The sequence below is a fragment of the Schistocerca gregaria genome, chromosome 5 (genome assembly GCF_023897955.1).
Source record: "Schistocerca gregaria isolate iqSchGreg1 chromosome 5, iqSchGreg1.2, whole genome shotgun sequence".
Lineage (NCBI taxonomy): Eukaryota > Metazoa > Arthropoda > Insecta > Orthoptera > Acrididae > Schistocerca > Schistocerca gregaria.
In genome coordinates, this window is record NC_064924.1 from 59,276,282 (window position 1) to 59,337,229 (window position 60,948).

At 42.0% G+C, this 60,948-nt stretch overlaps 2 long non-coding RNA genes across 2 annotated transcripts in view; both read left to right on the plus strand.

Annotated features, from left to right (window-relative positions):
- Positions 1 to 6,619, plus strand: part of LOC126272149 (uncharacterized) — a 25,942-nt gene extending 19,323 nt beyond the window's left edge. Inside the window, exon 3 of the long non-coding RNA XR_007549183.1 lies at positions 6,429 to 6,619. This is a non-coding gene — a long non-coding RNA (uncharacterized LOC126272149). The remainder of the gene's footprint in view (positions 1 to 6,428) is intronic.
- Positions 6,620 to 25,785: 19,166 nt separating this feature from the next.
- LOC126273060 (uncharacterized) lies at positions 25,786 to 48,652 on the plus strand. Its single transcript, XR_007549300.1, has 3 exons — positions 25,786 to 25,862; positions 34,328 to 34,418; positions 48,466 to 48,652. It is a non-coding gene; the product is annotated as an uncharacterized LOC126273060 (long non-coding RNA).
- The last annotated feature ends 12,296 nt before the right edge of the window (positions 48,653 to 60,948 follow it).

The following is a 60,948-nucleotide window of genomic DNA, read 5'->3' on the forward strand; positions in this document are numbered from 1 at the left end:
TCGTGCTTCGGTAGCTCAGTTGGTAGAGCACTTGCCCGCGAAAGGAAAAGGTCCCGAGTTCGAGTCTCGGTCGGGCACACAGTTTTAATCTGCCAGGAAGTTTCAACTCTTCTCTTGTCGCCTCAGAGTGCGGCCGCAATGTCCGCTATCCCTTGCTGTCCGCCCAGACTTCCGTACTCGCACTCACTCCCTCGTTAGGACCCGCTCCGACAGGAGGCGCTCGCGATCGCACATAGGGCCAATCTGAACCAGAGGAGTGAGTAATCGATAGCGTCTTGCGCCCGAGAGCCGCGCCGCGGCGCAGGTCACGACAGTGGTATGTGAGCGAGCGTTATCGCGCGGGAACAAACCCCGAGGAATGCTGTTATGAATGGCAGCACAACAGGTCGAATTGCCTGTGTGACGAACACTTCTGCAGTCAAGGTACGTGTGATAACCACGAGGGCACTCCTGCAGTAATTCGAAATCACAATCCAGAGCGTAACTCCAGTTGTAGATCCACTGTGTCTAGCATGCAGACTGGTAGGTTGCAGGCCCTCAACTGGTCTCCTTCTAATCAACACAGGGCTATCGCTGACACCGAGGCAGAAGCAGCTTTCATCAGGAAACACAACAGACCCCCACACTGCCCTCCAATGACCTCTCGCTTGACACCAGATGGCGGTGGTTTGGGGTCAGTGAAGTGCACGCTACAGAGGCGCCTGGCTCGGAGCTGTCCTTAACGTGATTTGTAACAGTTTGTTGTGTCACTGTGGTGCCCACTACTGCTCGGTAGCTGCTGAAGATGCAGCACAGTGCTCCGAACGCGATAGTCTTCCTTTTCGGTATTGCCATGTGGCTGTCCAGAGCCCGGTCTTCTTATGAACTTACATTCCCGTGACCACTGCTGCCAACAAACATGTCCAGTGGGTACATTAATGCCAAGTTTTTCTCGACTGTCGCAGGAGGAATATTCAGCTTCTCGTTGCCCTATTAAAGTATCCAGTTAGTGAAGTCTTGATAATGGCGTCCTTGTCGTCTTACAGGCGTGCTTGACTAACATCAACTCAGCACGTCCAGTTTCAAAGGCAACTAACGCTTGCGACCGTCACAGCGTGTATATAAAACAAAACTGATTTGCCACCTCATAGTGGCGCGACTACCACCTCTCTCATGCGCTTTATGCGAAGTCTGAATAGACATCATCTTTCAGACATGGCTACCAACTTTCGTTATGTCGTACAACTTCTTGATGCTGTGATTTTTTTTTCTGTCAGTGTATTACAATATATTGGCACCTAAAGCGCTTGGGAACGGCCGGTAAGGCCAACATGTACTGTGGTGTGCGTACTGTAAGACCTTCAGTACACACACCATCAGATTATTTTACTTGTCGCTCTAACGAAGTAGGCGAGTGTCAGCAATAACTCTCGAGGTCTTATCGTGGCGTGTTTATCTTCTGCCGTTAGGTCAGACAACAGAAATGCCACTTGCACGCTTAGCGTAGCAGATTGACGGTGACCAACTTTAAACAGAACTTGATTAATTTTCACACATATTCATTAAAAAATAATAACAAGCATAAAAATTACTTAACTTGGTTCTGGATGCTATTTACTATTGACAATCTGAAGTTTCTTTGGTATTGGTATGTTCATCTTATTCTCACATATATCTCTGATACTTGCCAAAAGTGTCTATACCTTTATCTTCATGGCTATCTACAGGAATATGATAATCTTATTAGGCGCAGACTGAAACTGGACTATAGACTGGTGCAGACAAACGTAGAACTCGTACAGACAGGAACAGACTAATGTAGACTAGTACACACTGTTGCAGACAAATGGAGACCGACTAATCGGAGGTCTGTACACTCGTTATAATACCTCGCGCATTCATGTATCACTGCGCGAATGTTATCCGCGAGGAGAAAAGGTTCTACGTTAGCAGCAATCTCATTGGCTGCGTTACATATTAATACGCGGATCGGCGGAAGTAGAATTTGGTCCGTCTCTAAGACAGCGCCATCTTGTAGTGCGGAGACAGACGAGCGCTGCGCCTGCACTGTTGTGCTTAGCGGGGCGCGCTCTAGTGCGAAAGTTGTGTACGCGCTGACTACGTGGAACTATGTACACAACATGTACCAACCGTGCAAAACTAAACAAAGTAAAGAGGTATGGAAAACAACTCATGTGGAAACATATTAGTGTCGTTCAAGAAATATACGGCTGTGAAAACCCAAGATCAAAAGCTTTCAGTTTTTGTTACATGGTGCGCTCATTTATTGAATATTAAATCCCAAGAGGATATAGGTTAATCGCTAAATTTCTACTTGGTGCAGATCTCGCTTTTGCAAATGAGTGTGGAGTTGTTGGTAATGGCAAACTTTGGGAAGGTTGCCACCTCGACGCAGTGGCTGCAGACTGGCTGTCGTCAGACGAGTCCAACAGAGCAGCACTCTGCATACCAGGTGTTCCTTCCAAGGGCCCAGGTCTCAACGGCACAGAAGTATCCACCAAAGTCTTTCCCTATCCTTGCTCCTCTTTACCATTTCTTGTCAGTGGCTCATCTATTGTACGTTCTACAACCTGCGGACTGTAGCGTTAGAAACTCGTGGCTTCCACCAAATATACTTGGTGCCACTTTTGTGAGACCCTGCCCACTCGTCTAATATAGGGTGCCTAGGACGCTGTTTACTCCCATAGCTAGACAAAATTCAAGCAAATCTTATTAATGATGTTTATTACAGTAAATTAAAATGAAAACTTGCGTTTCTACAAAGACGGGTCGCATGCAAATGGCGACACGCAAGTAATCAATGTCCTTCGATATATACAATTTCCGTGCAGGAAAATCACACAAATTCATAAGTCGCTGCTGTGGAGTGTGTATCTCTGCGCGTCTTCTAGTGCTGCTCTTCTAGAGCGGCCGAGACTGGCTGGAGCAGCGCTTACATTCTCCTCGTATAGGTGCCGCTCCTGTCGTGGTGTCGACCTAGTCACAATTCTGTTGGCTGACGTCGTCTCACAGCCTTGTCTGCTGTTTCGTTCCAGGCCGACGTGACGGCGCTTGATGTTACGCATGAACAATTTTTTCCCCGAGAAACACATTGCGATCGGAATTTCGATGTTTGCCTCCCGATGGTTTCTGGTCTTGTGAGAGTCCCTTCTATAACTGGCAGTTTTCCATCGACTCACAATATCGGAACAGCCTCTTTAATTGCTTCTGCCTGCCACACACACTTGCCCAAGACGTAAACTACAGGACACAGTAGAGATGGGAAAAACCCACCGGTTAAAACGGATATCGGTATTTTAGTTCTGAATAACCGGTATGTTTCGATATTTATTTGGGCTTGGCAGTAACAGTCTTTTTTTATATTTTAGTATTAACAGAGCTGAGTACCGAAATACGAATGAGCCATAGCAGCAGTGCTAAAATTTTTCATCTTTAAATAAAACATTTTAAAAAAAGGAGTAACTTCTTTTGCAAAATTAGCAATGATTTGCAGTATTGCGTTATTATAGGAAATGGGATAAGCGATCCGTACTATTTTAATAAGAATGCCAACACAATCGTGCAACAAACCCATAGCATAAAACTGATGAGACAATAATGACCATGTTGCCTTGTGTCTTTGCTTAAGATACTCGTCTGCTTGCCCCCACCTAATCTATACCTAGTCCTGAAATATTTTTACAGAGTGACATACCAATGAAGTGCAATGTTTCATTTGCCTTAAGGACACTATGTAATTGTCTGTCATTTCTGTAAAATAAAAATGAGGAAGGTAATTTCGCTAACAAAAAGAAATTAAAGAATTAACAATTCATACATGGTATACAATAATATAGAATGTAGCTGATCTTCTACCTCTGTCTACATAAATGACCCTACCTGCTTGCCGCTCTTCAAAACCGATAAAAAATGGCTCTGAGCACTATGGGACTTAACTTCTGAGGTCATCAATCCCCTAGAACTTAGAACTGTTTAAACCTAACTAACCTAAGGACATCACACACATCCATGCCCGAGGCAGGATTCGAACCTGCGACCGTAGCGGTCCCGCGGTTCCAGACTGTAGTGCCTAGAACCGCTCGGCCATCGCGGCCGGCAATGGTTTTTAAACATCTAGTAACCCGAATAGTGGTTTGGAGAACTCAGGGCCCTAGAGGCTTTGTCCTATTACAAATACTGTGGCTTCTCATTCCTCCACATGTTAGGTCAGCTCGCCCGTGTTATCATTGATAAGGGACTTTCTGAGCCAAAGGCCCACTCGTGCAACCTTGATGACTGCACGACATAAAGCTTTACGCGTAGCCTGGGTCCTTCAACACCGACATTGGCTGTTGATGGCTGGAAACTTGTTGCCTAGTCGGACGAGTCTCGTTTCAAATTGTATCGAGTGGATGGACGGGTACGGGTATAGAGACAATCTCATGAATCCATGGAGCATGCATGTCAGCAGCGGGCTATTAAAGCTGGTGGAGGCTTTGTAATGGTGTGGGGTTTGTGCAGTTGAAGTGACATGGGACTCCTGATACATCTAGATACGACTCTGGTGACAAGTACATAAGCATCCTGTGTAATCACCCACGTCCATTCATGTCTATTGCGCATTCCGATAGACCTGGGCAATTGAGCAGGACAATGCGACACCCCACACGTCCAGAATTGCTGCGAAGTGGCTCCAGGACAAGTACATAAGCATCCTGTGTAATCACCCACGTCCATTCATGTCTATTGTGCATTCCGATAGACCTGGGCAATTGAGCAGGACAATGGGACACCCCACACGTCCAGAATTGCTGCGAAGTGGCTCCAGGAACACTGTTCTGAGTTTAAACACTTCCGCTGGCTACCAAAGTCCCCATACATCAACGTTACTGATGATATCTGGGATGCTTTGCAACGTGCTGTTCAGAAGAGATCTCCACCTCCCCGTACTCTTACGGGTTTATGGACAGCCCTGCAGGATTCATGGTATCAGTTCCAACCAGCACTACTTCAGACATTAATCGACTCCATGCCACATCGTGTTGCGCCACTTCAGCGTGCTCGTGGGGGCCCAACACAATGTTAAACAGATGTACCATTTTCTTTGGCTCTTCAGTGCATATATAATTGACTGTTGTGAATATGATCTATGGAAAATTTCATTAACTACTCTCAGGTTCTTGCTGTTATATGCTGATGACACATTCTGCGCACATAAAGTGTTGATCACACTTTCCGTACTTGTACTTCACTTATACCGAAGTAACTGTCTTTGTTTGTAGGAAACTCTATGAAAATATTACGTGCAGTTAGCGTGAGAGTATTTTTTTGTCTCTTTTAGCTGAAATTAACAGTATTTGTTTCGTTTGTGTTTAGTGTTAGGTCATTACGTATTGAGAAATACAAAAGGCCAAACATTCTCAAGAGTCCCATTTGCATTATGTGTCAGGAGGTTTGAAGTTTTATCTATGATTACAATGTTACTGCCGGCACCAAAGAGTAGTTATCCTCTTAGTCTAACCCTAAATGCAGAGTTATTGATGAATTATTTTTTCATAAGATGCTGCCGGAAGGAAAAACTGTATTAATGTATTTTCATTCATGTATGTTCTACAAAAACTTTTATTTACCTTTGATTGCTGCTTTCTGTACTCCGTGCAGTCTATTTAACATATAGGAACAGAACTTGTCAGTTATTATTCATCCTATTCCTAATGATTCCAGCTTATTTAGTATAATTTTAAGGGAAACAGTGTCTAGTGCTTTGAACAGACGTACAAAATTACTTGGTAATGAAGTCATGATTGTCCAGAACACGAACTACTACTTCAGTAATCTCTGCTATCGCTTTTTTTTGTAGTTTGACCACTCTGAAAACCAAACTGTGCTTCGCTAGACAGTTTAGTTCAGAAACTTAATTAGTCTTCAATAAATGCTTTTATTATTTTTGCCAGTAGAGAAGAGATGAAGGGCTATAATCTGCTACAGATATTGCATTAAATTCCTTTTGCAGAGGTAAGACTATTGTTTGCTTTATTGGTGCAGAGAGATGGTGAAAACAAAGTGAAATGAAATGGTATAAAATGGAAAAATAGTAGTTAAAATAGTGGAGGATGGATTGTTACGAAAATTTCCAACCTCGAGAAGAAGGAACACGTTCGTAGATCTACTATGGCACCCATGACTGATTACCATGGTGCTTAAAAGGGCAGTATAGAAGAGACAGTGGAAGGAAAGGCGTAGTCTAAAAAATTAAAAACACGTTATGTATATCACATGTAGAGTTGAATATGTTGGCACAGAATATGATGAAATTGATGGCAACATCAAAAATCAGATTACTTGATATGTGTTAATAGTCATGTAAGTGAATGGTATTCATAGAATAAAGTAATGTGTTGACGTAGTGGTATCAATAAACTTCTATATACGCTGTCTATCTGTTTCAGTGCGAAGACCCATGCGCGAATAATCCATGCAAGCTCGGAGAGAGGTGCACCTCAGTACAGGTGCAGTGTTACGTGCCCCCATGTTGCCCCATATCTGAATGCAAGGCAGCTTCTTATGGTTAGGTATAACTGATAGCTTATATTTGTTTACTGAATGTATTGCTAAATACTCATTAAAGAGATACAGTTTACATGTCCCTTATTTTTTCTACCCTTTCACCACTACCGTCAACAGAAGTTCGTCATCAGCACAAGAACACTATATATATACCTACGTTATTGCCACGTATCGGAAGAGTGTACAAGGCAGTGTGATCACTAAATTAAATGAAATATCCTAAGTATACTTAGATACGTCTTTTGGCTTCCAGGTAGCAACAATCTGGTCTGGCTGAGCAGTAATAACTCGTTAATGCTAATGCTCTACTACGCTGTTATAATATGTATGCAGAGTTAATCATTCTTGATCTGATATACCAGCCAAACCAAGAGTGGTTTAGGAAGACTTCCCACACCTACCTAAGCAAATGTAGTGTTGACTTCTCATTTAGTCTGAAACTAAACACACGACATATTAAACCACAAAGAACGACATTTATTCCATTTATGGCTTTCCCGACACTATAAATATTTCTGCAGACATTGAATGATAAATCGGACGGTGTCGCGATAGCTTCACAAAATATTTCAACAGATCACACGTTCTCCATTTTCTGGTAGTGACGCTAACTCAAAGTTGTAAAGTATGGAGGATAGCTCCAACGAAGTTCGGAAAATAGGAAAGAAACCAATCTGTTCTCATAAGGAATTTCCTGAACAGTATAAGAATCATAATTTTGTTTTCTCCGAAATGATTTTGAAACTGAACTACAGTAATTTCTGTTCTAAAAGAGGAAAATACAACGGCTTTTCACTCTTTCAGATCCGATTAGTAGTTTTGGAGAAATAAACAACATTTAGAAACGATCGCTGTGTCATGCGAAACTGGTGCATCATGCTAATGTGCGTTCCAGTTTTACACAGATAAGAGAATCTGTTCACAAAAACAGAATAACGAAGAAGAAATTTGTTTTGAAACTGATACTAATCACACCTGGCTACGTGTAACTGGATCTACTGCAAAAAAGGAATGTGGCATCTAAGGTTTAGTCACCACAATTATACAGACTGTCCCTACCTACACCTTTTATGCAACTAACAATGCCTTCAAATACCATGCACAAGATTTTCATATTCTCTCCCTCGCCATGCGCATCTGTTAGAACTACAGAAAAAAATTAACAGTACCTTTTTGCAGTATATTTAATGTAGTTAAGTTTTTACTCGGGTACATTTCGCTAGAGGCCGTAGTTTTCAAATTATTCAACAAAAATATACCTTCAAACGCATTTCACTTCAGTAACACGAAAAACGTTGCCTCGGACGAAAACATATCCCAGTACAAAATTTCATTAAGTATGTTAAATTTCCTACAAAAAGATCCTGTTCATTTTTTCTGTAGCACTAATAGTGTGTAGTGTGCAAGAGAATATGAAAATCTAGCACTCGGTTTCTGAAGGCGTTGTGTGTTGCCACAAAGCTGTAGGTAGGGGCAGCTGAATCATTCTGTGTAGTAAGAAGCATACACAAAGGTACACTGAGCTTCAGTCACAAGATGATGATTCACCAGTTAAATAACATGAAAATTATGGTCTTCTTTCTGTGAGTGGCTTGAAAGAAAGATAAATGTCAAAAACTGATGTTATTTCTAACACAGGGAATTGATACATAAAGTTTGTTTGATTATAAGTTCGTAAACGACACCACAAAAATGTGGCCATAACTACTTAATTAAGATTAAACTTATAGCATCAAATGTTGGAAATGGCCACCGTCTGGTATAATATACGTTTGCAGCCGCTGGTGCAACGGCTACTGGATAGACCGAAGTCGTCTTTTCGACGGAAACAATGCATGTACGGAAACAATGAAATGTTTTAAATCCTCTTGGGTCGACGCTTGTTCAAGGACTTCATATCTGGGTTTATCTTTGTAAGAGAAAAAGGTCCAGGAGAGCGCCCAGGCAATTTGATGACGCCTTCACATCATATCCAGCGACCAGGAAAAGAGCATGCTGAGCGCTTTCCTAGTCCCAAGTTGGTACTGAGTCGGGCATGCATCATGCTGGTACGAGACACATACACGTGGGACGCTTTCATTAGGAGAGTTGTTAGCACTTCCGCAAGAAATTGTGTGTATCTTTATGTAATAAGGACTATTCATTGAAGTAACGACAGATCAGGTAGTCACCAATAGTCCAGCACCAAACGTTCTATCTTCACAGCCCCCGGTGTTCAGTCTGCCAGTGGATATTCTCGGCGGCCCACCAATACCGGCTGGTTATAATTAAAGTGTAGCTACTCGCGGAGGTCCAGTGTGGGCTGCATTTATACGGCAACTGAACTTGGTGGATATGGTAATGCGTTAATGCGGAACCGATTTACGCTGGACAACAAATCATTTCCAACTGTAGCCACCAGATGCAAACCTGGTACTGTACACTGTGACATCCACGTGGTCATTTGAGAAGTCATACCTCGAGTGAACACCTTTGTATCGAGAAGAGAGACCACGCGCTGTTAGAGAAATTGTTTTATGTGAACGGGAGCAATTACTGTGCTGCACTGAGAGAGTATTGCCGATTGAAAGGTCTGAGGGAGGCCCTATTCATTAAATCGTTTAAAGAAGATGATAAGGAAAATCGAAAACACGGATGAGCTTGGTGTGGCACCTGAAAGAGGTTGGGTTGTTGGGTTGTTTTGGGGGAGGAGACCAGACAGCGAGGTCATCGGTCTCACTGGATTAGGAAAGGAAGTCGGCCGTGCCCTTTCAAGGAACCATCCCGGCATTTGCCTGGTGCGATTTAGGGAAATCACGGAAAACCTAAATGAGGATGGCCGGACACGGGATTGAACCGTCGTCCTCCCAAATGCGAGTCCAGTGTGCTAACCAGTGCCGCACCTCTCTCGGTACCTAAAAGAGGACGGCGTCCTATCCCCATGGAAGTTATTGATGAGTTTGCTGTCGCTGTAACTGGCCATTCAGCACTTGCCCTGGGCAATGGTAGTGCTCTTGTAGTGTCACGAGATTTATCCATCCTAAAGTCAAAAGAACAGAAAGTTTTGAAGTCTATTTTACGCTGGTACCCGTACAACCAGATGGTGCGGCAACTGAAACCTCATGATCCGCAGTAACGTTAGGTTGGTGGCACGGATCAAAGATTGTGACACGTGATCGGGTAATATTCTATGGAGTAACGAGGAACATTTTACACTACAGGGAGAAGCGAATACATATAACTGCTGTATTTTGGGTAATGTTAAACCGCGTGTTGTGCACGAAGAACCATTGCACTCCCTGTAGGTGACTGTATGGTGAGGATTATCAGGCACCTTTATTCCCGGCATGTCCTTCTCTGAAGAGAATACACCCACATGGCCTGTGAACCGTAGCGTGACGTCTGCACATCATCGAGACAGCCTTGTATAGCATGTGATTCCAGCTTTGGAAGAGCGATACAGAAGCCTCATGTTGCTTGCCCAGTGAAAGATCTGCTTAATGCAGCCTTCCACGAACGTGTTACCTCCATAGGTTTTCCAGATGCACGGACTGCAAGTTCACACAGGAACACGTTGCTCAGATTCAACCGTAACTGCTGTGAGCAACTGTTGGTCACATCGTTTCACGGATCCAGAATCTCGCCGACGTCTCCAGTGCTCATACTGAACAAACTGTGTAAGCGGCGGTTAATAGTAAAATCAACATATTCCTAATCCACTGCATATGCACACATTTATATTCGTCTTCCTTGCATTCACCATGCCAGATTAGCAACTGATGGCCACAATTGGAACCAATTTTTTTTGGGAGCATTAACGCATTAGAATACCTACCAAGTTTCGCTGCGATACGATCATTACAGCCTTGTGGGTAGCTGCACTTCGGTTGTAAGCAGTCGGTACATATTATTTATTCTCACGATAAGACAAATATTTGCATCGGTATTTCATTTATATTTTCATAGTTTGCAAAGGGAGCTTCCTCGGTAACTAGATCTCTTTGAAGAAAGTGTAGGTAGGCTGTCAGGTTTTTATATTGGTAACGCCACGTAGAGCACTGTATGAAAATCACTGACTGTGCTGTGTGCAGTCTGTGGCTGATTTGCATTGTTGGAATATTTGCTACTGTAGTTTTGGGCAGTTGTATGTGAACAGTGCGTAGCGTTGCGCAGTTGGAGGTGAGCCGGCAGCAGTGGTGGATGTGGGGAAAGAGATGGCAGAGTTTTGAGCGGACGATCTGGACGTGTTTCCGTCATAAAAACGAAATTTGTAAGACTGGATGTCATTGTTGTTGTGGTCTTCAGTCCTGAAACTGATCTGATGCAGCTCTCCATGCTACTCTATCCTGTGCAAGCTTCTTCATCTCCCAATACTTACCGCAACCTACATCCTTCTGAATCTGCTTAGTGTATTCATCTCTTGGTCTCCCTCTACGATTTTTACCCTCCACGCTGCCCTCCAATGCTAAATTTGTGATCCCTTGATGCCTCAAAACATGTCCTACCAATCGATCCCTTCTTCTAGTCAAGTTGTGCCACAAACTTCTCTTCCCCCCAATCCTATTCAATACCTCCTCATTAGTTACGTGATCTATCCACCTTATCTTCAGCATTCTTCTGTAGCACCACATTTCGAAAGCTTCCTTTCTCTTCTTGTCCAAACTAGTTATCGTCCATGTTTCAATTCCATACAAGGCTACACTCCATACAAATACTTTCAAAAACGACTTCCTGATACATAAATCTATATTCGATGTTAACAAATTTCTCTTCTTCAGAAACGCTTTCCTTGCCATTGCCAGTCTACATTTTATATCCTCTCTATTTCGACCATCATCAGTTATTTTACTCCCTAAATAGCAAAACTCCTTTACTACTTTAAGTGTCTCATTTCCTAATCTAATTCCCTCAGCATCACCCGATTTAATTTGACTGCATTCCATTATCCTCGTTTTGCTTTTGTTGATGGTCATCTTATATCCTCCTTTCAAGACACTGTCCATTCCGTTCAACTAATCTTCCAAGTCCTTTGCTGTCTCTAAAAGAATTACAATGTCATCGGCGAACCTGAAAGTTTTTATTTCTTCTCCATGGATTTTAATACCTGCTCCGAATTTTTCTTTTGTTTCCTTTACTGCTTGCTCAACATATACATTGAATAACATTGGGGAGAGGCTACAACCCTGTCTCACTCCCTTCCCAACCACTGCTTCCCTTTCATGTCCCTCGACTCTTATAACTGCCATCTGGTTTCTGTACAAATTGTAAATAGCCTTGTATTTTACCCCTGCCACCTACAGAATTTGAAAGAGAGTATTCCAGTTAACATTGTCAAAAGCTTTCTCTAAGTCTAAAAATGCTAGAAACGTAGGTTTGCCTTTTCTTAATCTATTTTCTAAGATAAGTCGTAGGGTAAGTATCGCGTCACGTGTTCCAACATTTCTACGGAATCCAAACTGACCTTCCCCGAGGTCCGCTTCTACCACTTTTTCCATTCGTCTGTAAAGAATTCGCGTTAGTATTTTGCAGCTGTGACTTATTAAACTGATAGTTCGGTAATTTTCACATCTGTCAACACCTGCTTTCTTTGGGATTGGAATTATTATATTCTTCGTGAAGTCTGAGGGTATTTCGCCTGTCTCATACATCTTACTCACCAGATGGTAGAGTTTTGTCATGACTGGCTCTCCCAAGGCCGTCAGTAGTTCTAATGGAATGTTGTCTACTCCCGGGGCCTTGTTTCGACTCAGGTCTTTCAGTGCCCGGTCAAACTCTTCACGCAGTATCTTATCTCCCATTTCGTCTTCATCTAAATCCTCTTCCATTTCCATAATATTGTCCTCAAGTACATCGCCCATGTATAAACCCTCTATATACTCCTTCCACCTTTCCGCCTTCCCTTCTTTGCTTAGAACTGGGTTTCCATCTGAGCTCTTGATATTCATACAAGTGGTTCTCTTCTCTCCAAAGGTCTCTTTAATTTTCCTGTAGGCAGTATCTATCTTACCCCTAGTGAGATAGGCCTCTACATCCTTACATTTGTCCTCTAGCCATCCCTGCTTAGCCATTTTGCACTTCCTGTCGATCTCATTTTTGAGACGTTTGTATTCCTTTTTGCCTGCTTCGTTTACTGCGTTTTTATATTTTCTCCGTTCATCAATTAAATTCACAATATTTCTTCTGTTACCCAAGGATTTCTATCAGCCCTCGTCTTTTTACCTACTTGATCGTCTGCTGCCTTCACTACCTCATCCCTCAAAGCTACCCATTCTTCTTCTACTGTATTTCTTTTCCCCATTCCTGTCAATTGTTCCCTTATGCTCTCCCTGAAACACTCTACAACCTCTGGTTCTTTCAGTCTATCCAGCTCCCATCTCCTTAATTTAGGACCTTTTTGTAGTTTCTTCAGTTTTAATCTACAGTTCATAACCAATAGATTGTGGTCAGAGTCCACATCTGCCCCTGGAAATGTCTTACAATTTAAAACTTGATTCCTAAATCTCTGTCTTACCATTATGTAATCTATCTGATACCTTTTAATATCTCTAGGATTCTTCCATGTATACAACCTTCTTTTATGATTCTTGAACCAAGTATTAGCTATGATTAAGTTATGCTCTGTGAAAAATTCTACCAGACGTCTTCCTCTTTCATTTCTTCCCCTCAATCCATATTCACCTACTATGTTTCCTTCTCTCCCTTTTCCTACTGACGAATTCCAGTCACCCATGACCATTAAATTTTCGTCTCCCTTCACTACCTGAATAATTTCTTTTATTTCATCATACATTTCTTCAATTTCTTCATCATCTGCAGAGCTAGTTGGCATATAAACTTGTACTACTGTAGTAGGTGTGGGCTTCGTATCTATCTTGGCCACAATAATGCGTTCACTATGCTGTTTGTAGTAGCTTACCTGCCTTCCAATTTTCCTATTCATTATTAAACCTACTCCTGCATTACCCCTATTTGATTTTGTGATTATAACCCTGTGGTCACCTGACCAGAAGTCTTGTTCCTCCTGCCACCGAACTTCACTAATTCCCACTATATCTAACTTTAACCTATCCATTTCCCTTTTTAAATTTTCTAACCTACCTGCTCGATTAAGGGATCTGACATTCCACGCTCCGATGCGTAGAACGCCAGTTTTCTTTCTCCTGATAACGACGTCCTGTTGAGTAGTCCCCGCCAGTAGATCCGAATGGGGGACTATTTTACCTCCGGAATATTTTAACCAAGAGGACGCCATGATCATTTAACCGTACAGTAAAGCTGCATATCCTCAGGAAAAATTACGGCTGTAGTTTCCCCTTGCTTTCAGCCGTTCGCAGTACCAGCACAGTACAGCCGCTTTGGTTGATATTACAAGGCCAGATCAGTCAATCATCCAGACTGTTGCCCCTGCAACTACTGACAAGGCTGCTGCCCCTTTTCAGGAAGGATACGTTTGTCTGGCCTCTCAACAGATACCCCTCTGTTGTGGTTGCACCTACGGTACTGCCATCTGTATCGCTGAGGCACGCAAGTCTCCCCACCAATGGCAAGGTCCATGGTTCATGGGGGGATATATATATATAACTTTTGAACACTAAATAAGGTAAATACATTGTTTGCTCTCTATCAAAATCTTTCACTTGCTAACTGTTCCTATCAGTAGTTAGTGACTTCAGTAGTTAGAATCTTTTATTTAGCTGGCAGTAGTGGCGCTCGCAGTATTGCAGTAGTTCGAGTAACGAAGATTTTTGTGAGGTAAGTGATTCATGAAAGGTATAGGTTATTGTTAGTCAGGGCCCCCTACTCCCATGAAGTTAGTCACGGCCATTCTTTTGTAGGGATTATTATTACAAGAATTACTTCAACAAATGTGGGGTCCTGCCCATTCGTCTCTTACACGGTGCCTAAAGGATGCTGCGTTCTCAGAAAGTTATGCAACAATTCAAGCAAATCACATCAATATCTTTTATTAGAAATAAGCAGATTGACAATATTTAACTTTGAATTTACAATGGCGTCACAAGTGATGGGCGACAACGGAAGCAATTGATATGGACCACACGTCACTGCTATTGTAGTTCTCCCCTAGCACTGTGCTAATTCTGTGCGGCCGGGGCTGGTAGGAGTGGCGCTTGTATCAAGTGAAAAATAAAAATCAAACTTTATACTAATAAATCCCTTCAGTATCGGCCCTCACTGTACACTACGCTCAGATGAAGGGACCAACTGCATCAAACCAGTCTTTGGACAGACGACCATAGCAACAACAAAGCTACAACAAGATCAACTTGCTACATCGCTAACGTGTGATGTGGACAGCAATTGTAGTAATGTTCCCTAAAGGTAAGGTTCAACAATGTTGTCTACATAATTCCGCGTGGTCAGCACGTACACAACTTTCCCACTAGAGCGCACCCGTCTAAGCACAACAGCGCAGACGTAGCGCTAGTCTGTCACCTCACTACGAGATGGCGCTGCCATAGAGACGGAGCAAAATCTGCTTCCACCAACCCGTGTATTAATATGTAACGCAGCTAATGGGATTGCTGCTAACTGGCCTGTACCTATCGATAGTCAAGTTTCAGTCTGCGCCTAATAAGATTACCACATTCCTGTACATAGCCATGAAGATAAATGTATAGACACTTTCTTAAGTATCGGAGATATGTGAGAATAAGATTAAACTACCAACATCAAAGGAACTTCAGATTGTCAATTGTATATAGCATCCAGAACCAAGTTAAGTAATGTTTATGCTTGTTATTATTTTAATAAATGTGTGTGAAAATTAATCAAGTTCTGTTTAAAGTTGGACACCGTCAATCTGCTACTCTAAGCGTGCAAGTGGCATTTCTATCGTCTGACCTAACGGAAGAAGATAAACATGCCATGATAAGACCACATTATATTGCTTGACACTCGTCTCCTTAGAGCAACGAGTCAAATAATCTGATGGTGTGTGTACTGAAGGTCTTACAGTACCCACACCACAAACAGCCATATAGTATTTTATAAATACATTTTAACCATCAGCTGCTTATTGGTCGCATTAGTTATCTACCAGTTATTAATCATCATCCTGGATGTATATCAACATTAAAAGAACGTATATCTGGGTGCAAAATTTCGTAAGTTTACTTACAAGGTACAACAGATTAATTAAATGCATTCCATATTCCTCTGAGGCTGAATAATATCGAAATTATCCTGTGAAATTGCACAAACATCTGACATACTTTGTCTTAGAATAATGACAGTCATATCTCATGTAAAACAGACATACATCACAGGAAGAACAAGCCGAACACCACATTGTTTTTGACTACTCAGGTATGTCAATAAAACAATTATGCAGTCCGCAGTTCGTGGTCGTGCGGTAGCGCTCTCGCATCCCGCGCCCGGGTTCCTGCGTTCGATTCCCGGCGGGGTCAGGGATTTTCTCTGCCTCGTGATGACTAAGTGCTGTGTGATATCCTTAGGTTAGTTAGCTTTACGTAGTTCTAAGTTCTAGGGGACTGATGGCCATAGATGTCAAGTCCCATAGTGCTCAGAGCCATTTGAACCAATTTTTGAACAATTATTTCTTGTATATAGATTAGGAGCCTCCTAAGAACCATTTACGTCATTTGTTTTACGTATCTTCATTTTGTACTCCCTATTTACTTATCTGATGATTGTCTTCTGACTTTTAAGACTAGCACCTACAGTATGAGGTATAGGTGATTTTAGGGTTGTCACTAGATAATTGCATACTGAAGTCTGTAATTACATTACCTAGGACTACATAACTGATCATCTTGAAACGCTGTTCACAATTGTATACTACTGTTTGTCTTAATTTAATACGTTACGTACAACTTCTTTTGAAAAGTATCATTTAGTTAGAAAAGGAGATTGGATTTTTCTGAATTTATACCCTAACAGACATGTTTATTACATAAAGGGTGTCGCTGCAAATGAAGTACCACTGGAAATTCGATGTTGTACTTTAACATTATTACTTTTTTTTGCACAGTTTGTTTTGCGTCCTGAACCAGGTGTATAAATTTGGTGTTGTAAACATATCTGACTTCAGTGATATGTGGTTCCAATTTTATTTTGTGACTGCTTTTACTGAAACTTTTGGTAAATGATAACTAATTGAAACCGTCAGATGCCACCAGGTGTTGACATACCTATATGGGGACAGCTGAAAATATATGCCCCGACCGGGACTCGAACCCGGAATCTCCTACTTACATGGCAGACGCTCTAGCCATCTGAGCCACTGAAGACACATACGAATCTTTTAGTTTTAATGGTTCTCTGTTTTTGTTTAAGTTCAGTCAAACGTGTTGGTAGAGATGTTCTGTTCCTTCACATCGCCACTGACGGAAAAGTGCGTTGTTATGTTACCTGAGCAGTACAAATGTACTAACGTTTTTATAACTTCGTTGCTAAGGGATTCTTCCAGTAATTGTTCCTCTTGTTTTTCCAGTGACGTTTGGCTGTTTGATATAAAAAACGACTGTCTGTATTCTAAGACAAATTATGCCAGGTGTCTGTACAATTTCACTGTGTAATTTCGATAGTGTTCAGCTTTAAAAGATTGTGGGAGGTTTTTAACTAATCTGTTGTCTCTTATAAGTATACAAATGGAATTTTGCCCCCATATAAGTATAACTTGAGTTTCGATATTTTTGTATGCTTTCTACACCCATATATATATATTCCAATTTTCTGAACAGGTTCCGGAACTCTCGGAATATACACTCCTGGAAATGGAAAAAAGAACACATCGACACCAGTGTGTCAGACCCACCATACTTGCTCCGAACACTGCGAGAGGGCTGTACAAGCAATGATCACACGCACGGCACAGTGGACACACCAGGAACCGCGGTGTTGGCCGTCGAATGGCGCTAGCTGCGCAGCATTTGTGCACCGCCGCCGTCAGTGTCAGCCAGTTTGCCGTGGCATACGGAGCTCCATCGCAGTCTTTAACACTGGTAGCATTCCGCGACAGTGTGGACGTGAACCGTATGTGCAGTTGACGGACTTTGAGCGAAGGCGTATAGTGGGCATGCGGGAGGCCGGGTGGACGTACCGCCGAATTGCTCAACACGTGGGGCGTGAGGTCTCCACAGTACACCGATGTCGTCGCCAGTGGTCGGCGGAAGGTGCACGTGCCCGTCGAACTGGGACCGGACCGCAGCGACGTACGGATGCACGCCAAGACCGTAGGATCCTACGCAGTGCCGTAGGGGACCGCACCGCCACTTCCCAGCAAATTAGGGACACTGTTGCTCCTGGGGTATCGGCGAGGACCATTCGCAACCGTCTCCATGAAGCTGGGCTACGGTCCTGCACACCGTTAGGCCGTCTTCCGCTCACGCCCCAACATCGTACAGCCCGCCTCCAGAGGTGTCGCGACAGGCGTGAATGGAGGGACGAATGGAGACGTGTCGTCTTCAGCGATGAGAGTCGCTTCTGCCTTGGTACCAATGGTGGTCGAATGCGTGTTTGGCGCCATGCAGGTGAGCGCCACAATCAGGACTGCATACGACCGAGGCACACAGGGCCAACACCCGGCATCATGGTGTGGGGAACGACCTCCTACACCGGCCGTACACCTCTGGTGATCGTCGAGGGGACACTGAATAGTGCATGGTACATCCAAACCGTCATCGAACCCATCGTTCTACCATTCCTAGACCGGCAAGGGACCTTGCTGTTCCAAGAGGACAATGCACGTCCGCATGTATCCCGTGCCACCCAACGTGCTCTAGAAGGTGTAAGTCAACTACCCTGGCCAGCAAGATCTCCGGATCTGTCCCCTATTGGGACTGGATGAAGCGTCGTCTCACGCGGTCTGCACGTCCAGCACGAACGCTGGTCCAACTGAGGCGCCAGGTGGAAATGGCATGGCAAGCCGTTCCACAGGACTACATCCAGCATCTCTACGATCGTCTCCATGGGAGAACAGCAGCCTGCATTGCTGCGAAAGGTGGATATACACTGTACTAGTGCCGACATTGTGCATGCTCTGTTGCCTGTGTCTATGTGCCTGTGGTTCTGTCAGTGTGATCATGTGATGTATCTGACCCCAGGAATGTGTCAATAAAGTTTCCCCGTCGTGGGACAATGAATTCACGGTGTTCTTATAAGTATACAAATGGAATATATATATATATATATATTGCAATTTTATGTACAGGTTTCGGAACTCTCGGAATATATATAAGGTTTGCATCACTTCGGTTCCGAGAGTTCCGGAACCTGTACAGAAAATTGGAATGAATATCAACATAAATATCATTTCCGCCCTTCTTATAACTCATGAAAATCACGCATTGCAAGTTATACCACCATACAGCGAGACCTTCAGAGGTACTGGTCCAGACTGCTCTACACATCGATACCTCTAACACCCAGTAGCACGTCCTCTTGCATTGACGCACGCCTGTATTCGTCGTGGCATACTATCCATAAGGTCATCTAGGCACTGTTGGACCAGATTGTCCTACTCCTCAACAGCCATTCGGCATAGATCCCTCAGAGTGGTTGGTGAGCCACGTCGTCCGTAAAACAGCCCTTTTCAATCTGTCCCAGACACGTTCGATAGGGTTCATGTCTGGAGAACACGCTGGCCACTCTGGTCGAGCGATGTCATTATATTGAAGGAAATCATTCACAAGATGGGCACGATGGGGGCGCGAATTGTCGTCCATGAAGGCGAATGCCTCGCCAATATGCTGCCGATATGGTTGCACTATCGGTCGGAGGATGGCATTGACGTATCGTACAGCCGTTAAGACGCTTTCCATGGCCATCAGCGGCGACCAGGGAACCTCCACCTTGCTGCACTCGATAGACAGTGTGTCTAAGGCGTTCAGCCAGACCGGGTTGTCTGGTTGAAGGCATATGTGACACTCTTTGGTGAAGAGAACGTGAAGCCAATCCTGAGCGGTCCATTCACCATGTTGTTGGGTCCATCTGTGCCGCGTTGCATGGTGTCGTGGTTGCAAAGATGGACCTCGGCATGGAAGTCGGGAGTAAAGTTCCGTATCATGCAGCCAATTGCACACAGTTTGAGTCGTAACACGACGTCCTGTGGCTGCACGAAAAGCATTATTCAATATGGTGGCGTTGCTGTCACCGTTTCTGTGAGCTGTAATCAGTAGGTAGCGGTCATCCACTGCAGTAGTAGCCCTTGGGCGGCCTGAGCGAGTCATGTCATCGACAGTTCCTCTCTCTCTGTATCTCTCCCGTGTTCAAGCAACATCGCTTTGGTTCGCTCCGAGTCTCCTGGACGCTTCCCTTGTTGAGAGTCCTTCCTGGCACAAAGTAACAATGCGGACGCGATCGAACCGCGCTATTGACAGTCTACGCATGGTTGAACTACAGAAAATACGAGCCGTGTACCTCCTTCCTGGTGGAATGAGTGGAACTGATCGGCTGTCTGACCCCCTCAGTCTACTAGATGCTGGTCATGCATGGTTGTTTACATCTTTGGGCGGGTTTAGTGACATCTCTGAACAGTCAACGGGACTGTATCTGCGATACAACAGTCAACGCCTGTCTTCAGGGCTTCTGGGAATCCGGGTTGATACGAAACTTTTTGTGATGTTTGTGCACATATACATAAAATGTTGGTGTTGATAGACGTCCTGGAAGAAGGTTAATAACCAGTAGAAGACTAATGGGACAAGTAAACAAATGATAGTTAAAATTTATTGTATTTCGTGTCCCTATAACACACTGAATTTTTCATTTGTCTCTGCATAGAGAAAAAGGATGTGCTGCACGCAGGTCAAGAAATCTTTAATCCAGTCACAAGCCAATTTAGGTGTCACATATGTATTTTCTGCAGATAGCATTGTGGCTCTGACTCAACAACTTTTCAAGAGTCGACGAACACTACATCAGCCTGTTTATCTCTACACATATCACGATATAGTGAGTTGGGTTTCACATGACGAACGTTTCCAAAATGCATGCTGGTGTCCATAAAGACTTACATTTTGTTCGAAGTTTTTCATCATGTCGTAGTTTGGAATGCGTTCTATCATTATGCAACAGGTAGCGGTAGATGTTATAGGACTGTAGGTCGGTTGCGCCCCTTTTTTTTTTTAAGGTGAATGAAAATCGTGCTTTTTTCTAGATGCAAAGAGCAGTTTTCTACCGCTCAACGGCTTGTTGGTATACCGTTTCAACAGTAAATAGAGTAACCCACTCTTAGCTTCTGTGTACAACATGTGAGCAACGACTCTGAGATGCCGTCGAGGCCAGTATAGATAAATAGCGTGACAATCACAGTCTAATAAATACAGTCGCGGTACACTCTGGTGCGAAAGTTGTTACCGTTTGGTAGCTGGATCGACATTAGCGCTCCAAGCGGTGACAAAGCTTAGAGTCACATGCTCCATAGGGTCATTTGTTTTTAATTATTTTCTACGTACTTCACGGAAAAATTCTCATTTTTTGCTCTCCATATGTTAGTAAGGTACACAGAAGCATGAATCCTCGTGAAATATATCAAATACAGCCGAACCCGACTGATTCAATGACAAAAGCTACAACCCATTCACGAAGATATAATTTCGAGTGTGTCTATATTTGCAGCTTATTCCGCTGAAAGCAATAGAATAAAAACACATTTCATGCATGAGAAGTGTATATTTATGTTGTCTGTTATTATTATTGTAGGCACCTTCCTTGGGAATTGAAAATCGTTGTTGTTGTTGTTGTTGTGGTCTTCAGCCCAGAGGCTGGTTTGATGCAGTACTCCATGCTGTTCTATTCTATATAGGCCTCTTTATGTCCGAGTAACTACTGCAACCTACATCCCTCTGAATCTGCTTAGTGTATTCATCTCTTGGCCTCCCTTTGTGATTTTTACCCTCCACGCTTCCCTCCAGTAGTAAACTGGTGATCCCTTGATGCCTCAGAACGTGTCCTAACAACCGATCCCTTCTTGTAACCAAATGTGCCACAAAATCCTCTTCTCCCCAATTTTATTCAGTACCTCCTCATTAGTTACGTGATCTAACCATTTAATCTTCAGCATTCTTCTGTAGCACCGCATTTCAAAAGCTTCTACTCTCTTCTTCTGTAAGCTGTTTATCGTCCATGTTTCACTTCCATACATGGCTACACTCGATACAAATACTTTCAGAAAAGACTTCCTGACACTTAAATTTATAACCGATGCTAAGAAATGTCTCTTCTTCAAAAATACTTTCTTTGCCATTCCAAGCCTACATTCTATATCCTCTCTGCTTTGGGCCTCATCCGTTATTTTGTTCCCGAAATGTCAAAACTCATTCTTCTTTCAGGTGTCTCATTTCCTAATCTAATTCCCTCAGCATCAACTGATTTAATTACATTCCACTATCCCCGTTTTGCTTTTGTTGATGTTCATCTTATATCCTCCGTTCAAGACACTGTCCATTCTCTTCAACTCCTTTTCCAAGTCCGTTGCTGTCTCTGATAGAATTACAATGTCATCGGCAAACCTCAAAGTTTTTATTTCTTCTCCATGGATTTTAATACCTACTCCGAACTTTTCTTTTGTTTCCTTTACTGCTTGCTCAATATACAGATTGAATAGCACTGGGGATAGGCTACCACGCTATCTCACTTCCTTCTCAACCACTGCTCCTCTTCCCTGCTCCTCGACTCTTAAATCTGCCATCTGGTTTCCGTACAAATTGTGAAGAGTCTTTCGCTCCCTGTATTTCACACCTACCACCAACAAAATTTGAAAGAGAGTATTCCATTCGGCACTGCCAAAAGCTCTATCTAAGTCTACAAATGTTATAAACGTTGTTTGTCTTTTTTTAACCATCTTCTATTAGGAGCCGTACTTTTAACATTGCCTTGCGGGTTCCTACATTTCTCCGGAATCCAAACTGATCTCCGAGGTGTCTTCCACCAGTTTCCCATTCGTCTGTAAAGAAATCATGTTAGTATTTTGCATCTGTGACTAATTAAACTGATCGATATTTTTCACACCTGTCAGAACCTGCTTTCTTTGGAATTGGTATAATTATATTCTTCTTCATGTCTGAGGGTCTTTTACATCTTGCTCACTACATGAAAGAATTTTGTCATGGCTTGCTATCCCGAGGCTATCAGTAGTTCTAATGGAATGTTGTCTATTCCCACAGCCTTGTTTCGATTTATGTCTTTCAGTACTCCGTCAAATGCTTCACGCTATATCACACCTCCAAATTCATCTTTATCTACGTCTTCTTCCACTTCCATATCATTGCCCTCAAGTTCATCGCCCTTGTATAGACCCTCTATATAGTCCTTTCACCTTTCTGCTTTCCCTCTTTTGCTTAGGACGAGTTTTCCATCTGAGCTCTTAATATTCATATAGGTGGTTCTCTTTTCTCTAAAGGCCTCTTCAATTTTCCTGTAAGCAATATCTATCTTACTCCTAGTGATACAGATTTCTACATCCTTACATTTGTCCTCTAGCCATATCTGCTTAGCCATTTTGCACTTCTTGTCGACCTCATTTTTGAGACGTTTGTATTCCTTTTCTCCTGCTTCATTTACTACATTTTTATATTTTCTCCTTTCATCAATTAAACTAATATCTCTTCTGTTACCCAAGGATTCCTGCTAGCCATCGTCTTTTTACCTACTTGATCTTTTGCTCACTTCACTATTTCATCTCTCAAAGCTACACATTCTTCTTCTACTGTATTTCTTTCTCCTGTTCTTGTCAATCGTTCCCTAATACTCTCTCTAAGAGTCTTTACAACTCTTGTTCTTTCAGTTCATGCAGGTCCCATCTCCTTAAAGTCCCCTTTGTTGCAGTTTCTTCAGTTTCAATCTACAGTTCATAACCAATAAACTGTGGTCAGTGTCCACATCTACCCCTGGAAATGTCTTAGAATTTAAAACTTGGTTCCTAAATCTCTGTCTTACCATTATATAATCTATCTGATACCTTTTAGTATCTCCAGGGTTCTTCCATGTATACAACCTTCTTTCATGATTCTTAAACCAAGTGTTGGGTATGATAAATTTATGCTTTGTGCAAAATTCTACCATGCGGCTTCCTCTTTCATTCCTTAGTCTCTGTCCATATTCACTTACTACTTTTCCTTGTCTTCCTTTCCCTAATATCAAATTCCAGTCCCCCATGACTGTTAAATTTTCGTCTCCCTTAACTATCTGAATAATTTCTTCAATCTCTTCATCATCTGCGGAGGTAGTTGCCATATAAACTTGTAACACTGTGGTAGGCGTAGGTTTCGTGTCTATCTTCGCTACAATAATGCGTTCACTGTGCTGTTCGTAGTAGCTTATCCTAGTTCCTATTCTTTTATTCATTATTAAACCTATTCGTGCATTACCATTCTTTGATTTTGTATTTATAACCCTGTATTCACCTGATCAATACTCTTGTCCCTCCTGCCACCGGACTTCACTAATTCCCGCTATGTCTAACTTTAACCTACCCATTTCCCTTTTTAAATTTTCTAACCTACCTGCCCGATTAAGGAATCTGACATACGACGCTCCGATCCGTAGAACGCCAGTTTTCTTTCTCCGGATAATGACGTCCTCCTGAGTAGTCCTCGCCCGGAGATCCGAGTGGGGGACTATTTTACCTCCGGAATATTTTACCCAAGAGGACGCCATGATCATTTAACCATACAGTAAAGCTGCATATCCTCAGGAAAAATTACGGCTGTAGTTTCCCCTTGCCTTCAGCTGTTCGCAGTACCAGCACAGTACAGCCGCTTTGGTTGATATTACGAGGCCAGATCAGTCAATCATTCAAACGGTTGCCCTTGGAACTACTGAAAAACTGCTGCCCCTCTTCAGGAACCACACGTTTGTCTGGCCTCTCAACAGATACCCCTCCGTTGTGGTTGCACCTACGGTACGGCTGTCTGTATCGGTGAGGCACGCAAGCCTCCCGATCACCGGCAAGTTCCACGGCTTATGGCGGGTGGTGGGGAGGGGGGTGGGGGGAAAGGGGAAGCGGGAAAGGGTGGGGGTGAAAATTGCTATGGAGTTCAATAATTGGCCCTGTCTTACTCTTCACTTGACTTTCTAATAGACGAATGTTTTTGTAAATGTAATTACATTTGCTTCGAAAGCAAATATGCTGGATATTCTTGCCATTTGTGCCTCAGATCTAGCAGCAATTGTGGAATTGTTTTCTCCTGGGTTGGGAAATAGTTTCATTATTGTTGTCACATCTGTGTGGGCTTCCCTTAGTCATCAGCTTTGGTGGCTTTTGATACGTTAAATAATGTAGCTCTTACATTCCATATGGGTTTCCTATCGGCCACGTTCACTGATTTGCCTGAAAACGTAGCGAACAAAACTGGATAGATATACGACGTCTTTTTGTGAAAGATCGGGTCTTCTGGTATGTACCAGAAGTATTTTTAGAATGAGGAATCTGGGTAGTGGCGGAATTAAAGCTGTGAGGACGGGGTGTGAGTCGTGCTGGGGGAGTTCAGGTGGTAGAACACTTTCCTGCGAAAGGCAAAGGTCCCGAGTTCGAGTCTCCGCCCGGCACACAGTTTTGATCTGCCAGGAAGTTTCAGAAGTATTTTGTTGCTGGAGGTAAACGACATTATTCAGGCAACATCTGTATGTTGCGAAATAATCGTAAATAAACTGCCCTGTAATGCACCGTTTCGTATCTACTTAGGAAACTAAATATACATAAATGTGCTGTAACTTTTTAGTCAATGTAGATTTTTTATGAAACTCTCTGTTGCAAAAAATGTGTTAAAAATCAATATAAACGTTAGCATTCGCACCCATCCCATAACGTATTCAGAAGTATTGCTTGCTGGCCGCATGAATCGCTGGGGGTAACGCAAATGGGACGGAGTGTCGCGACTGTTATGTTAGACTGTGGTGACAACCAACGAGGAGCAGTCTCGTTCAGTTTGCAGCATGCGTCCATAGCTGCATTCCTCTTGGAAGACCTTGGTATTTCCTGAGTAGACGTTTGCAGCCGCTCAAAGTAAAGGAAAAAGACAACAGAATATTTATCATGAGGTGCTGTAACACCACGCAACCTCTTTCCTTGCAAGGTCTGTTGTATCAGCCAGGTGTAGCCGGTAACGCCGAAACTTGTTTTCGCTGAGTTAGCGGGAAGTCTGTGCATCAGGTGATTCCCCCTCATCAGACTTGATTTCATTCCTTTAACGTGTTCCATGGGTTGGCTGGTGGGGAGGGGGGGACGTTGGTATTACTCCCCTCTCCTCCTCCAGTAAACGCGTCGGTTGCCAAGAGCCCTATAAGACAGCACGCACTGCCAGTCAGCCATCGGCTTCCAGACGCGGAGCTGGGTTCCTGTTGGTGTGTGTTGTGTAAGTACTGGCATTGGGAGATAGTTGTGGCGACACAAATTCGGTGATAAGTGGACGGTGTATGCGTGCGCTCTGGCATTGGCTGTGTCGTTCCCTTGAAGAATGTGTGTTGTTTGTAGAAGGTCTTCTCGTCAGAATTCTTGTCTGATTTAGTGGGCAAAGAATTGCATGTACATCAAATGGTGTAAACCTGAAACTGATTCAACATTTGACTGGCACCAACACAAACAGAGAGTTTCAAGTTTCTGTCGAGTACGACAAAATCAGCGCAAGAATCAATGTTTTATAAACCTACTACTAGCAGATATGACATAGTATGTGAGTTACGAAAGTGAATTAATAACCGTTTGAAGTGTTTCTCCCTCTTTGCTATCAGCAGGCTTTAATTGAAGTCCACAATTCACTGGTTGTGATGTCCAAATTGGCAAGAAACCGAATGTGAAGCGTATCCATTCTGGGAAAAAGACGGCAAAAGGTCAATCCAAAGATGAATCGTTTGAGATGTGCTGTGATACAGACTTCAGTACACTTGCTGTGATTTACCAAATCGTAATACAGCGTTGGTAGTTGTTAAAATATGGAACAAATGACGTAACCTCGGCGTTTTTTACTTTTCTTGGTCGATAGTTACTGTTGAGTATTCTCAGTTCCTAGAAATCGGACAGAGATAAACCATGGCATAGAACAAATAATGCTGCTTCCAGTCCCATACAAGTGTCTGCAGAATGTGACCGAAGTTATAATGGAATTACAAGTACAGTCGCCCAGTATGACTGCGCAACAAATACTAATATAGAAAAAATCTGACTTTCCTTGGATTCAGGTGGATTATATGAATGCTATCTTAAGCTTGGCGGTACAAATATACTTGTACATCGAAGGATGACTGTTCTTTTTTAATTTATGACATTTTTAAGTCTTTGTGAACTGCCTACATTATGATGCTGAATGTCTGCAGTGCTGGTATCCCATTTAGGTAATCAGCTTGTTGGTACTATCAAAGCGCATACTGTTCAACCAGCTTGTGATAGTCTTCCATGACTATACCATAATATAATGAGAAACAATCCTCAGTCACAACTATAATTGCTAAGACATACCGTTTCTGCAGTGACTGTTTTGTTTATCATGTAGAGAAAATTAATTTTTCTTTACGCGGTTGTGTATTAAGTTATGTCCCTTCACTTTCTGTTCAAGAATCTTGGCTCTCGCCGTTTTAGTGTTATACACGGTGGCCAGGCCAAAAAATCTTTCTAAGCACTGAAATGTGTTGGTGTGACTGAAATTTTGTTTATGTTATATTCGTAGGTCTACATGTATGAACTTGACCTGCAGAATAGCTTTATTACAGTGCGACCGCTACGGTCGCAGGTTCGAATCCTGCCTCGGGCATGGATGTGTCTGATGTCCTTTACTTAGTTAGGTTTAAATAGGTCTAGGGGACTGATGACCTCAGATGTTAAGTTCCATAGTGCTCACAGCCATTTGAACCATTTGAATAGCTTTATTTGTGTAACTTTCGAAGTTAGTGGTGCTGCGTGTATGTTTGTACCTAGTTTATATAAGGTGAATCGAAATAACGGACAATGCGAAAAATTTCAATAGTCGGTAGAGGCTTATAAACAAGTAAGCTACTTCATTTTCAAGTTGCGCCATAATCTGTCGAGCGATCAAATCTATCAGTAATGTTGGTAGAGTGATCGAATAATCTACTAGTTGAAGCCTGGCACAGTGCCTTAGGGTAGGACTTATTCCATGGGCCACAGAAATTCTTGGGCGAGTTTTCACGAGAGTAAACTTTATTGTTGAAAATTGTGCTCGTTTCTGCTGTCTAACTTGGAAAACATGAACAAAAGGTCTTCTTTATTACCTTGCAGATGGGAAATAAAAAATAGCGAATACAGCACTTTTTTGGATTCGCTGGGCGAAATGATGCGTGAGAGGAGGCTTGAACTACAATCTAAGAGTACAGGGAATGGCATGTACGGCGTTACACAGGACGGATTTCCAGGCAGGCAGGCTCGCTCCAATAGGCGCTTATTCTCCAGCCATTTTGCCGGAATGTGACAAGTCGAGTACCCATTTCAGCGGAACTGGAGCAGCTAGAAGTGGCCGTTTAGCACTCCAGACCAGTGTGTCAGTAACTTTTGTACATAGAGCTCTGCACAAACTCGAACTGACGTCTTACGAAGTAATTGCAGTGCATCGACAGGCAGTTCAGATTATTTTGCTCCACTTACTGTACTGTATCTGGCTGCTACAGTCTTTGCGTGATATGTTGATTCTAAAATTCTCTTTCTGCTGGTGACGCGTGGCTGCACTCATTGGTATACAAATTTGAAGCTGACTGCAGAACGTTTCTGCTGCCGCCAACGTACATTTCGCGTGAAGACCACGAAGATAAGAGAAACCAGGGATAGTATGGAGCCAAATATACAGTGTTTTCTCCCTTACTCTGCCTGCAGCTGGAACAGGAAGGGAAATGACTGGCAGTGGCACAAGGTATTCTCCGCCATACACCACATCGTGGCTTGCGGAGTATGTACGTAGGTGTAGATACGTGAACGTGCGCAGCAATCGGCATTGGACTCCCGGGAATCTTCACAAGTTATATCAAGGGCGTCTGCATGACGTGAAAACAGGAGAGTATTGAGCAATTTCTGCAACACAAATTACTGGGTCCATCTATTTGCACCAAGCCTAAACTTCTGATCGATATCTCGTAAACATGGCAGTCTTATCGGAAGCATTCCGTAGTGTTCGCAGAGGTTGGCGAACGCAGTTCATGCCTTCAAATATGGCCACAGACATTGAACTAAACCATTAATAACCTCAATGGCTTCCACGACTTCGTTCACTGATGGCAAAACAGTTGTGGACAGAATTAGACATGAACTGTAAACCACAATCTACACTGTCTCAAAGTGCACTATAGACTCCATTTGTGGAGGAACAAAGGTAGTTCTCATCCATTGCCTACATTACCTAATAACGAACCTCTGCCGTTGCACGGCTCCAAGATCAGCTTCAGCGTCGCCATACCTGGACAGCTAAAAATTTCTTACTAAAGATAAATGGAGGCAAGGCAAGCATTTGCAACGTAGCCCCTGAGAAAGATGAAATGAAAGTAAATGGCGCATGTTTCGCATGAAACATAGATTAAATACTTTAACATGCAGCACGGTAGACATCGAATTTGTGTAAGCTAATGAATTCGTAACGTTCAAATGTATGAAAAGCCCAGTATAATACGTTATCAGATATGATATACAAGATAGTCGTTATGGCTAGCAACAGATATCAATCGGAGTATTTTATATCCCTTCTGAACGTCCTCTCAGAATATTTTCTAAAAAATAACTTTACAATCTGCTAGAAATAGTGAGAGAAAGAGAGAAAGAAGCTATTTGTAAGACACACACACACACAGACAGACGGTATGTGCATTATATGTAAATATCTGAGATCTCCTCTCAAATGCCTAAATCTGTTTCAGCCGAATTTGGCCCAAAAACAACAGGTCTCACAAGTACCAGCACAGTGAGGTTTATGACCTCATAACACCAATAGGAGTAAAGGTGTGTGTTTTTTCCAGCCTCTGGCGTATTGGCTTTTTTGCATGACAGGCATATTCTGTGGGAACAGTATCAACATGCCAAATCAACCTACGGACTTAACTTCTCTGGTCATCAATCCCCTAGAACTTAGAACCACTTAAACCTAACTAACCTAAGGACATCACACACATCCATGCCCGAGGCAGGATTCGAACCTGCGACTGAAGCGCCTAGAACCGCTCGGCCAACCCGGCCGGCAACGATTTTACAGGTCCCAGCATGTAGGCTGCACTGCATGAGAAGCATCTCTTACATGGTGGCCTTTACATTAAGGTCAAATAGATGATCTTCAAGACACTTATGTCCTGCCTGCCCTGCATGAAGGCTTGTTGTGGGAGTAGGAGAGGGAGTAGAAGTGTGGGAAGAATAATGGGAGTGGCTGGGGACAAGTTGAGATGGATAGATGGTGGGGATGGACAGAGCCAGTGCAAGGAGGGAATGGACAGAGATAGAGGAGGAGAGGTAAGTGCTTGAGGGCAAGTGGAAGATGTAGAGAGGTAGGGACAGGTGAAAAAGGAAGAGGGGGAGGTGGAGATGGAAAGTGAGAGACGGAGGAAAATATGGTCATAGGCAGTGGGGAGGAAGAAGTGATTGGAGAGAGAGAGAGTGTAGGAAATGGGCAAAGAGAGGGAGAGGGGGAGATGAAGATGAAGAGAGACTGGGGAGGAAGAGATAGATAAACATGGGAAGGTGAGATGGACAGACAACGGAAGAGGTAGACACAGAGAGGGAAGGGGCAGGTGTGTTCAATACACGTGTCAAACGCATACATGGACAAAACTGAAGAGAAAACACTACTATATATATAAATGGGCGTACGTAGAAGTGTATCTGTGTACGTCCACCATACTGGATCAGTTAAAAACAAATTTGGTACACTTTTTCTTTTTTAACATCAGTCTTCTGACAGGTTTGATGCAGCCCACCATAAATTCGTCTACTGTGTCAAAGTCTCCATCTCAGAGTAGCACTTACAACCTATGCCCTTAATTGTTTTCTGGGTGTATTCCAATCTCTGTCTTCCTCTACAGTTTTTACCCTCTACAGCTCCCTCCAGTACCATGGAACAGATTTCTAGATGTCTTAGCAGATCCTATCATCCTGTCCCTTCCTCTTATCAGTGCTCCCCATATTTTCCTTTCCTCGCTTATTCTGTGAAGAACCTCTTCATTTCTTGCCTCATCACTCCACCTAATTTTAAACATTCTTTTGTAACACCACATCCCAAATGCTTCGATTCTATCTGTTCCAGTTTCCCACAGTCCACATTTTACTCCCATATAACGCTACGTTCCAAAGGCACTTTCTCAGGAATTTCTTGCTTATGTTCAGGCATATGTTTGATGCTTGCAGGCTTCTGTTGGCCAGGAATGTCCTTTATGCAAGTGTTAGTCTGTTTTGTATGCCCTCCTGGCTCAGTCCATGATGAGTTACTTTGCTGCCCAGCTATCAGAAATCCTCTGCCTCGTCTACTTCCTGAAACACCATTCTGATGTCAAATTTCTCGCTGTTGTCATTTCCGTATTTTCTCCGTACTTTCCTCTTTCTTCGATTTACTCTCAACCCATATTCTGTCAGCGGACTGTTCATTCCGTTCAACACATCAGGTAATTCTCCCCTTCTTTAAATGAAGATAGCGATGTCATCAGCGAATCTTATCGTTGATATCTTTTCACTTTGAATTTTAATCCCGCTCTTGAATCCTTCTTTTGTTGCTGTCATTGCTTCTTCAATGCATAAACAGTAGGGGTGAAAGACTACATCCCTGTCTTACTCCCTTTTTAATCTGAGCACTTCGTTCTTGGTCTTCTAGTCTTATTTTCCCCTCTTGATTCTTGTACATATTGTATATTATTCATCTTTCCCTATAGCTTACCCTTATTTTCCTTAGAATTTCGAACGTCTTGGGCCATTGGACATTGACGAAAGCTTTTCCATGTCGACAGATTCTAAGAATGTGTCTTCATTTTACTTCAGTCTAGCTTCCATTATCAACTGCAACGTGAGAATTGCTTGTCTGATGTGTTTGCCTTTCCGAAAGCCAAACTGCTCGTCATCTAACAGATCCTCAATTTTCTTTTTCATTCTTCTGTATATTATTATTGTCAGATACTTGAATGCGTGAGCTATTAAGCTAACTATGCGATAATGTCGGCTCTTGCTATCTTTGGAATCATGTGGATGATGTTTTTCGGAAAGTCTGATGGTACTTTCTACATACCAGCATGAACAGTCGTTTAGTTTCCACTTCCCTCAATGATTTAAAAATTCTGTTGGAATTTTATCCATCCCTTCTGCCTTATTTGATCTTAAGCCATCCAAAGCTCTTTTAAATTCTGACTAATACTATACCTTGTATCTCGTCCCGGTCGACTCCTACTTTTTCTTCTTTCACATCTTCAGACAATTTCTTCCCATCACAGACGTCTTCAGTTTACGCTTTCCTCCTATCCGCTCTACCCTCTGCATTTAACAGTAGAGTTCCCATTTCACTCCTAGCGTTACCATCCTTCCATTTAATTTCAACGAAGGTTACCTTGAATTTTCAGTATGCTGAGTCAGTGTGTCCGACAATCATTTCTGTTTGGATTTCTTCACATTTTTCATTTACCAAATTCTCAGTCTCCTCTGCAGTTCCTGTCTATTTCTTACCTAAGTGTCTTGTATTTCTGTATTCCTGAATTTCCCTGAACTTTTTTGTACCTCCTTTTTTTCGTCAGTCTACTGAAGTATTTCTTCTGTTGTCCATGATTTCTTCGCAGTTGCCTTCCTTGTACCAATATTTCTTCTTTCCGACTTCTGTGATTGCCCTTTTCACAAATGTCCATTCTTTGTCAGCTGGACTGCCTACTGAGCTTTTTGTTAGCACAGTATCTACAGCCTCAGAGAACTTCAAATGTATCTCTTCATTCCTTAGTATTTTCATTTCCCACTTCTTTGCACATTGTTTCTTCCTTACTAGGCTCTTAAACTTCAGCCTACTGTTCACCATAACTAAATTGTGATCTGAGTTAGTATCCGCTCCTGGGTACACCATACAATGCAATATGTGATTTCGGAATGTCTGACAGACCACGATGTAATCTAAGTGGAATCCCAGTATCTCCCACCCTTTTCGAAGCATACGTCTTTCTCGTGTGATTCTTGAACAGAGTATTCTCTATTACTAGGTGAAATTTGTTACAGAACTGAATTAGTGTTTCTCCTCTCTCATTCCTATATTCTCCGGTACCCTTTCTTCTACTTCTTCCCCTAAAACTACGTTCCAATCTCATATGTTCATTAGAGTTTCAGCTCCCTTTACATTCTGAATTATCATTTCAATATCTTCTTGTACTTTCTCTAGCTCTTCATCATATGCTTGCAGTGTCAGCATGTATACCTGAACTATTGTTTCTGGTGGTTCTTTTTATGCCGATTCTACACATACTATTTGCTTTCTAGGAATCAACATTGTTAGGTTGAAACCTCATAGCTCCTATAGGAGAAGAGATACAGGTGAATAGGGTTTTCAGATTGTTCCATCTAGCCCACACTGGCACGACAGGTGTCAGTATAGGTAGTACCAGAAAGTGCTGCTGGGCCTACATGTTGAGATAGGCATGGCTGAGCAGGGAGAGGGGTAAGGAGGAAACAGACAGTGAGAGGGGAAGGAGGAGGAGGAGATGGGTGGATGGATGTAGACAGAGGGGGAAAAGGAAATGGAGAAACAGAGAATGGTGGAGGACATGGAAAGATAGAGGTGGGAGGTTGCTGTAGTCAGAAGGAGGGAGGGGAAGATGAGATGGACAGACAAAGAGTAGTCAGGAGTAGTTGGACAGAGAGAGAGGGTGAGGAGGAGGTGGACAGATAGAAAGGGCGTTGAAGAAAACGGACAATGATAGGCGGAAGGAGGGGTAGGACAGAGAGAGCTCGGACAAAGACAGAGAAATGGAGAAAGAGGAGGAGATTGACAGGTCGACAGACAAAGATGCGGGAAAATGAGGTGGTTCTATGGCAGAAAGATGGGTCACACTTTAAAGTGTGACCCATCTTTCTGCCACAGAACCAGCACCCAGCATTATGCTACTACCAGTAATGATGTAACTTCCCGGATCCTCCCGAAATCATCTGAAGATGAACCTCAAAGGGTTCGAAAACCGGTTCATGTAATAAAACATTATTATTGAAAAAAGTGACTGGTTGCAGTTGTGTATAACTTATTTACATGTAATCAGTTTCCTTTAATTTACGTCGATGGTCACAGACTGTTTGATAACAGTTATATAGGGTTTCCAGATTCTTCCATCTGCCATCTGATAACAAACAGTCTGTGACCATTGACGTAAATTAAAGGAAACTGAACATATTTTGTCATATGCAATATTTTGTTTTTATTTATTATACTGGCGTAACAGCTGACACTGCAGTTAAATGTAACTTCAGGCTGCACGGTCGTCGACTCCTGGAAGATTACATTCGGCGATGCAAACAACCTGTGCAGCAGTGAAAACTGCCGTCGGCTCCCACATTCTTTCTTCGTTGCTGATGTAAAAAAGAGGCAAATACTTACCAAAGTTTTGTATTTACTTAAGTTTCAATTTCTACTAACATGCATTCACAGCAATATGCTCCATATATCTTACTTCTGACGCTCGCAAATAATGCGACACTTATAATCCCCTGAAGAAGGGTACAAGGTGCCTGAAACCGGTAAAGGAATATAAATTTTATTTTGCCCAAGTGGTTGCTGATTATTTCAACAAACAGAAATAGAGTTGCTAATGATCGATAAAAAAACCAAATATCTAATATGTTTATTTTAATACTTTAAAGTGTAAAATAACAAAGACAAAATCTTTGTTCCAGGGACGCTTCCCCAGAAATCATGAGTATCTTACTGAAGCTGTGCTTTGTACTGCTGGCGTTGTCAACAGTTACTGGAGCTGACGATGAGAGGGTGAGAACGAAATCTTATTTCATGTCTACATTGTTTTCGTTGGGAACAGAATAGTTATTTCTTTAACCTTGAAATATTGGGGGCCACTGACTGTCTCGTAAATCTAACCTGTCATTTTCTATTATGTTTCTTTTATGAAAATCATGTTATAGGTTACATCGAACACAGTTTATATTCGTCTGTTATAAGTACAACAATAAAGACAAATTACACGCAAGTACACTGAAAGTATAAACACTAGCAGAAATGAACGTGACAAGAGCTGTAGAAGGAGAGAAAGAGAATGTGGTAAAGTCAGGTAGGCAGGGGAACAGAAAGTGATGTGACTAGTGGATAACTGGAAAGAGAAACAGACAAATTGGGAGAATATGGCAGTATTTGCTTTAATGTTTATCAAAAGGGAAACTGGTAATGTAAGTTAATGATTTGGGGAACTTATGAGGCCGACAGAAAGAAGTACTTCACCTGCTTCTTAAAAACAACAAGGTACACAACTATCTGTAGGGCAGCATGTTCCAGTGCAAAACAGCAGCAACAGAGAACGAGTTTGCAAATATTTTTGTTTTATGGATGTACAAAGGTTGCATATTAGCACACTGAGCATCTGACGGAGTGAAGTATACACGGCGTGTGGTAGTAACGGAATTTGTCTAGCCACAATCATCCGAACTGGACGTATGAAGCACTGACGAAGGCACTCAGATGTTGCAGTACTAACGCACACAAACATTCGTGGATAGTTTTGACTGTCTATAGCAGGGCCAGCCCCTGTGTGACAAACGTCATGCGTGATGTGTGCGCTATCTTGTGTGATGAACAGATATCATTGGAATAATCGCAGATGGTATGGTGGTGTGTGAATTGCCATTACTTCCTTCACTTATTGGTATAGGGAAACGAAAAAATAATACACTATTTATGTTGCAACGATTTGCGCGCAATGAGTCCTTTGAATAACGTGACAATATTTTTGTATTGATTCATCGTCAGATAGGTCACATCTTTTACGAAAGGTGTTTAATTATGATTCAGTAGTAAATTCTTATGTAAGTTCTAATTAAGAAAATAATAATTTAGTGGCTTCTTTCCTTTGCCGATGAATGATTGTTGTAATGTTTTGAAAAGTATTGTGAAGTGGTTATTTGCAAGACACAAATACCAGTGAACCTTCAGCACTAAGAAAATCTGTTTCCATGTTACTTTCCAATAGGAAAGTGGGTGCACTCAGCGACTGTTATGTGATTTATAAATTATGGAACGCAGCAATCAGTCGTCCTTTTTTTGCAGATTTTATTACGCAAATCCAGATTTCGGCTAGTGTCTAGCCACTATCAATGCACTATTTTCTAATCTCGATGCATGTTAGTTACCTGTTGTTAGGGCTCAGTCACAGTTTTTTCAATAATACTCATATTCAAACAACTGTGACTGAGCCCGAACAACAGATTAGAAAATAGTGCAATGGCAATGACTTAGCACCAACCGAAATCTGGATTTTCGTAATAAAAACTGAAAAAAATGACGGCTGATGGTTGCACTCTATAATTTAGAAAACTGTTTTTCCTTGCGTCTTGAGTAAATTGTAACTCATGGTTCATAAATTAAACAGTATATTTATTCTGATCTCACGACATATTTACTTCGGTTGGCGGGAATTTGTCAGTCATCGTATATGAGTAAAATTTAATATACACTGAAAACCGAATAAACTGGTACGCCTGTCTAGTATCGTATAGGGCCCGCACGAGCACTCACAAGTGTCGTAACATGACGTGGCATGGACTGACTAATGTCTGAAGCAGTGCTGGAAGGAACTGAGACCATGAATCCTTCAGGGGTGTGCATAAATCCGTAAGAGTACGAGAGGGTGGAGATCTCTTCTGAACAGCACGTTGCAAGGCATCCCGTATATGATAAATGAGGCTCATCTCTGGGGAGTTTGGTGTCCAGCGGGAGTGTTTAAACTAAGAAAACCACTCTGTAGCAAATCTGGAAGTGTGAGGTGTCGCATTGTTCTGCTGGAATTGCCCAAGTTGGTCGGAATGTACAATGGACATAAAGGGATGCAGGTGATCAGACAGGATGCTTACGTACGTCCAACCTGCCAGAGTCGTATATAGACGTATCAGGGGCCCTATATCACTCCAACTGCACACACTCAAACCATTACAGAGCCTCCACCAACTTGCACAGTCCTCTGCTAACATCAAGGGCCGTAGATTCATGAGGTTGCCTCCATACCCGTACACGTCCATTTACTCGATGCACCTTCAAACGAGACCCGTCCGACCAGGTAACACCTTTCCAATCATCAACAGCCCAATGTCGATGTTGTCGGGCCCAGTCACCAAAGATACACGAGTGGGCCTTCGGCTCCAAAAGCCCATATCTATGATGATTCGTTGAATGGTCTTCTGTCACTTTGGACGATTCTCTTCAGTAATCGTTGGTCCCGTTCTTGCAGGATCTTTTTACGGCCGCAGCGACGTCGGAGATTTGATGTTTTACCGGATTCCTGATATTCACGATACACTCGTGAAACTGCCGTAAGGTAAAATCCCCACTGCACTACCTCTGAGATGCTGTGTCCCATCGCTCGTGCGCCGAATGTAACACCACTTTCAAACTCATCTGATAACCTGCCATTGTAGCGGCAGTAACTGATCTAAAAACTGTACCAAAGAGTTTTTGTCTTACATAGGCGTTGTCGACCTCAGCGCCGTATTCTGCCTCTTTACATGTCTCTGTATTTGAATACGCATGCCTATACCAGTTTCTTTGACGCTTCAGTGTACTAATAGAACACGGTTGTCCCTAGCAAACATCAGACATGATAAACAGGGGGTTCATCTATCAAATGGAACACTGGTCCACATTAACCATTATTTCTGATAATTTTTCACACTAAAGTATATGTGAGCAAGAAATAATCACACGATCCACTCGATCTTAAAAAATGCAGAGAACACAAAACTGACAATTGCTAACATAGATTAGTTATAATCTAACACTTAAATGACCTGGCAAAGACTAGATAATTTAAGCGAGTGGGACAAAACTGGGATCTTACAAATGAGTTATGGAAGAACAAATCCACAGTGGACACGCAATGATTGCCTGTCTGTGTCAAAAGAACGAAAAATTACAAAATGCATAAAACACCACTGATCTAGACATGAACGAACTTTCAGTTGTTTGGGAAAACCAAAAGATTCGCGGACTCTGCTTGATCCTAACAACACATCTACGGATATTCAATAAGTCTCATACCCTGCTCACCAACGCTACAGTTTCTCATCAAATTCTGCATCCAGTAAAGTGGACAGTTGTGAGTGCAGTGATCTGGTGCCGTCTGCAGTACATCAGCTGTCAGTTGTGGTAGCATCTGTTCTCTCCAGGCTCCACAGACAAGGTGCTCTCTTCAGGGTCTGCAGCCAAAAGCGTTCCCTTCAGAATCCGCAGGCCAAGTTTCCTCTTCCAAAACAGACTTCTCTCCTCTCTCAACTAGTCTGGTCAAATCCCATGTCTCAATTAAAAAGGCTCTGCAACATGATGACCAATGATACTATCGTTAGCCAAATAACTAACTCCTCACTAAGCAAAAGTTTTTCAATATTAACCAGTTGAATAATTCCAATGTACGCAGTTCTTAAACAATTCTGTGCTGCATTTCAACTCTTGAGTCTTTTTTTTTTAACTTCAGTCAATTTGCTAGTCTCCAAGACCGAATTTCTTGGATATCGGCGTCCTGATTTTCTTTCCCCACATTTTTTTATGATTAACCAATAAGGAAACCTCTTACTACTTTTTGGACAATAGTGTGTTCACCCGGGGTATAGGAGTGCCAGAAAGTACAAGTACTTTACAAAGATAGAAAAGAATTTTTGGACACGAGGGAGCTGCGTTGCTTCTCACAAAATACAGAGACCAGTATCTATGGTCAGCTTCCACCACCATAGTATTCCAGGAGGGCGACTCTACCGTGAAAAACAAAGTTCTTTTTGACCAGAAGGCACAGCTGGTAGAAAGTGCAGATGCTCGTTACAACGCGTTATATTCCTTTGTATGAACACCTGGACCCCATATTGCACAGGGCACATTATGACAACAACTGCCAGAGTGCGGCTCCTAGGAGCCCGGGCAAAACAAAGCTTCAGTTGTTGCATTGTACCTGGACGAATGGACACTTCCCTTCAGCCCAATCGCTTTCTCCTCTGAAAACCGAATCAAAACTGCGAGGGTGTCGAACCAGTCAGCGAGGCACTGCCCTGGCCCTCTTTGCTTCCCTGACTCTTCATGGACCCAACGAAACTACGGAAAATACCACACAGAAAACTCCCAACAGAAAAGAGAAAATCAATATTAAGTAGGTGGTTTAATCTCGTCAGTTATTGCAGTAAATTATTACAAGCGCTGAATATCTGTTAACTGACAAGGGCATAACTCAGACTGCGACGAATTTAAATCATTTATGAGTTAAACTCGAGATGTACGAATTGAGCAATTAACTGATGCTTAGCAATATTGATTACTATGTCGTCATAATATATATTGTGGGTCCTGATTATGTATCATGTGTGTAGATACAGAGCATTCTCTTTCAGTGACAATGATGACGTGAGTGAACCAGATTGTTAGATATGAGTTCAAATGTTACATGATTCCTCTTTGATATCAGCTGTTTCATTATTACATAGCTACTTGCTTTTAAACGAGAGTATACCTATATTCATAGAATGAAATTTTCCCACATTTTGCAATTACTCTCAATGTATACTACACTACTGACCATTAAAATTATTACACCCCGAAGATTACGTGCTACAGACGCGAAATTTAGTCGACAGGAAGAAGATGCTTTGATATGCAAATGATTAGCTTTTCAGAGCATAAACACAAGGTTGGCACCGGTGGCGACATCTACAACTTGCTGACATGAGGAGAGTTTCCAACCGATTTCTCATACACAAACAGCAGTTGACCGGACTTGCCTGTTGTGATACCTCGTGTAAGAAGGAGAAATGCCTACCATCACGATTCCGACTTTGATAAAGGTCGGATTGTAGCGTATCGCGATTGCGGGTTATCGTATCACGACATTGCTGCTCGCGTTGGTCGAGATCCAATGACTGTTAGCAGAATATGGAATCGGTGGGTTCAGGAGGGTAATACGGAACGCCGTGCTGTCTTCCAACGGCCTCGCAACACTGTTGTTGTTGTTGTTGTCTTCAGTCCTGAGACTGGTTTGATGCAGCTCTCCATGCTACTCTATCCTGTGCAAGCTGCTTCATCTCCCAGTACCTACTGCAACCTACATCCTTCTGAATCTGCTTAGTGTACTCATCTCTCGGTCTCCCTCTACGATTTTTACCCTCCACGCTGCCCTCCAATGCTAAATTTGTGATCCCTTGATGCCTCAAAACATGTCCTACCAACCGATCCCTTCTTCTAGTCAAGTTGTGCCACAAACTTCTCTTCTCCCCAATCCTATTCAATACTTCCTCATTAGTTACGTGATCTATCCACCTTATCTTCAGTATTCTTCTGTAGCACCACATTTCGAAAGCTTCTATTCTCTTCTTGTCCAAACTAGTTATCGTCCATGTTTCACTTCCATACATGGCTACACTCCAAACAAATACTTTCAGAAACGACTTCCTGATACGTAAATCTATATTCGATGTTAACAAATTTCTCTTCTTCAGAAACGCTTTCCTTGCCATTGCCAGTCTACATTTTATATCCTCTCTACTTCGACCATCATCAGTTATTTTACTTCCTAAATAGCAAAACTCCTTTACTACTTTAAGTGTCTCATTCCCTCAGCATCACCCGATTTAATTTGACTACATTCCATTATCCTCGTTTTGCTTTTGTTAATGTTCATCTTATATCCTCCTTTCAAGACACTATCCATTCCGTTCAACTGCTCTTCCAAGTCCTTTGCCGTCTCTGACAGAATTACAATGTCATCGGCGAACCTCAAAGTTTTTACTTCGTCTCCATGAATTGTAATACCTACTCCAAATTTTTCTTTTGTTTCCTTTACTGCTTGCTCAATATACAGATTGAATAACATCGGGGAGAGGCTACAACCCTGTCTCACTCCTTTCCCAACCACTGCTTCCCTTTCATGCCCCTCGACTCTTATTACTGCCATCTGGTTTCTGTACAAATTATAAATAACCTTTCGCTCCCTGTATTTTACCCCTGCCACCTTTAGAATTTGAAAAAGAGTATTCCATTCAACATTGTCAAAAGCTTTCTCTAAGTCTACAAATGCTAGAAACGTAGGTTTGCCTTTTCTTAATCTTTCTTCTAAGATAAGTCGTAAGGTCAGTATTGCCTCACGTGTTCCAACATTTCGACGGAATCCAAACTGATCCTCCCCGAGGTCTGCATCTACCAGTTTTTCCATTCGTCTGTAAAGAATTCGCGTTAGTATTTTGCAGCCGTGGCTTATTAAACTGATAGTTCGGTAATTTTCACATCTGTCAGCACCTGCTTTCTTTGGGATTGGAATTATTATATTCTTCTTGAAGTCTGAGGGTATTTCGCCTGTCTCATACATCTTGCTCACCAGCTGGTAGAGTTTTGTCATGACTGGCTCTCCCAAGGCCGTCAGTAGTTCTAATGGAATGTTGTCTACTCCGGGGGCCTTCTTTCGACTCAGGTCTTTCAGTGCTCTGTCAAACTCTTCACGCAGTATCGTATCTCCCATTTCGTCTTCATCTACATCCTCTTCTATTTCCATAATATTGTCCTCAAGTACATCGCCCTTGTATAAGCCTTCTATATACTTCTTCCACCTTTCTGCCTTCCCTTCTTTGCTTAGAACTGGGCTGCCATATGAGCTCTTGATATTCATACACGTGGTTCTCTTCTCTCCAAAGGTCTCTTTAATTTTCCTGTAGGCAGTATCTATCTTACCCCTAGTGAGATAAGCTTCTACATCCTTACATTTGTCCTCTAGCCATCCCTGTTTAGCCATTTTGCACTTCCTGTCGATCTCATTTTTGAGACGTTTGTATTCCTTTTTGCCTGCTTCATTTACTGCATTTTTATATTTTCTCCTTTCATCAATTAAATTCAATATTTCTTCTGTTACCCAAGGATTTCTAGCAGCCCTCGTCTTTGTACCTACTTTATCCTCTGCTGCCTTCACTACTACATCCCTCAGAGCTACCCATTCTTCTTCTACTGTATTTCTTTCCCCTATTCCTGTCAATAGTTCCCTTATGCTCTCTCTGAAACTCTGTACAACCTCTGGTTCTTTCAGTTTATCCAGGTCCCATCTCCTTAATTTCTCACATTTTTGCAGTTTCTTCAGTTTTAATCTACAGGTCATAACCAATAGATTGTGGTCAGAGTCCACATCTGCCCCTGGAAATGTCTTACAACTTAAAACCTGGTTCCTAAATCTCTGTATTACCATTATATAATCTATCTGATACCTTTTAGTATCTCCAGGGTTCTTCCACGTATACAACCTTCTTTCATGATTCTTAAACCAAGTGTTAGCTATGATTAAGTTGTGCTCTGTGCAAAATTCTACTAGGCGGCTTCCTCTTTCATTTCTTAGCCCCAATCCATATTCACCTACTATGTTTCCTTCTCTCCCTTTTCCTACACTCGAATTCCAGTCACCCATTACTATTAAATTTTCGTCTCCCTTCACTATCTGAATAATTTCTTTTATTTCATCGTACATTTCTTCAATTTCTTCATCATCTGCAGAGCTAGTTGGCATATAAACTTGTACTACTGTAGTAGGTGTGGGCTTCGTATCTATCTTGGCCACAATAATGCGTTCACTATGCTGTTTGTAGTAGCTTACCCGCATTCCTATTTTCCTATTCATTATTAAACCTACTCCTGCATTACCCCTATTTGATTTTGTGTTTATAACCCTGTAGTCACCTGACCAGAAGTCTTGTTCCTCCTGCCACCGAACCTCACTAATTCCCACTCGCAACACTAGCAGTCGAAATGACAGGCGTCTTATCCGCATGGCTGTAACGGATCGTGCAGCCACGTCTCAATCCCTGAGTCAACACATGGGGACGTCTGCAAGACAAAAACCATCTGCACGAACAGTTCGACGACGTTTGGAGCAGCATGGACTATCAGCTCGGAGACCATGGCTGCGGTTACCCTTGACTCTGCATCTCAGACAGGAGCGCCTGCGATGGTGTACTCAACGACGAACCTGGGTGCACGAATGGCAAAATGTCATTTTTTCGGATGAATCCAGGTTCTGTTTACAGCGTCACTATGGTCACAACCATGTTTTGCTACATGGCGATGAACGCACATTGGAAGCGTGTATTCGTCATTGCTATACTGGCGTATCACCCGGCGTGATGGTATGAGGTGCCATTGGTTACACGTATGGGTCACCTCTTGTTCACATTGACAGTACTTTGAACAGTGGACGTTACATTTCAGATGTGTTATGACCCGTGGCTCTATCCCGGTTTCGTCTTAAGTGATCCCTGCGAAACCGTACATTTCAGTAGTATAATGCACGACCGCATGTTGCAGGTCCCGTACGGGCCTTTCTGGATACCGCAAATGTTCGACTGCTGCCCTGGCCAGCACATTCTCCAGATGTCTCACCAATTGAAAACGTCTGGTCAATGGTGACCGAGCAACTGGCTCGTTATAATACGCCAATCACTACTCTTGATGAACTAAGGTATCGTGTTGAAGCTGCATGGGCAGCTGTAGCTGTATACGCCATCCAAGCTCTGTTTGACTCAATGCCCAGGCGTATGAAGGCCGTTATTACGGCCAGAGGTGGTTGTTCTGGGTACTGATTTCTCTGGATCTATGCACCCAAAGTTGCCGATACAATTTGGAAGAATTGCTCCCATGACTGTCTACATGTATAAACATGCCGCCATTCTGATCATTTACTGTTAAGTCCGAGCTGCGAAGAACAACTAACTGGAGCTGACATGCCAGCACTGTTATCAGTACTAGGGTGCCCACACTCACACAAACTGCACAGAGCGAGGTAGCACAGTGGTTTGCACACTGGACTCGCATTCGGGAGGATGACGGTTCAAACCCGCGTCCAGCCATCCAGATTTAAGTTTTCAATGATTTCCCTAAATCACTTAAGACAAAACCGGGATAGTTCCTTTGAAAGGACACGCCCGACTTCCTTTTATGTCCTCCCCTAATCCGAGCTTGTGCTCCGTCTCTAATCTCGTCGGTGTCAACAGGATGTTAAACATTCATCTCCTCCATCCTCACATACACTGCCTCTCTGAGTCCAGAGGAAGTCTCTGGCGCTTTCCTCTATAGATGGTGACCTAATGCAAGGCTTTTGCCGGACTGACAGCTGTGCAACGCAGCTGTTGCCAGTGGTGTTGTTGACAACCTGCTGCTGCTGTTGCTGTTATAACTCATCCTGGAGCTGAGTGAGCAGATGAAATTCTCCATGTTGGTATGGTAGCAGCGCCGGAAGTGTGGCCTGCTGATGTAGTGCTATATGTGAAAGAGCTCTTGGAGCTGTTGTGGTTGGACCTGCGTCTGGTGTAACGGATTTTCTTGCTGGGCTGTTGATTTGTAAGTTATGGGCAGTCTGCAGTCTGGCATGACACTTTGATTTTTAGGGGTATCATTTCCGTAATTAATATTGGTGGGGTCAGCATAACATGCACTGATCCCACTCGCTTTCAATTGACCACTCTCAGCTGGAGTTTTCGCCATTTTCTCTTTAATGCTGTTGTATCCATGGACCCAACCAACCAGTCAACCAACCAACCAACTCGCGCACGCGCGCCCTGGCCGTGACATTGGTGGGCACAGTTCCTGTCGCGGCCGTCGGCGTCTTAGGGCGTTACCGCCGACGGAAGAGGTCGCGCCATGGCTGAGCTCGGGTCCGCAGCGCCCTCTGCCTTTTGCATATAAGGAGGAGCGTTGGACCCGAGGGGGACAGTCTGTTGTCGATTGTCTACTGCTATCCTTTCGTGGAGATTACAGTGGAGCCATTGCAGTGTGATGTTTGCTATTGTATTCGACTAGGCTCAGTACACGGATTACTCTTGGATGTTACTTGGCCTTGTATTGCTGGTGCACGTTTCGTCAGAAATAAAGATAAGTTATCTCTTCATTCTAGCTGGCGCAATTCTTTTCATTAATTATACACATGACATAGCTACATCCTGGTCACTACCCACTCTTTATACACTTTGTGGTGGCATCCCCAAAAGTACCGCCGAGGACCTTGGGTTTGGGAGCCGACACAAAAAATGCCTCACTGCTCAACCTATTGGTACGAATATTGTAGAGAAGTAGAAATACGGAATGCACGAGTTCACGTGTTTACACTTGGTAACAGCGACTCACTTACAATCGCTGGTTGCGTGCGTCTGAATAATGGACACTGGGCTCCACGTGCAGATCATTCGGGCATGTTGTACTCTGATCACCGCCCGAAAATGTATAGTTAGCTGGTTAGTTTCATGTTCCATGGATTAATCTGCACGGTAAATCGTAATTATGTCATTTTGCATTCACGTCGCAAATTGATTTGTAAATATGGCTGTATGCTGACATAAGTTTTTTTAGTATAGAGAAGTGAGTTAGTAATTCCTACCCATCACTCTTCAGACATTACAATAATATAAATTCTTCTACGGAACAGAACGAATTGTCAAGGATAAAATTTTCAGACTGTCTTCAAATTATACTTTAGTATTGACTGTTAGACATTTCTTTTAACTAGATAAGTCAGTAAAAATTTTAGTTGCAGCTTTATGCGTATCTTTTTCTACTAAAGACGATCTCTATGTGGAATAATAAATGTCACTTTTCCTTCTGGTATTGTAATTGTATACATCAGTGTTCCTTTTAGAACTGTTGTAGATTATTTGCAACAAACTTCTTGAGTGAATAAATGTACTATGAAGCGATAGTCAGAGCATCCAACTCCTTCAACAGATGTCCACAAGATGATAGGTGGCGAGCATGTTTTTCAGCAATCACGATTTTCTTTCTTAAAGACGAGTTACCTCAGAACACTATTCTGTATGATGTTATTAAATGAAAAGATACAAAATGCGTCAGCTTACTGATTTGTCTCATCTCCAAGTTTTGCACTGATTCTACGTGGAAATGTAGCTGAACTAAATTGTTTTAGGAATTTCAAAATGTGCTTTGTCCAGTTTAAATCATCAACAATATGTAGATCTAAAAATATTGAAGCTTCTACACTATTTATTTATTTATTCTAAGAACCCTTTTGGAGGGGACGTATAATCAACTTTGCTTTCGCTTCTTTGTGTTTATTTTTCGTTGCTGCCACACTTTCTTCATCTTTCGTTCATTTGCTTCCTGGGTCCCCTTTCTTCCTTTTTCGGACGTCTTTCTATCGTGAAATCCTGCCTGTGTTACTTCTCTAAAAATCATTCTGTTATCTATCGTGTCCAGTTTATTTTATGTGTTTTTCATATCTTTTTTGGATGAACCATGTGAAATTGGATTTGTAACTGTTTAGTAACTTATTATTCATTCGTTATATGTGCCCATAAAACTATAGTCTTCTTTTCCTCATTACAAGAGTTAGCTTTTGCATTTTCAAATGCAACTCCTGTTTTATCTTAATTTATACTCAATATTACTGTTACTGATACTCCTTGTACTTCTTCTTTCAACTTTTTCCTTTTTTTCAACACCTCAGATCTTCTTTGTCCAAGTGTTTCTGCTGCGTACAGTGTTTCAGGCCTTCTCAGTGTTTGATAGTGTCTTAGTTTTGTGTTCCAGGACAACGTTTTGTTGTCATTTGTAATGCCCTTTCCGCACAATTAATTACTTCCTCGCCATGTGTTACACACACATTAGATACGCACAATAGCTTTCTTGTCCTCCCATCGTTCTTCATCTGTAGGAATGACTTTTATTGTGCATAAAATACTGAGCCGGCCGGGTTGGCCGAGCGGTTTTAGGCGCTACAGTCTGGAACAGCGATCCGCTACGGTCGCAGGTTCGAATCCTGCCTCGGGCATGGATGTGTGTGATGTCCTTAGGTTAGTTAGATTTATGTAGTTCTAAGTTCTAGGGCACTGATGACCTTATAAGTTAAGTCCCATGGTGCTCAGAGCCATTTTTTTAAAAATACTGAAAACAAGCTCGCTAAAGGATGAACTTCTAGTCAACATGTCCCACAGGCATGTAAGTACCAATTTGGTAGTCTTCGGTCAAGGTGTTCGTAATGTAACATATTTCCATTCCCGTCAGTGTAGTTTCGTTTGTGCTATTTGGAACTGAGAAGCTGAGTACCAAAAGGTCGGCACAAAGTATTTTGAGTGTATAGTTTTGTGGGGACATTTTTGCTCCTTTGCGAGATAGAGGTCACTGAACATGAGGGAAGGCCCAAGAAATGTCGGAAATATTGCGACAGCTTGGAATTCTGCAATAAATCGAAAAGCCTTCGCCATGTACGACTCTTCGCTCGCGTATCTCAGCACGTTAGAAGCAAAGCTGCGATGACGGGAACAAAGACAACCTGACTGATAAAGCACAATAATGCATTTCATGAGATCAGGATGTAAGGGTACCACATGAGTTTCATGACTAACTGCAAAATACTAACACGAATTTTTTACGGACGAATGGAAAAACTGGTAGAAGCCGACCTTGGGGAAGATCAGTTTGGATTCCGTAGAAATATGGGAACACGTGAGGCAATATTGACCCTACGACTTATCTTAGAAGCTAGATTAAGGAAGGGCAAACCTAAGTTTCTAGCATTTGTAGAGTTAGAGAAAGCTTTTGATAATATTGACTGGAATACTCTCTTTCAAATTCTAAAGGTGGCACGGGTAAACTACAGGGAGCGAAAGGCTATTTACAATTTGTACAGAAACCAGATGGCTGTTATAAGAGTCGAGGGGCATGAAAGGGAAGCAACCGTGGGGAAGGGAGTGAGACAGGGTTGTAACCTGTCCCCGATGTTATTCAATATGTATATTGAGTAAGCAGTAAAGTAAACAAAAGAAAAATTAATGGAGAAGAAATAAAAACTTGGAAGTTCGCCGATGACATTGTAATTCTGTCAGAGACAGCAAAGGACTTGGAAGAGCAGTTGAACGAAATGGACAGGGTCTTGAAAGGAGGATATAAGATGAACATCAACAAAAGCAAAACGAGGATAATGGAATGTAGTCGAATTAATTCGGGCGATGCTGAGGGAATTAGATTAGGAAATGAGACATTTAAAGTAGTAAAGGAGATTAGCTATTTGCGGAGCAAAATAACTGATGATGGTCGAAGTATAGAGGATATAAAATGTAGACTGGCAATGGCAAAGAAAGCGTACCTGAAAAAGAAAAATTTGTTAACATCGATTATAGATTTAAATGTCAGGAAGTCGTTTCTGAAAGTATTTGTATGGAGTGTAGCGATGTATGGAACTGAAACATGGACGATAAATAGTTTGAACAAGAAGAGAATAGAATCTTTCGAAATGTGGTGCTACAGAAGAATGCTGAATATTATATGGGTAGATCACGTAACTAATGAGGAGGTATTGAATAGAATTGGGAAGAAGAGGGGGTTTGTGGCACAACTTGACTAGAAGAAGGGACCGGTTGGTAGGACATGTTCAGAGACATCAAGAGATCACAAATTTAGCATTGGAGGGCAGCGTGGAAGGTAAAAATCGTAGAGGGAGACCAAGAGATGAATACACTAAGCAGATTCAGAAGGATGTAGGTTGCAGTAGGTACTGGGAGACGAAGAAGCTTGCACAGGGTAGAGTAGCATGGAGAGCTGCATCAAACTAGTCTCAGGACTGAAGACCACAACAACAATAGCCCTTCAGGGATGTCACAGTTTACGCTCAATAGTGAATGGCTGTATCTTGGAAATTCGATGTAATCTGACAGTTCAATGACCATGATTGCTTATACCACAAAGGTTAATTGCAAATCAAGCCTTATTTAATTAATAACACTGAATTCTGGAAATTGAAATTGCTCCTAAATTGTTCACGTCGTAAGCTCCATTATCAAAATATCCTTCGTCTCTGTTGCAGTGTCCGGATCCATGCAGGTCGTCGCCCTGCGCAAAAGGAGAGCGCTGCGTGCCAGAACAGGTGGTGTGTATCAGATCACCGTGCTGCAGCCTCCCGTCGTGCGTCAAGACTAGCGGTCGCACGCCTGCCTAACCGAAACGTTTCTGTAACTCGTCTGTGTGTTCAATAAAGTGCTATTTATATTGTATTAAAGTGTCACGTTTTCTTATGATTCCTCCCCTTAGTAAGTGTCCGTTTACAAAGGCAAAATAATCTATGTTAAATGAAAGTTCTTTGACAAAGAAATGAGTTTTGTTTAGTGTCTCGTAAGGTTACCATGTAATAGATCTTGTTACTTCTAAAAATGACTTCAAAGTTAATTACAATGAAACGCTTCCAGGTGCATTACACGCTTTATATTCACATCTGCTTCCACACTCCGCAAGCCATCTGACGGTGTGTGGCGGATGGTACCCTGAGTACTTCTATCGGTTCTCCCTTCTATCCCAGTCTCTTATTGTTCGTGGAAAGAAAGATTGCCGGTATGCCTCTGTGTGGGCTCTAATCTCGTAGTCTCTTCGCGTGATATACGTAGGAAGGAGCAATATACTGCTTGACTCCTCGGTGAAGGTCTGTTCTCAAAACTTCAACAAAAGCTACTGAGCGTCTCTCCTGCAGAGTCTTCCACTGGAGTTTATCTATCATCTCCGTAACACTTTCGCGATTACTAAATGATCCTGTAATGAAGCGCGCTCCTCTCCGTTGAATCTTCTCTGTCTCTTTTATCAACCAGATCTGGTACGGATCCCACACTGGTGAGCAATATTCAAGCAGTGGGTGAACAAGTGCACTGTAACCTACTACTTTTGTTTTCGGATTTCATTCCCTTAGGATTCTTCCAATGAATCTCAGTCTGGCACCTGCTTTACCGACGATCAACTTTATATGATCATTCCATTTTAAATCACTCTTAATGCCTACTCCCAGGTAATTTATGGAATTAACTGTTTCCAATTGCTGACCTGCTATAGTGTAGCTAAATGATAAAGGATCTTTCTTTCTATGTATTCGCAGCACATTACACTTGTCTTGCAGATCCTCCTGCATTTCAGTACAATTTTCCATTGTTACAACCTCTCGATGTACTACAGCATCATCCGCAAAAAGCCTCAGTGAACTTCCGATGTTATCCATCAGGTCATTTATGTATATTGTGAATAGCAACGGTCCTACGACACTCCTCTGCGGCACACCTGAAACCACTCTTACTTCGGAAGACTTCCTTCCATTGAGAATGACAAGCTGCTTCCTGTTATCTAGTAACTCTTCAATCCAATCACACAATTGGTCTGATAGTCCATATGCTCTTACTTTATTCATTAAACGACTGTGGGGAACTGTATCGAACGCCTTGCGGAAGTCAAGAAACACGGCATCTACCTGGGAACCCGTGTCTATGGCCCTCTGAGTCTCGTGAACGAATAGCGCGAGCTGGGTTTGACACGCTCGTCTTTTTCGAAACTCATGCTGACTCCTAGAAAGTAGATTTCTAGTCTCCAGAAAAGTCACTATAATCTAACATAATTATGTAACACAACAACACACTAAATTACAGTTTAACTGAGTTGATTGTAGGTGTTGACCTGTACATCGGACGTAGGCAACAGTTCTCCCCGTCTCCACATTCACAATTTCTTTCTGGCAGTTTTGTTCATGTGTATCATTCCTTCGACCACTGTGTCTTCCATTTATTTGGCCTGTAGTACGGCATGCTGCATACGGAAACTGCGATATTACTAACGTAGCCAGTGCTGTTGACGGTGGTGAAGGTGCATAGTCTCTTGACGTTGAGAGTGTATCACATAGCCAATCCGTTATGCATACCTCAGATTATAAATATTAAATTATTAGCGTCTCATTAAGTTCATTTGTAATCTGTTTGCAGCTAGACGAACAGCGAAAGGGGCTTATGAAGCAAACTGCAAGTCCTTCACACAACTTTCTTAATAACGGAGATACAGGTATCAAAACTGTGTTTTTGAATAAAACAATGCTATACCCTCAAGATAGTGGATCTCGATTATATAAGTTCTATGACACTCCGTCTTCAGGCCTCAAGTGTCCCTTCGAGACCATCCGACCGCCGCGTCATCCTCAGTTGAAGATGCGGATAGGAGGGGCGTGTGGTCAGCACACCACTCTCCCGATCGTTATGATGGTTTTCTTTGGCCGGAGCCGCTACTATTCGGTCGAGTAGCTCCTTAATTGGTATCATGAGGCTGAGTGCACCCCGAAAAATGGCAACAGCGCATGGCGGCTGGATGGTCATACATCCAAATGCCAACCACGCCCTACAGCGCTTAACGTCGAAGATCTCACGGGAACCGGTGTATCCCCTGCAGCAACGCCGTCGCCAGTAGATCTAGAGCAGAAGACAAAAAAGTTTACTTCCGTTGTTAAATTTTAGTATCTGTCACTAATCGCAAGTGTTGCTTGGAGAGATTAAACTGCTTGTCTTTGTTGTTTAGTATATGTTTCAGTAATAGCATGAAAAGTGTCAAAGGGTTCAGTGATACATTTTTTTGCAGATGTAACAAGAAATCAAGGAGCTGAAATACATTGAATATAGCGAGTTTTCAGGCCGTTGCAACATTGTAATGCACAGCTACCCGAAAGTTGACGATATTCTGCAAGAAAACTTGCGTCGCCGAGGCAGTAGGTGCGTGATGCTTACGATACTTTTGATACAAACATGTGCCGTCCAGATAAGAGATACGTTGTCAGTTGTGTATTGCACTTCGGGGGGATGGCGTCGAACCACTGACTATGTAGATCAGTTTTGTTATGAGGAACGCTGCGGTTCATTTACGGTCTGTACATACATATTGTTGAATCGTTAGTAATACATTAACCTGTCTTCAGGAGTATTGACATAATCTAAATTTATATCGGATGTCACCAAAATACATCAAGAACATTACCTATCTGCAGAACGGTTCCTAGCTAAATTATGTCCAACTCCTTCCATCTTCATTAATAACATCAAAAGACATCACCTCTTCTGCCAACCACATAAATAATAAATTCACATACTAGCCCTCGTCAAGTACAAAGAGAGCTTAGCATCAGCCGAAGAAACCTGTGTATCTGTCACTGACATAAACATCACCTGTTCCACATTTATCTACATCACGAGCTACATGGCAGTTAATTTCAAAGTAGTTTTGAATGCTGTAGTGCCTGTGTGCGGTGCACCATGTAGACAAGATTCCCAGGTACATATAAAACCGCAAACGTTTTATCGTAACTAGCACAAAAGAAATGATCCACAACTCAGGTCCACAATTTCCACCAGTTGCAAGATAACTAAAGTTGTAAAACTACCATGCGCTACCGTAGACTATCATAAATACGTGTAGACTACGATATATTTCCTGGTTTCTTTTTTCAGTCAAGGTCGTACCTGCATTACCTGTATGTTAGGTTGTTGCATACTTACCGGGCGTTACCCCATAACCATTGATTTCTTTACTTATGTGACCAATGTCTTACTAGATTCCGCTATAAACCGGAAGCAGTGAACCATCTAGAACCTGAGTGAGGATGTGTAAAGAGCTCGGTAACCTATGGAATATTTTCGTTCTACATAGTTGTCTTGTCTGTTACTTAAAAATAAACAATAATTGAACAAAAGCTTAAATAGACAATGTTTAATTCATGATTTATTCTAAAACTGTTGATTTCTAATGTGAAATGGAGAGATTTTGTAGTAAAAATAAACAAAATAATACAGATTTATCATATAGCATCAGGAAACGAAATTTTCTCAACAAATGGGTAAAATAAAAAAGAAACACAATCCAAAGACGTATAAAATATCGCTTCAATATTTCATCGAACTTATATAAAAAGTTTTCTGTTAATCATGAAGAACTCGTGCATTTGTAAATGACAACAGGAAATTTGTCTTTCATCATGATGAAGAACATTCTGTTCAGTACAAAATAACAACAAAAATTATATTTACTTTATGTTTGTGCATGTAAACTGTACTTACATCAAAAGTGATTGTTTTGTTTACATGCGAACGAAGAAGTTATACTACTGGTTAAGTTTTATTACTTACAAAATGCAATTTACATTCTTTGAGGATATAAAATACGCCATGGATTAATGTTGAATGATGTATGATGTACAGTTCTAATGATGTGCAAAAGAAACAACCAAACAAACAGAATAAACAAAGAGAAGTCGTTGGCTTCCAGTTTCTCTCTTACACATTCATTTGTGTTGTTCACTTGCCAATGATACCAATATTGCCAAAACCACCGAACAGTAGTTGAGTGTAAGTAGTACAGTTCTTAGATCAGATGGACTACTATGAGGAGCGTTGTCGTTAAACACGGATCTCTAAACTCAATAAAGCATGGAGGATGCCAAATCCTGAAATCCAGAGTCCACAGGCAGCAATGTCGGAGAGACTGAGGTTTGTAGCTGACCACTGGCTGCTACTTGTGTTTGTGGAGACATGACGTCCAGGTTGATATGGTGGCAGCTTCTTTGGCTTCTTGGACGCAGCAATGCGTAGATCATTGTTTGGCTCTGCGAACTGAACTGCTGCATAGCGGCCAGGCGGTGTCCTAAATACGACAGAATGCTGTCTATTCAGCACTTGGTCTTCATGTCATCCGTGGATCCGAGGTAGTATCCATGGCTGCAGTACTGTTGATGGTAATACTTATGTTGCTGGTGGAGAGGCTATCATGACACATTACTGTAGTGATTGGTAACCGGATGGAAGTTCCTTAGACAACAAACCAGTGTGTTTATGTCATTCCGCAGAATCTTTATATTCGATCTTTCTGTGGTAGTGCCGCCATCGGGGCAGAGATTTGGCAGCCAACTGAAACCTGTATTGATGGTAGCTGTCGTCCCACAGGATGACTTGGGCTTCGCCATCTCTCCCTTAACATTTCTACCGCAACATGTAGATTCTCTCTCTTTAGGCTAGTGTCCATGCTATATTCATACCAATGCTAAAGTCTCTCTTGATCTTACATTCTTAATGGTTGCTGTTTACATACATATAACAGTAAGTGTCTGAATAATCTAGGCAGTACTGTGCCTAGCAATCATTTCATTAGACTTATACGACTAGTATGTGCAAAATAACTTCACCTAGATACTACTAGCCTAAACTCGCTCCTTCGATCAATGTACAAGTCCTAATAGTACTATTTTTCCAGTATTTTTTTCAGCGTGCATAGTTACTTTGCCTACACATGACTGCAAAATTTCTTACTAACACCACTGGTTAAATCAGTCCCTATATCACAGTTAACCATCAGTTTAGTGCAAACATCTCACATAGCACAAGTAAGACTAATCATTCATGTAAGTTAAAACCCTGGTGGCCTAAAATCCCTTAATTTTATTGGTTTTAAAATAAGTCATGAGATAACTTCCTTCATGCAGAATCTCGATTATTTTATAAGGAGCTGTGTATAAAAGCTGCCATTTACATTTTTTTTGAAGGAGCGAAGAATTTGGGTGAGTTTTCAACAGAATACTTTTCTTACCTGATATCTTAGCATTTACCGTTATCTCCTATCATAGTAGATCTTTCTCAAGTGCGCTTGTTCAGTGAAAGCAACTAAAAGTTATCTTACCTTTTCTTCCCAGAAACATTCTTCACTCTAAAGACATGGAAGCAAATTTATCCATTCATCCTTCTCTTTTGTCTTGCATATTATTTCAGATGGTTTAATTGTGTGGTATACAGTGGCATATTGCTTACATGCTGCACGAAGAATTCTAAATAGTCTCTCCATTTTGTCTGATGATTGTGTGCGTATGTTCGTATGATATGGTTAAGCTCTTTCTGGATGAAATCGTGGTATTAGTATCTTTTTAATGTTATAGTCATGTATAAATGTTTCCTAAGCTCAACAAGTGAAATCTGAGATGTTGTCTGACGGCAAAATGTCAGGTTTGTCAACTGATGGTACATAATGGTTTAATATTGTTTCAATAATTGGACCCACTGCATTAGACTTCGTAGCATACTTTAAAACAATTTGTGAAAATATTATATAGCGCTACTACTTACTTAACCCCAGCTCCAGCTGAGGGAAATGGTCCTTTAATATCAGATGAAACAGATTTTAGTGGATTTGTTGTTACAAGTGGATGTAATTTTGTACGTCCACATTTGTTTGTTGGTTTCGCTTTCTGACATACAAGATATGTTTTAAGGAAGTGTATTCATTTGCAATACAGATTCATTTTTATTATACACTTGGATGCACCATAAAGTCCTCACACATGGTGTGTGTACCAGATTAAAGTATCCTCACATGTACCTGGAATGCAAACACACCATATGTCAGATTGAGCACCACATCTACAAATATAATCTCATTATGCGTTTTCAAATGCCGTTTTAATTTTTCTGTAGGATTTTGTGAGAGCAGTTATTTAACTTCACACCAATGATAGACAGCATTCTGCAAATCAGACATGTTTCTGCAAATATTTAACTAGTACTGTCGAAATTTACTCTCCTTCACTAGTAATATATGGTACTCAGGGATTTGTTCTATGATGTCTGTGTACTCTGATAAATCTTGTGGTAGGTGTGACAGAATATCTGCCACTATATTAACTCTTCCTCAGGTGTTTGACCTCAAAACTGTGCTATTGTAGAAACAGTAACAACGATCTAAGTGTGCATATAGTAGTTTGTAGGACAAGAAAGCTTAGTGCCTGATTATTACAGAAAACCTCGATGTTTTTTTTCCATAAATATATTAACTGAACTCCTTCAAGGCCCAAAGTACTGCTAAAGTTTCCAACGCGGTAGCAGAGTACGCTCACTCACATTTTCACAAGGTACAGCTAAAAAAACTTATAACACAAATATCTTGTTACAATTCAGAAAAAAAGTCTCGGATGCAACAGATACTTATTTTGGTTGGCACCCAGTGGTCTACAGTTTAGGCCATCTTCAGGCCATAAGCGCCATGACGGCTGCAGATGTCAGTGGACAGACCAAAATCCATAAGAGTATGGAGATGTCAGCTGCTCTTACGGATCTTGCTCCATTCACAGCTACCAGCCGATGTTGTGGTGCTTACAGTCCGAAGATGGTCTAAATTATAGACCAAAACCAACGAGCAATTAAAATAAACATCTGTCAGCATAGCGACTGATTGACTGAATTTTAGCATTTGATACAGATCGGTGTTTATGCTTCATTGATAGAACGCTTTCTAAAATTTTACAAGTATCTTGCTTCCCATCGTCCTCGTTAATTTGAAATAGCCATCGACCATCAGTTACTACTAAAAAATCTCTGGATGATGCAAAATATCAGAATCGACTAAAGCATTTTTACTGGATCAAAATCCATTGCGCAGCCACTAGGCCACGCACAATGTGCATTTTCCTTTAATAAATTTAACAGATCTGTGCCCTTAATAGCACGAATTATCTGGAAAAAAGGAGACAAGCCAAGACGCTTCAAGTAGCTTTTTGCCACTAGGATAAGGAAAATTCTTTATACCACTGATTTTGCCTGGGTCGGGAGGTGTCCTATTGAAGAAACAATGTGGTCCAGAAATTTAATTTTGTCCAATACAAACTTCAACTATTGTAGGTTTGCTGTAACTCCTGCTTCAGAATATTTGTGAAATGTTGTTTCCTACAAATTTCTTTCCCTCTAGAGGTGGTGCTCAACAGATCATCAACATATGAAGTAACTCTGTTTAGTAATTCAGACCTGAAAACTTTATCCAAGGCAGTAGTAAACACACTTCAACTTAAATTCAATCCGAATGTACAGAATTGATAACTCCTTCTTCCAAAGATGAAAGCAGTGTGTCTTCTGGATTCCCTGGATTGCCTGACCAGCCTGTATGAAGGCCTCACTTCACAGTGCTAAGATACTTAACTCCACGAAATTTCTGCAACTGTTCATCTAAATTTACTGGTCTGCTTCTTCAAGAAAAAATCATTTTGTTGATGGCTCTTACGTATAAAAGTAGGCGGACATTTGCACCATTCATTGTCGCAGCTAGAAGTAAGCTACACTTTTGTGACATTGAGGGTTCTGCTATTCTCCATCCAAGCATTTGCATTATTTCATTAGTTACCACCCCTTTCTTTAGTCCATATGATGGAGTACGTATTCTGGCAGTATATGTCATGGGAGCGACTTTCCATTTGACATTTGTATGTGTTAATAATACCAGTCTTATTGCAAGATACATGAACATACTTAAATAGCAATTCTTTTAATTTTGACAGTTGCAACGAGTCAGTATTATTAGATCCTACAATCTGGTCTTATTTGAATTTCAGTATTCTGAATCTGGCCACTGTAACAGTGTACTACTGGTGCACGTTGTTTCTGCCTAAAGAAACTTTACCTCCAAACCCTGGCAGCATTTTCCATGTTCTATCTTTGTTTTTACTAAATCGTTTACATTTGTTTGGCTATTGGTGTTTAGAAAGCATTTTCCTGAAGAGAAGTCAATTAATGCTTCCTCCTCTCTTAGGAAATCAATGGCAAAAATACGTGCTATTATTAACCCAGTTACTATTAGGGATGCACATTTTATAACTCCATTTCCTATTGTAACTTCCATCTGCATTTGTATTCTTACATTTCTCGATTTAAAACCAATAGCTCCAATGATCTTAAAATTTTGTGCAGGAAACATGGGAACTCTTATGAACGCACGAATCTTCTTAAATAAGTTAGACGACATAACATTTACCATAGCATTTATATCTATACCAGTCGTAGTCAGTATCTTTCCTACAACATTCATGCATTGAACAATCTCTTCACTATGATCACGACGTTTGTGATGGTTATAACCATACCGCTGTCCCATTCCTACGTGATGGTAACCAGTTTGGTGTTTGTTAACGCCTCTCTTACTCTTAATAAGTCTTGGTTTGCTGAATTCGGCATGCCGGGCCTTGTGGCATGGTAGTGTCGCCAACTTCATCAGAGGACCGACACGATAGTCTTTTTTTTTCTGCGACTGTAAAATTTCATCGGCAGCGGAGAGATGTGAGCCCCACCGATACTGTTATTGTTACTATCTGTGAACGCCTGAAACCGTTCGTTTTCAACCACATATTCATGTAACAAATCTGACTGCAAAGAAAGTTCTGCCCCCACCCTACAGAATACACACTTCGATGATTTGCAGCCACCCGAAAAATTGCGCCATTAGTGCACCAGATGCTGTGTATTCTACAATTCTCATCGCCACCAAGGCTTCGACTCGTTTCTCTGTGGACATTTTCAACTGATATTCCGCCTGAAAAATGCATGGAAACAAGCAGCACGTACATCATTGCATCAGCTGAGGTTCTGATATGGTATCATACACTCTGACACTAAAAGAACGATCGCCAATTCCATGCGTGAACTACCTACCACCAATCGATTAAAGTAAAAGGGAACTGGAATATCCCGATGGATGGACTGGGGAGACATAACGGCCTGATGAGGCTTCACTATTCGCTCTATGAGAGTGTTAACGAAGATGAAATATGTGTGCTCACTCCAACGAAATTTGGCGCCAATAATCGTAATAGACTGCTCGAAGCAGAACGAAATAATTAAATCAAGAGCAATATATGTCAGAATGTAATTCGAATCTTCAGTTTCCTGCCTAACACTTCAACTTATGCTTTAGTAATACACGACAGTTTCATTGATTATTCACCACTCACAGCGAGATGTTTAAGTGAACGAGTTTTGTGTGATATCGAAAGCATTTCATGATGATACCTCAAAGCGTGAACATTGTTACAGACGCCTAAATTTTCCATGACGAATGCAGAAAATTTGTGTTTAATAATATTTCATTTATTCCATTCGCCACCAGAGGACATTCAATAACCACATGCTCTGCAGACATCGCTTGACCAAATTCTTTCGAGGAAGTGAATGATGCCAAAACACGATGAGTTTCGTTGTTGTTAACATATTTTCAGCATTAAGTATGATGGGATGATCTGGCCATAATGATATTCCTTCAAATATTTGACCCCAAAGATGTTGTTAAAGATGACGAGTAGATCTCGTGGATGCGCGGGATGTACAAGAAAGCAGCAATCTTGCGTTTCAGATCGTATGGATGTCCTTCCCTCTGACATATGAAGAAGAAATATGGTGAAAAATCGTTTATGTCTGCTTTGTAAAATATAAAGTTAAATGGGTGGCAAATATATGATTTATTATGAAAATAGATGCACTATTATCTATTTATCCTCAAGATCCTTCTTTTCCCCCTCCTCCTTCTCCTCCTCTTCCTCTAGAGGTTTGATCAGGTCGTACAGGTAACTATTTATTCATCTACGTCTACATTTATACTCCGCAAGCCACTCAACGGTGTGTGGCGGAGGGCACTTTGCGTGCCACTGCCATTACCTCCCTTTCCTGTTCCAGTCGCGTATGGCTCGCGGGAAGAACGACTGCCGGGAAGCCTCCGTGCGCGCTCGAATCTCTCTAATTGTACACTCGTAGATCTCCTCGGGAGGCATAAGTAGAGGAAAGCAATATATTCGATACCTCATCCAGAAACGCACCCTCTCGGAACCTGGGCAGCAACCTACACCGCGATGCAGAGCGTCTCTCTTTCAGACTCTGCCACTTGAGTTTGCTAAACATCTCCGTAACGCTATCACGCTTACCAAATAACCCTGTGACGAAACGCGCCGCTCTTTTTTGGATCTTCTCTATCTCCTCCGTCAACCAGACCTGGTACGGATCCAACACTGATGAGCAATACTCAAGTATAGGTCGAACGAGTGTTTTGGAAGCCACCTTCTTTGTTGATGGACTACATTTTCTAAGGACTCTACCAATGAATTTCAACATGGTATCCAGCTTACCAACAATTAATTTTATATGACCATTCCACTTCAAATCGTTCCGCAAGCATACTCCCAGATATTTTACAGAAATAACTGCTACCAGTGTTTGTTCCGCTATTATATAATCATACATTAAAGGATCCTTCTTTCTATGTATTCGCAATACACTACATTTGTCTATGTTAAGGGTCAGTTGCCACTCCCTGCACCAAATGCCTATCCGCTGCAGATCTTCCTGCATTTCGCTACTATTTTCCAACTCTGAAACTTCTTTGTATACTACAGCATCATCCGCGGAAAGCCGCTTGGAAATTCCGAACTATCTACTAGGTCATTTATATATATTGTGAAAAGCAATGGTCCCATAACACTCCCCTGTGTCACGCCAGAGGTTACTTTAACGTCTGTAGACGTCTCTCCATTGAGAACAACATGCTGTGTTCTGTTTGCTAAAAACTCTTCTATCCAGCCACACAGCTCGTCTGATATTCTGTAGGCTCTTACTTTGTTTATCAGGCGACAGTGCGGAACTGTTTCGAACGCCTGCCGGCCGCGGTGGTCTCGAGGTTCTAGGCGCGCAGTCCTGAACCGTACGACTGCTACGGTCGCAGGTTCGAATCCTGCCTCGGGCATGGATGTGTGTGATGTCCTTAGGTTAGTCAGGTTTAAGTAGTTCTGAGTTCTAGGGGACTAATGACCACAGCAGTTGAGTCCCATAGTGCTCAGAGCCATTTTTCTTTATCGAACGCCTTCCGGAAGTCAAGGAGAATGGCATCTACTTGGGAGCCTGTATCTAATATTTCCTGGGTCTCATGAACAAATAAAGCAAGTTGGGTCTCTCACGATCGCTGTTTCCGGAATCCATGTTGATTCCTACAGAGTAGATTCTGGGTTTCCAAAAACGACATGATACTCGAGCAAAAAACATATTCTAAAATTCTACAACAGATCGACGTCAGAGATATAAGTCTATAGTTTTGCGCATCTGTTCGACGGCCTTTCGTGAAGACTGGGACTACCTTTGCTCTTTTCCAATCATTTGGAACCATCCGTTCTTCTAGAGACTTGCGGTACACGGCACTGTATGTATTCAATTTTGTTCAGCTATGCTATATATGAAATTCGTCAAGAATAGGTGAGAGAAAATTAGTTTGTGAGTGCACCATCGAAATCGACATCAACTGACTGCAGCCTCGTCCCCAGGCCCCACACATGCTCACCCACATGAAGAACTCCAGGCACTCATCATGTTAATCAAATTACGGTACATTCCGTCTTAAACCACAAGTCCAGTCTCTGCCCTCGTGTTGATGAAGGGCTGGAGTAGTGCAATAGTCTGAAGTTTTATAAGAAAAATACGAAAATGAGTGTGTGAAAAAATGTTCTATTATAGCTAGTTTATTGACGTGAGTTAATCAGCAGCGGCTCTGTTATGTGGCCGTGACCTCTGTTTGTATGAGACAAATCCAACAGGCCCCAGCATGCTCGACAACATGGCCACCACCCAGATGAGTATATCTCGTAGCTGAAGCTGTAGCTTAATGACAGAAAGTGTCAGCAGATGCACATGTTGTCTATTAAGACGTGCATAACAGATAAAAGTCT